This window comes from Cervus canadensis, chromosome 12, assembly GCF_019320065.1.
Source record: "Cervus canadensis isolate Bull #8, Minnesota chromosome 12, ASM1932006v1, whole genome shotgun sequence".
NCBI classification, from domain to species: domain Eukaryota; kingdom Metazoa; phylum Chordata; class Mammalia; order Artiodactyla; family Cervidae; genus Cervus; species Cervus canadensis.
Genome location: NC_057397.1, coordinates 9,390,498 through 9,462,402, shown reverse-complemented (window position 1 = coordinate 9,462,402; position 71,905 = coordinate 9,390,498). Strand labels below are relative to the sequence as shown.

The 71,905-nt window shown below is 44.8% G+C and overlaps 2 protein-coding genes across 10 annotated transcripts in view; both read right to left on the bottom strand.

Moving 5' to 3' along the window:
• Nucleotides 1–37,324: 37,324 nt before the first annotated feature.
• LOC122451140 (glycosyl-phosphatidylinositol-anchored molecule-like protein) lies at nt 37,325–60,494 on the bottom strand. Of its 7 annotated transcripts, none has more exons than XM_043483723.1 (5): nt 60,384–60,481; nt 45,822–45,874; nt 45,404–45,482; nt 44,704–44,811; nt 37,325–37,749 (listed from the first exon to the last, which is right to left on the bottom strand). In XM_043483723.1, exons 2-5 carry the CDS (start codon nt 45,840–45,842, stop codon nt 37,451–37,453), a joined length of 507 nt encoding a protein of 168 aa, XP_043339658.1. In that variant the 5' UTR covers nt 45,843–45,874; nt 60,384–60,481; the 3' UTR covers nt 37,325–37,450. The 7 variants fall into 7 exon arrangements, with proteins under 7 accessions (XP_043339658.1, XP_043339662.1, XP_043339659.1 ...); XM_043483727.1 differs by lacking the exon at nt 45,822–45,874 and adding an exon at nt 60,214–60,285 and having other exon boundaries at nt 60,384–60,428; XM_043483724.1 differs by lacking the exon at nt 60,384–60,481 and adding an exon at nt 59,001–59,109.
• A 9,897-nt stretch (nt 60,495–70,391) lies between these two features.
• LOC122451091 (cytochrome P450 11B1, mitochondrial) overlaps nt 70,392–71,905 on the bottom strand; it is a 7,634-nt gene continuing 6,120 nt past the window's right edge. For 2 of the 3 annotated variants that reach the window (XM_043483637.1, XM_043483636.1), the window contains one exon: nt 70,546–71,905. This exon is cut by the window's right edge and continues 1,205 nt beyond it. The gene's annotated coding sequence lies outside the window, so the exon portion shown is untranslated. The other variant, XM_043483635.1, reaches the window with a different exon arrangement.

Below are 71,905 nucleotides of genomic sequence, written 5' to 3'. Positions count from 1 at the left end.
TGTTGATTTTTGCTACGGTCTCTGTTATTTCTTTTGCATTTATTTCCACCCTAATTTTTATGATTTCTTTCCTTCTACTAACACTGGGGTTCTTCATTTCTTCCTTTTCTAGTTGCTTTAGGTGTAGAGTTAGGTTATTTATTTGACTTTTCTCTTGTTTCTTGAGGTAAGCTTGTATTGCTATGAACCTTCCCCTTAGCACTGCTTTTACTGAATCCCATAGGTTTTGGGTTGTTGTGTTTTCATTTTCATTCATTTCTTTGCATATTTTAATTTATTTTCTGATTTCTTCTGTAATTTTTTGGTTATTCAGAAGCGTGTTGTTTAGCCTCCATATATTGGTATTTTTAATGTTTTTTTTTTTTCTTTTCCCTGTAGTTGACATCTAATCTTATTGCATTGTGATCAGAAAGGATGCTTGGAATGATTTCAATTTTTTTGAATTTACCAAGGCTAGATTTGTGGCCCAGGATGGGATCTATTCTGGAGAAGGTTCTGTGTGCGCTTGAGAGAAAGGTGAAATTCATTGTTTTGGGGTAAAATGTCCTATAGATATCAATTAAGTCTAACTGGTCCATTGTATCATTTAAAGTTTGTGTTTCCTTGTTAATTTTCTGTTTAGTTGAGCTATCCATAGGTGTGAGTGGGGTATTAAAGTCTCCCACTATTATTGCGTTACTGTTAATTTCGCCTTTCATACTTGTTAGCATTTGCCTTACATAACTGCGGTGCTCCTATGTTGGTGCATATATATTTATAATTGTTATATCTTCTTGGATTGATCCTTTGATCATTATGTAGTGTCCTTCTTCGTCTCTTTTCACAACCTTTATTTCAAAGTCTATTTTATCTGACATGAGTATTGCTACTCCTGCTTTCTTTTGGTCTCCATTTGTGTGAAATATCTTTTTCCAGCCCTTCACTTTCAGTCTGTATGTGTCCCTTGTTTTGAGGTGGGTCTCTTGTAAACAGCACATATAGGGGTCTTGTTTTTGTATCCATTCAGCCAGTCTTTGTCTTTTGGTTGGGGCATTCAACCCGTTTATATTTAAGGTGATTATTGATAAGTATGATCCTGTTGCCATTTACTTTGTTGTTTTGGGTTTGAGTTTATACACCTTTTGTGTTTCCTGTCTAGGGAAGATCCTTTAGCATTTGTTGAAGAGCTGGTTTGGTGGTGCTGAATTCTCTCAGCTTTCGCTTGTCTGTAGAGCTTTTGATTTCTCCTTCATATTTGAATGAGATCCTTGCTGGGTATGGTAATCTGGGTTGTAGGTTTTTCTCTTTCATCACTTTAAGTATGTCCTGCCAAAGATCAGCTGTTATCCTTATGGGAATCCCCTTGTGTGTTATTTGTTGTTTTTCCCTTGCTGCTTTTAATATTTGTTCTTTGTGTTTGATCTTTGTTAATTTGATTAATATGTGTCTTGGGGTGTTTTGCCTTGGGTATATCCTATTTGGGACTCTCTGGGGTTCTTGGATTTGGGGGGCTATTTCCTTCCCCATTTTAGGGAAGTTTTCAACTATTATTTTCTCATGTATTTTCTCATGGCCTTTCTTTTTGTCTTCTTCTGGGACTCCTATGATTCAAATGTTGGGGTGTTTGACATTGTCCCAGAGGTCTCTGAGGTTGTCCTCATTTCTTTTAATTCTTTTTTCTTTTTTCCTCTCAGCTGCATTTCTTTCCACCATTCTATCTTCCACCTCACTTATCCTATCTTCTGCCTCAGTTATTCTATTGTTGATTCCCTCCAGGGTGTTTTTTATCTCAGTTATTGCATTATTCATTGTTGATTGACTTTTTATTTCTTCTAGGTCCTTGTTAAACATTTCTTGCATCTTCTCAATCCTTGTCTCCAGGCTATTTTTCTGTAACTACATTTTGTTTTCAAGATTTTGGACCATTTTTACTATCATTATTCTGAACTCTCTTTCAGGTAGACTCCATATCTCCTTCTCTTTTGTTTGGTTTGGTGGGCATTTATCATGTTCCTTTACCTGCTGGGTGTTTATCTGCCTTTTCATCTTGTTTAGATTGCTGTGTTTGGGGTGGCCTTTCTGTATTCTGGCAGTTTGTGGTTCCTCTTTATTGTGGAGGTTCCTCCCTGTGGGTGAGATTCGACGAGTGGCTTGTCAAGATTTCTTGGTTAGGGAAGCTTGTGTCAGTGTTCTGGTGGGTGGAGCTGGATTTCTTCTCTCTGGGGTGCAATGAAGTGTCCAGTAGTGAGTTTTGAGGTGTCTGTGGGTTTGGTGTGACTTTGGGTAGCCTGTATATTAAAGCTCAGGGCTATGTTCCTGCATTGCTGGAGAATTAGTGTGATATGTCTTGCTCTGGAACTTGTCAGCTCTTGGGTGGAGCTTGGTTTCAGTGTAGGTATGGAGGCTTTTGAATGAGCTCTTGTTGATTAATGTTACCTGGAGTCAGGAGTTCTCTGGTGTTCTCAGGTTTTGGACTTTAGCCTCCTGCCTGTGGTTTTCAGCCTTATTCTTACAGTAGTCTCGAGACTTCTCTATCCATCCAGCACTGATGATAAAACATCTAGGTTAATGGAGAAAAGATTCTCCACAGTAAGGGACACCCAGAAAGGTTCGCTGAATTACATGGAGAAGAGAAGAGGGAGGAGGGAGATAGAGGTGACCAGGAGGAGATGAAAGGGAGTCAAAAAGAAAGAGACAGATCTAGCCAGTAATCAGTGACCTAAGTGTTCTCCACAGCCCGGAGCACCCAAAGAGATTCACAGAGTTGGGTAGAGAAGAGGAGGGGGAGGGAGAAGATAGAAGTGACCTAGGGGAGAAAAAGGAGAGTCAAAAGGGGGAGAGGGCAATCAAGCCCGTAATCACACTCTTAAGTAACAATGGATACTGAAGATTGGATTCTTAAATGCACAAAATTGATAACAAATACCAAAAAGCAAAGATTAAAAATCTAGAGTAGAGGTTAGATTCTCAAAAATACAATATTTAAAAAAAACCCAAAATCACAAAAATTTTAAAAAATATATATATGAAATTTGCTTTAAAAAATAGGGTCTTTTTTAAAAACAAGGTAATAATAGGTTATAAAAATGAAAGTTAAAGGGGTAATAAAGGACTTAAAAATAAAAAAATAAAAAAATTTAAAAATGTTAATAGTAAAAATATATCTAGGAATTTTTGTGGAGCTGTTTCGGGCAGTGTGGGGTCTGTTCAGTTTCAGATAGTCCCTTGTTCCAGCTTATACTTCTCAAGGTTTATAGGCCCTTTCCAATGTAGTTGGTGCTAACTACAGGGTTTTAATCTGTTGCACCTGTCACTTCAAAAGAGGTTCCCTCTGTTTCTTTGGGCTTCTTCTGTTTGCTGGTCTCTTCAGTGTCTAATTTCCGCCCTGACACAGGGGGCGAAGGTGGTCACTTATTTAGGCTCACTTGTTCAGCCGTGCTGTGGGGAGGGGGGAACACTGCAGACAAATGTCACTGGTGAGCGTGGGGAGTGCTTGCAGTGTCTGGGCCACACTGGGTTTGCCCCTGCTCACTGCGTGTGTGCTTTCCCGGTCTACACTGCTCAGGCTCCAGGTTGCTCTGCAGGGGAACTGTCTAAAGTGGGCCCTGGGTTGCGTGCACTTCCTAGGTCTAAGCCGTTCAGGTTCAGGTTCTTGGGTATTCCACAAAGGCACAGACTTGGTTGGGCCGGCGTTTTGTGCCTTCCCAGGTCCGAGCAGCTCAGGCGACCAGGTACTTGAGCACACACTCCCCAGGTGGGCGGTGCATCTTATCACCTCCCCTGTCCCAGCCCCTCCTTTTCCTGGGTGTGCAGCGGGAGCGCCGTCTCAGGTGTGCCGTGTGTCTCCTCTGGGGAGCTGATCTCTGGCCGTGACCCTCCTGACGGATGTCAACCATCCAGGATCCCAGGAAGACTTGGTTAGCAAGTGGGAGCCTGCTCGCAGTTTGGTAGTGGATGCCATCTCTGGGGCAGAGATTGCCCCTTTCCAGCTCTGGCTGTCGCCCGCCTGCCTCCCTGCCTCCAGTGGGGGATGGGCCAGTCCACAGTCTGCTAGCACTCCTCTGGTATTCGCTCAGTCCTTTGTTCTGTGAGTGGCCTGGCAGTGCCTTAGGTTAGAGCTTTTCACGGGCAAGTTCTTTCTCTCTCTTCTTTCTCTCTCTCTGGCCATCCCGCAGTTTGGGTTGCCATCTCACGTTAGCTCCCCCAGATTGTCCTCAGGGCATTCAGGCCCAGTTGCTACCTCAAGCAATGCAGCCCTCACCTCCCTATTCAGCCTCCACTTGTTGGCGGTGGATTCGGATTCAAGCATCTGGGCTACCTCTCTGGGAGCTGCCGTTAGGCACATAACCTGTGGGTTTTATTTATTTATTTTTCCTCCCAGTTATGTTGCCCTCTGAGGTTCCAAAACTCCCACAGACCCGCTGGTGAGAGGGTTTCCTGGTGTTTGGATACTTCTCCTCTTTCACGACTCCCTCCCCATGCCAGGTCTCTGTCCTTAACTCTTTTGTCTCTCTTTTTATCTTTTATATTTTGTCCTACCTCCTTCTGAAGACAATGGGCTGACTTTCTCGGTGCCTGGTGTCCTCTGCCAGCGTTCAGAAGTTGTTTCGTGGAATTTGCTAAGCGTTCAAATGATCTTTCGATGAATTTATTGGGGAGAAAGCAGGTTCCCCATCCTATTCCTCCACCATCTTAGGACTGCCCCCCCCCACCCCGGGTTTTTTTAAGACAATTAAAAAAAAAAAGAAACATGAGATATCTCACATTTGGAAATATCATTAATGTTGAAATGATAGTATTTTGGATATATTGGCTCAAGTAAAGTATATTATATTACTGATATGTTTTAAAAATATATTATTTATTTATTTATTTGGCTGCACTGGTCTTAGTTGCAGCATGTGGGATATATTTCCCTAACCAGGGATTGAACCCAGGATCCTGCATTAATTGGTCAGAGTCTTAGCCACTGGACCACCAGAGAAGTCCCTATTACTAACGTTAATTTAAAATTTCTTTTAACCTTTTAGTGCACCTACCAGAAAGTTTAAAACTGCATTTGTAAATTCCATTCTATTTTTATTAGACTGTTCTATTCTAAATATCTTTGTGTTACTGACTTTGATCTTACTCTGTAAGAATCTCATCTTTTGAGGTTGACTGGTGTTCTTATGGACCAGGATATGTGTGTCTTGAACATATTTGATACATACCTGAAAAGATTGTTTGTTTTGTGGTTATTTGACATCATGTCTTGTAAATGTCAATTAGGTCAAGTTGGCTAGTAGTATTGTTCACATCTTTTATATTCTTACTGAAATATTTTAAAAAATCCTCTTGTTCTATCAGTCTTTGAGAAAGAGGTGTTGTGTATTTGTATGTGTCTCCCTTTATGTCTATTTATTTTTGTTTCTGGTATTTTGAAATTTTGTTATAAGATGCTGTGAATAAAAAATGCCACCTGCCATACCAGTAAACAAAGGATATTGCAGCCCTCAACCACTTTAGCCATTCTGGAAGGTGAGCCAACTCAGGATGGAGGCAAATGGGCTGCCAGTTGCCCAGCCCTCAGCTGATGCAGTTCCTTCCCCACAAAGGTGCACCCTGAGGAGACTCAGGAGGAGAAAGCACAGGATACTGGCTCTAAAATTTGAGGTGCATGTTCAAAGGAATGATTTCAGTGAGCCCAGACTTTTGCATCTTTTGATATATAGAAAAGAGCTAAATTCATTAACTTGAGATATCAGGTCTTCCTTAATGAACAATAATCTCTTGATACTCTGACTACCTGATTTTCGTTGCAAAAACTCCTATATACCCTGGCTCCTCTTCAGAGCAGTCTCTCACAGCTAGCTGTGAAGCTGTCTTTTGAACTTTTCTGAAGTCCTCAGAAAGTAAAATCAATAAAACATTATTCTCAGCTTTTAAGCTGTTTAAGCTGTTTATGTGTTTTAGTTGACAGGAAATACATGCTAAGGGCTGCTATGTCTTACTGATAAATTGCTACCTTATCATTATGAAATATCTGACTTTAGTTATACTTGTTGCTTTGGAGTATAAGTACAGTGACAGTTTCCTTATGCTTATAGTTTACATTTATATCTTTTCCATTCATTTACTTTCAATCTATTTATTACTGCATCTCAGTTCTCTACCATTCTCTGCTCAGTTCTCAGCACTCAGCCCGGTGTCCTACATTTCAATTCCTGAACTAACTGTCTGGAGCTGGCACAGGTCCCACAGCTTAAAGGGAAAGTCCCCAACAAGACAGCCCTATTTCAGACAATAACTACAAGTGGAGTATTGCACCTCTGTCCTACTTGGCTACAAATTTGGGACATCCCCTGACCTCCATCCCCATTTCAGTTTTAGTGATTTCATAGAACAAGTGAGAGAAATCACCAAAAGCTCTGTACATAGACTACTGTTACATTACAAGTATACAACTCAGGAACAGCCAACAGGAGGAGATAGATCAGTTCAGTTCAGTCACTCATTTGTGTTTGACTCTTTGTGACCCCATGGACTGCAGCACACCAGGCCTCCCTGTCCATCACCAACTCCTAGAGTTTACTCAAACTCATGTCCATTTAGTCAGTGATGCCATCCAACCATCTCATCCTGTATCACCCCCTTCTCCTCCTGCCTTCTATCTTTCCCAGCACCAGGGTCTTTTCCAGTGAGTCAGTTCTTCGCATCAGGTGGCCAAAGTATTGGAGCTTTAGCTTCAGCATCAGTCCTTCCAATGAATATTCAGGACTAATTTCCTTTATGATTGACTGGTTGGATCTCCTTGCAGTCCAAGGGACTCTCAAGAGTCTTCAACACCACAGATCAAAAGCATCTATTCTTTGGTGCTCAGCTTTCCTTATAGTCCAACTCTCACATCCTTACATGACTACTGGAAAAACCATAACTTTGACTAGATGGACCTTGGTTGGCAAAGTAATGTCCCTGCTTTTTAATATGAATATGCTGTCTTGGTTTTCTTCCAAGGAGCAAGCATCTTTTAATTTCATGGCTGCAGTCACCATCTGCAGTGATTTTGGAGCCCCCAAAAATAAAGTCCCTCACTGTTTCCATTGTTTCCCCATCTATTTGCCATGAAGTGATGGGACTGGATGCCATGAACTTCGTTTTCTGAATGTTGAGCTTTAAGCCAGCTTTTTCACTCTCCTCTTTCACTCTCATCAAGAAACTCTTTAGTTCTTCTTCACTTTCTGCCATAAGGGTCATGTCATCTGCACATCTGGGATTATTGATATTTCTCCTGGTAATCTTAATTCCAGCGTGTGCTTCATCCAACCTGGCATTTCACTTGATGTACTCTGCATAGAAGTTAAATAAGCAGGGTGACAATATACACCCTTCACGTACTCCTTTCCCAATTTGGAACCAGTCTGTTGTTCCATGTCCAGTTCTAACTGCTGCTTCTTGACCTGCATACAGATTTCTCAGGATTCCTATCTCTTTCAGAATTTCCCACAGTTTGTTGTGGTCCACACAGTCAAAGGTTTTGGCATAGTCAATAAAGCAGAAGTAGATGTTTTTTTCTGGAACTCTCTTGCTTTTTTTGATGATACAACAGATGGTGACAATTTGATCTCTGATTCCTCTGCCTCTTCTAAATCCAGCTTGAACATCTGAAAGTTCATGGTTCATGTACTGTAGAAGCCTGGCTTGGAGAACTTTGAGCATTACTTTGCTAGTGTGCGAGATGAGTGCAATTGTGTGGTAGTTTGATCATTCTTTGGCATTGCCTTTCTTTGGGATTGGAATGAAAACGGACTTTTCCAGTCCTGTGGCCACTGCTGAGTTTTCCAAATTTGCTGGCATATTGAGTGCAGCACTTTCACAGCATCATCTTTCAGGATTTGAAATAGCTCAACTGGAATTCCATCACCTCCACCAGCTTTGTAGTGATGCTTCCTAAGGCCCACTTGACTTCATATTCCTGGATGTGACTCTAGGTGAGTGATCACACCACCGTGGTTATCTGGGTCATGAAGATCTTTTTTGTATAGTTCTTCTGTGTATTCTTGCTACCTCTTCTTAATATCTTCTGCTTCTGTTAGGTCCTTGCCTTGTTTCTGTCCTTTATTGTGCCCATCTTTGCAGGATGTGTTCCCGTGGTATCTCTAATTTTCTTGAAGAGATCTCCAGTCTTTCCCATTCTATTGTTGTCCTCTATTTCTTCGCATTGGTCACTGAGGAAGGCTTTCTTATCTCTCCTTGCTATTCTTTGGAATTGTGCATTCAGATGGGTATATCTTTCCTTTTCTCCTTTGCCTTTCATTTCTCTCCTTTTCACAGTTATTTGTAAGGTTTCCTCAGACAACCATTTTGCCTTCTTGCACTTCTTTTTCTTGGGGATGGTTTTGATCATGTCCTCCTGAACAATGTCACGAACCTCCATGCATTGCTCTTCAGGCACTCTGTCTATCACATCTAATCCCTTGAATCTATTTGTCATGTCCATGGTATAATCATAAAGGATTTGATTTAGGTCATACCTGAATGATTGCCAACAAAGGTCCGTCTAGTCAAGGCTATGGTTTTTCCAGTGGTCATGTATGGATGTGAGAGTTGGACTGTGAAGAAAGCTGAGCGCCAAAGAATTGATGCTTTTGAACTGTGGAGTTGGAGAAGACTCTTGAGAGTCCCTTGGACTGCAAGGAGATCCAACCAGTCCATCCTAAAGGAGATCAGTCCTGGGTGTTCATTGGAAGGACTGAGGCTGAGGCTGAAACTCCAATACTTTGGGCACCTTTGCGAAGAGTGACTCATTGGAAAAGACCCTGATGCTGGGAGGGATTAGGGGCAGGAGGAGAAGGGGACGACAGAGAATGAGATGGCTAGATGGCATCACCGACTCGATGGACATGAGTTTGTGTAAGCTCCGGGAGTTGGTGATGGACAGGGAGGCCTGGCGTTCTGCAATTCATGGGGTCACAAAGAGTCAAACACGACTGAATGACTGAACTGAACTGAACTGAATGGTCTAGTGGTTTTCCCCACTTTCTTCAATTTAAGTCTGAATTTGGCAACAAGGAGTTCATGATCTGAGCCACAGTCAACTCCCTGTCTTGTTTTTGCTGACTGTATAGAGCTTCTCCTTCTTGGCTGCAAAGAATATAATCAATCTGATTTTGGTATTGACCATCTGGTGATGTCCATGTGTAGAGTCTTCTCTTGTGTTGTTGGAGAGCTTATTTGCTATGACCAGTGTGTTCTCTTGGCAAAACTCTATTAGCCTTTGCCCTGCTTCTTTTTGTACTCCAAGGCCAAATTTGCTTGTTATTCCAAGTATCTCTTGACTTCCTACTTTTGCATTCCAGTCCCCTGTAATAAAAAGGACATCTTTTTGAGGTGTTAGTTCTAGAAGGTCTTGTAGATCTTCATAGAACCATTCAACTTCAGCTTCTTCAGCATTACTGATCGGGGCATAGACTTGGATTCCCGTGATATTGAATGGTTTGCCTTGGAAATGAACAGAGATCATTCTGTCGTTTTTGCGATTACATTCAAGTACTGCATTTTGGACTCTTTTTTTTTTCACTATGATGGCTACTCCATTTCTTCTAAGGGATTCTTGCCCACAGTGGTAGATATAATGGTCATCTGAGTTAAATTCACCCATTTCAGTCCATTTTAGTTCACTGGTTCCTAAAATGTTGATGTTCACTCTTGCTGTCTCCTGTTTGACCACTTCCAATTTGCATTGATTCATGGACCTAACATTCCATCACTTCATGGGAAATAGATGGGGGAAACAGTGGAAACAGTGGCAGACTTTATTTTTTTGGGCTCCAGAATCACTGCAGATGGTGATTGCAGTCATGAAATTAAAAGACGCTTATACCTTGGAAAGAAAGTTATGACCAACCTGGATAGCATATTTAAAAGCAGAGACATTACTTTGCCAACAAAGGTCCATCTAGTCAAGGCTATGGTTTTTCCAGTAGCCATGTATGGATATGAGAGTTGGACGGTGAAGAAAGCTGAGTGTTGAAGAATTGATACTTTTGAACTGTGGTGTTGGAGAAGACTCTTGAGAGTCCCTTGGACTGCAAGAAGATCCAACCAGTCCATCCTAAAGGAGATCAGTCCTGGGTGATCATTGGAAGGACAGATGTTGAAGCTGAAACTTCAATACTTTGGCCACCTCATGCGAAGAGTTGACTCATTGGAAAAGACCCTAATGCTTGGAAGGATTGGGGGCAGGAGGAGAAGGGGATGACAGAGGATGAGGTGGCTGGATGGCATCACTGACTCGATGGACACAGGTTTGGGTAAACTCCAGGAGTTGGTGATGGACAGGGAGGCCTGGCATGCTGCGATTCATTGGGTTGCAAAGAGTTGGACATGACTGAGTGACTGAACTGAACTGAACATTCCAGGTTCCTATGCAATATTGTTCTTTACAGCATCAGACTTTACTTCCATCACCAGTCACATCCACAACTGGGTGTTGTTTTTGCTTTGGCTCTGTCTCTTCCTTCTTTCTGGAGTTATTTCTTCACTGATCTCCAGTAGCATATTGGGCACCTGCCAACCTGGGGGGTTCATCTTTCAGTATCATATCTTTTTGCGTTTTCGTGTTGTTCATGGGGTTCTCAAGGCAAGAATACTGAAGTGTTTTGCCATTCCCTTCTCCAGTGGGCCATGTTTTGTCAGAACTTTCCACCCTGATCTGTCCATCTTGGGTGGCCCTACATGGCACAACTCATAGTTTCAATGAGCTAGACAGGCTGTGGTCCATGTGATCAGTTTGGTTCATTTTCTGTGATCATGGTTTTCATTCTGTCTGCCTTCTGATGGGTAAGGAAAAGAGGCTTATGGAAGCTTGCTGATGGGAGAGATTGACTGAGGGGGAAACTGGGTCTAGTTCTGATGGGTGGGGCCATGCTCAGTAAATCTTTAATCCAATTTTCTGTTCATGGGCGGGGCTGTGTTCCTTTCCTGTTGTTTGGGCTGAGGCCAAACTATAGTGGAAGCAATGAAGATAATGGGACTTCCTTCAAAAGATCCCATGCAAGCACTGCAGCACTCAGTGCCCCCAACCCTGCAGCAGGCCACCGCCGACCCACGCCTCCGCCAGAGACTCCTGAACACTCACGGGCAGTTTGGATCAGTCTCTTTTGGGGTCACTGCTCCTTTCTCTTAGGTCCTGGTGCACCCAAGGGTCTGTTTGTGCCTTCCAAGAGTCTGTTTCCCCAGTCCTGTGTAAGTTCTGGCAGCTCTCTGGTGGGGTTAATGGCGACCTCTTCCTAGAGGGCTTATGCCATTCCCAGGTCTGCTGCACCCAGAGTCCCTGCTCCTGCGGCAGGCCACTGCTGACCTGTACCTTCGCAGGAGACATTCAAGCACAGCTCTGTCTCTGTGTCTGTGGGGGTCTCTGGGTCCTGCTGCTCACAAGGTTTGTTTGAGCCCTCTAAGCGTCTCTGGCAGGTAAGAGGTTTGATTCTAAATGCAATTTCACCCCTCCTACCATCTTGCTGGGGCTTCTCCTTTGCCCTAGGATGTGAGGTATCTTTTTTTGGTGGGATCCAACATTCTCCAGTCGACAGTTGTTCAGCAGCAAGTTGTAGTTTTGGAGTTCTCGCAGGAGAAGATGAGTGCACATCCTTCTACTCTGCCATTTTCCAGGTTAGCAGCAGACACCACTGCTCTTTAGTCTGATAAATTATCAGCACTCAGATTCAGGGAAAATGGCAACCCACTCCAGTATTCTTGGCCTGAAGAATTCCATGGATGGAGGAGCCTGGTGGGTTACAGTCCATGGGGTCGCAAAGAGTTGGACACGACTGAGCACTAACTAAAGTCTGTTCCATATGCTTGAAGGAAAAACAACTAGTGATCATTATTCTTAAGCCCATACAATCTGGTCCATGGTAAAATGGCCAGAGGGCATGAAAAAGGCTGTTGACTTATTTGAAGGATCAAGAGAAGTCATAAAGATGTTAAGCATCTTGACCTTTAAATTAATTGGTTAGAAATAATATGGTTTAAGGAAGGACATAAAAACTGCTGTAAGTCCCACCTTGAGAGGACTCTTTACCCCCTCTCAGTGTCTGTGTCGAGAGCTTTGTACTTTCCTCCTCTTTAATAAATCCTATTCGCTTACTACTCTGAGTGTTTGCATATTCGTGGGTTCCATTCATTGGCTCCATGGACAAGAACTCGGATTCCCATCTCACTAGTTTGTTGTTGTTGTTTAGCTGCTTAGTCATGTTTGACTCCTTGTGACCACATGGACTGTAGGCAACCAGGCTCCTCTGTCCATGGAATTCTCCAGGCAGGAATATGGCAGTGGTTTGCCATTTCCTTCTCCAGAGGATCTTCCTAACCCAGGGGTTGAAATTGGGTTTCCTGTATTAGCAGGCATATTCTTTACTACAGAACTCCCAGGAAAGCCCACAAACTGAGGTTTGTGGAGCTCAGGGGAAGGTGAATGACAATAAGACAAATGTGAGATCATTCGACCCAGAAGCAACTACACTCTAGGCTTCTTCATGGGACATACGTAGGGGAAATGGTGGCACTGGCATGTTCTGAGATAACTGATCTTCAAGGGGGATCCCTTTCCTTCTGGCTGAAGAATATTTCCTGGACGTCTTTTCGTGCAAGTTGCTGATGGTTGACTCTTGTTTTCCTTCGTCTTCCTTTCACCTTCGTTCCTAAATGAGAGTGGAGACTTGGGCCCTCTGATGTCAAAATGTCACTGAGTGGACGCTCCCACCTGATCAGTTGGAGAGTCAATGGTCTTTTTTTTTTTTTGGCCATGCTGTGTGGCATGCAGGATCCTAGTTCTACCCACCAGGGATGGAACCCATGCCCCCTGCAGTGGAAGTGCAGAGTCTTAACCAATGGACTGCCAGGGAAGTCCCCTATTTTTATAACTTTTTAGCTTCTGATGAGTAATGTAGCTCATTCATTTACTCTTCCAGATTTTCTCATTCATTGTTAGTATAATCCTCTTAAGTTTTAAACCTCTGTAGATACTGCCTCCATAAGTTGGGGCTGCTTTGACAAAATACTACAGACTTTGTTTTGTAAATCACATCTCAGCTCCCAGCCACCCTGATACCTGCCTACTTGTTCTACTGATTACTCACAGGAGAGCTGGGAGTCTCACTCTGAGTACACACATTTCTTGCCCTTTATCATCAACTTTCCTTTAATGGTTTTCTGGCCATTTAACAGATGTATACAAACTTAGAATTCTGCACCTTCTTGCAACTACTAATTGTAACTTTTATCACTTCAAAGTAAACCTCTTTATTGCAATGAATGCTTAATGCTTTATATTCTCTCATCTGTTGGTAATAAGTATATATGAGATGTCTTTTCATTGGTGAGTTCATGGTTTACCATGTTCCATGTGGTCTTATGGTTTAGGTGTGTTTCTGAGAATTGCATATATTAGATGTGAAACTAGTCAGATAAGCTTTGTCCTATGACTTGAACATGAAATCCATTGAAAATAAAATCACAGTGATACATTTGAGTTTAAGTTTACCATATTATACAAGTTTTATGACCCATCTCGGATGAATCTTTATTCCTTTCTTCTCTTTTCTTTTTTTCCTTTTTTTATGCCATCTTTCTTGGTCCTTTTGAATCTATTTTTTCATTGGATTTCCCCTCTTTATTCATTTGGAAGTTGAAATCCTCCATTGACAGAGTGATTACCCCTAAAACATGGGAAATCCAAAGTCTAACGTCTCCACAGACACCTAAGCACTCAATACACTGACTTTGATTTACCTTGCTCAAGGTTCACCTTTTATTCATGAATTCTAATTCTCTAAATACATTTAAATTTCCCACAAGACATGCTCATTAATTGTCTTACAGAATTCAGATTCACCAAACATTTAACATGATTTCCTCATTCCTGGCAGCATAACTGACCTTCCAAGTGGGATCCCTTTCCTTCTGGCTGAAGAATACTTCCTGGATGTCTTTTCGTGCAAGTTGCTGATGGTCAACTTTCCCTTGTCTTCCTTTCACCTTCATTCCTAAATGATATTTTTGCTGCATGTAGATTCTAAGGTTGTGTCATTTTTTTCCTTCTGGCTTCCACAGCTGCTGTCAAGAAGTCAGGTGTCAATCCCAGTGTCACTCCTTAGAAGGTGGCCTGTCTTTCTCTAGCCAATGACAAGACTTCCTTTTTGTCTTCAGTTTTCTACATCCTCATGAGTCTGTGTGGAGATTCATTTCTTTATCCTGTTTGTAATCTATAGGGCTGCTTGATCTTGAATAGGATATATTTTGTCAGTTCTGAAAATGTCTAAACTATTATCAACTCAGTATTTGTACTCACAAATACTGGGCGTCTCACAAGTATCTGGGTATCTGCCTTGCTGCTTGGCATATTTCTTACCCTCTCTTCCACATTTTTCACTCTTTCTATTGTGGAGGCTCAGCTGGGGTGCCAAACAGACAAGTTACAACAGATTTTTTACAGACCCCTCTGCTCCCTACTCAGGAGTGCAAGCAGCTGGACCACACCAGCAGGGAAGGCTGATTCTTCCAAACGGATGTCCGAGCATTCGGGAGGAGAAATACTTTCTGGCAGGCAAAGAAACAATAGGAAATGATCCACTTGTACATTCTTAAACTGCAGACTGCGTGAGTTAGAAGGTTGTGAATTCCAGGACTTCCCTGGCAGTCCAGTGGTTAAGACTCCACGCTTCCAATGTTGGAGGCATGGGTTGGGTCCCTGGTCAGGGAGCTAAGATCCCAAACGCCACCATTCATAGCCAAAAAAAAAAAAAGGTCGCAAATTCAAACAAGTGGGACATACCCAACACTTCCTCAGATACAATAGAAAAGAAAACATCAGAGTTCATTTCATGAAGTAAGGGGGATTACTGCTTTGCGGAGCCCTCATTTCAGTTACATGGAGATGTATTCACATAGTCTGTGCACATGTGTGCTCTGGGTTGCCATGCAAAATACAGTTTTTTTTATTCTGGGCCAGGGTAGAAATTATTTTTAAAGATTGAAAAATATTATGCCACTTGTCTCTCTATCCCTGGCAAGATCCCATTTAACACCCCTATTATTTGATCCTGCTACATTTGTTTTAGCCATCACTAGGATGTTGGACAGGCTCTTTCCACGTGAGACATCTGAACATTGCGGCTGTAAGCAGAGTCACTCCACTCACAGTTGACCTGCTGGCCTGACCCCTCAGGGTCCGTGGCCCTGTGCTGTGCCCCCAGTGACCAGCAGAGCAGTTAGGTTTCTGCAGGCCTGAGCCGTGAAGAAGCTGCCGTGTCGTGTTCCTGGTTCTTCCTTGCTCCCATCCCAGCTCTGCCCTCTTCTCACCACTTATCAAGAGGTGTCCTCCATCCCATGTGGGCCTGGGCCAGCAGGCTGGGGGCCTGGAGTCACAGGAGGGCAGATAGGGAACCATGGACCAACACTGCCCACCTTGGTTCAGGCACGAGGACAGCCACTTACACGAGCTGTGTCACAATGAGAGGTCCTGATGAGGAGCAAGGTGTTGTCACCAAACACTACCCAGGAGAATTCAGGAGGGGCCAAAACAGGGGAGACGGCCAACCTCCTAGAGTCCTTCGTCCTGGTGTCCACCTTGGCTGAGAGACACACGTGCCACCAGGAAGGGTCCTAGCACATCAAGTATGGGCCAAGCAGGCTGCCAGCCAGAAACAGCTCAGGAAGTAACGCCATCAGACTGCGAGCCATGTGGCAGAGCAGCGCCCCTGGGCTCCCTGAGATGGCTGCCCTCCCTCCCTGGCGTCCCTTCCCAGGAAACTCTCCTGCTTTGTCAGCACGTGACTCTATAGACGATTCATTTCTGAGTGTTTGACAAGAGCTCATTCTTGAGCACTAGCAGGGGCCCCTCTTCCAGCAATGTGGGTGACGCTGAGAGCTGAGAAGAAGGGGGCACAGCGCCCCCTAGCCTGGGCCACAGGCACTCAGAAGTGCCCTGGGAGCAAGACGGGAAGGAAGGGGGCAGGTCACAACCGCTAAAAGAACGACAGAGCCCTTGAGGATACAACAAAAACTGGTCAGAACCTACTGGCCCAAGATAGTGGAAGATTCAGCCTCCAGTGGACTTGAGCCTCATTTAAAGCTCCTTCCTTCAGCTAATTGACACCCCTACAGGCGCCAGACAGTTCCAAGGCTGACCATTAAGGCCAAAAAGTGGGTGGCGGCCCAGGTATTGGAAATCCCCACCCCTTCGCCAAAGTAGCAGGAATACTCCTCCCACTAGCTAGCCTATGAAATTACCCAGCCCCTTAAGAACTAACTACCCCCACAACCGCGGGCCCACTCTAACTTTCTGAGTTAGCCCACACTCCGTGTTCTCTGTGAGTAAATCTGCTTCCACTCCACTTCAGCTCACTCTTGAATTCTTTCCTGTGTGAAGCCAAGGACCTTCACTCAGGACCCCGAATCAGGGACCCACCCAAGACCTGGCATATAATCATCCTCTTGTGTCCCCTTGTCTTGTAACAAGAGGAGGCCAGACGCTGGGCAGGACAGTCCGCCTCCTGCTGCCAGCGGGTTCAGGGCTCCCTGGGAGGGGCAGGCGACAGGGCGGGGCCGGACCGGAAGGAGCTGAGTTTGGCTGCAGGGAAACGCAGGCATCACACGGGTTCCCGAGCGCTGAGACTGGGGAGTCCCGACTCCCGACCAGAGTGTGCCTGGACTGGACAGCGCTGCGCCTGGGCAGATGCCAGGGGGAGAGACAGTCCTGAGCAGAGCCCGAGAGATGCCGTCCTTTCCCCTCCTCTCCCCTTCCGCTCCCGGGGGTCCCCTGCCCCTCCCTTCCCTACCTGCCCTTTCTCGGGCTGTGGGAAATGGAAACTCAGAGCCCTGGGCTCCTCCTCCCGCCCCTCCCCCGCCCAGCCCCACCTCCGCTCTTCCCTCCGCTCCTACAGCCTCCCTCGGTAGCCTCCCTCCGCTCCTGCAGAGTCTGGGCCTCCTAGCCTTCCCTAACACGGGGGAGGAGCAGCAGGAGCCGAAAGGACCACCAGCCGCCCCCAGGAGGTCCAGCTGCCTCTGAACCCAGTCCTCAAGGGACTCTGCCCTCAAACTCCGAGCAGAGGAAATGCTGGTCTTCGGAGGGTCACAGACGCAGAAGGGCAGTGGCTTCAACCCTCTGAGCTGTTTTGTTTTTTTTTTCCAAACCTATTTATTTTTAACTGAAGGAAAATTGCTTCACAATATTGTGCTGGCCTCTACCATACATCAAGGTGAGTCAGCCATAGGTATACATGTGTCCCCTCCCTTTCTTACCTCCCTCCCACCTCCCAGCCATTCCCACCCCATTGAGTTACAGAGCCCCAATTTGAGTTCTCTGAGTCATAGCAAATCCCCGTTGGTTACCTATGTTACACAAGGGAGTGTCTATGCTTCCGTGTCTCTCCATTCGCCCTGCCAGCCCGCGCCCACAAGTCTGTCCTCATGTCTGTGTCTGCGTTGTTGCCTTATAAATGGGTACTTAAGTATTATCTTTCTAGATTCCATGTATGTTAATATACCATATTGGTTTTTCTTTCTGACTTACTTTACACAGTATAATAGCTCTAGGTTCATCCTCCTCATTAGAACTGACTCAAATGTGTTCCTTTTCATGGCGAATACTATTCCATTATATATATGTACCAGTTTTTTTATCTGTTCATCTGATGATGGACATCTAGGTTGCTTCCATGTCCTAGCTATTGTAAATAGTGCTGCAGTGAACTTTGGGGTACATGTGACTTTTTCAATCTTGGTTTCCTCAGGGTATATGACAAGTAGTGGAATTGCTGGGTCATATGGTAGTTCTACCTCCCAGTTTCTTGAGGAATCTCCATACTGTCTTGGAGTGGCTGTATCAATTAACATTCCCACCAACAGTCCAAAATATACAAGCAGCTCATACAACTGAATACCAGAATAACAACCCCATCAAAAAGTGAGAAAAAAGGCCAAAACAGACATTTCTCTAAAGAAGACGTACAGGTGGCTAATACACACATGAAAAGATATTCAACATTGCCCATTATTAGAGAAATACAAATCAAAACGACAATGATATCACCTGACACTGGTCAGAATGATCATCATCAAAAAATCCACAAACGATAAATGCTGGAGAGGGTGTGGAGAAAAGGGAGCCCTCGTGCGCTGTTGGTGAGCTGTTTTTTTCATGTGTGAAAACTGGAGGCAGCTCTCAGGCTACCAGGACACCTTAATGCTCAGAGCCTGAAGCCTGTGCTGCCAGGACCCTGGGGGTTGGAGGGGTCTGCTCTTGTCTTTCAATAAAGCTGTTGGCCTAATTGGAAAAAAAAAAAAATCTGGAGGTAGCCACACCCATCTTTTCCCAGGGACAGTTCCAAAAAGCAAATTTAATCACTTTGTAACTGAGCAGTACTCTAGTTACATGCCAGCCTCAATTCCCTTATTTTCAGTTTACATCTGACAAAGACTCCCTCCTGGCCCAAACTCACACCAGGCTCCTCTGAGCCGCTTCTCAACTGGGCCTTGATATTGACCCCAGTCCTGTCTTCAGTCTCTGTCACCTCATTTTAGCAAAGAATCCACAGCATCAGTTTAGTGAGACTCCTCCCACCCTTGACATCTGATCAAGTTCCACTTTCCATGTCTAAGTACTCATGCTGTCATTGGCAAGAACATCCCCACCCTTGATGTTTCTGCTCAGGAAGCTCCCATCCTCTGACCCCTCACTCTATATATAGTTGGATATAAATCCCCAGCCATCTCTACTATATTAGGAGTTGAGGTCTAGCTCTTGAATAGTCTTTCTCGCCAGTTAAACAGCTGTCAGACTACTTTGTAACAGTCTGGGGCCATGACTTGAAAGAATCCATTGCATCACTGGACCCCAACCCCATGTGTGCACCTGGGGAGACTTTGCCTCACTCCTGGCTGGCTGATGGGGGTGGGAGGGGTCCAAGAGTGACTCCATATAGATGGAGAGTTGGTGTTGTGGATGATGGGCTATCAAAACTGGGTGGGGACAAAGTCTGATTCTCAGGATTCTCTTGAGGCTGGGATAGATCCAAGGTTTTCTTTGAAAGGTAGGGCATTAATTTTCTAGGGACACCATAACAAAATACCACACCCAGGCTGGGTGGCTTAAATAACAGTTTATTTTCTCATCGTCCTGGAGCCTGGGAGTCCAAGATCAAGGTGTTCGGTTTAGTTCAGTTCAGTCGCTCAGTCGTGTCCGACTCTTTGCGACCCCATGAATCACAGCACGCCAGGCCTCCCTGTCCATCACCAACTCCTGGAGTTTACTCAAACTCATGTCCATCGAATCGGTGATGCCATCCAGCCATCTCATCTTCTGTCTTCCCCGTCTCCTCCTGCCCCCAATCCCTCCCAGCATCAGGGTCTCTTCCAATGAGTCAACTCTTCGCAAAGGTGGCCAAAGTATTGGAGTTTCAGCTTCAGCCTCAGTCCTTCCAATGAGCACCCAGGACTTATCTCCTTCAGGATGGACTAGTTGGATCTCCTTGCAGTCTAACGGACTCTCGAGTCTTCTCCAACACCACAGTTCAAAAGCATCAAGTCTTCAGCGCTCAGCTTTCTTCACAGTCCAACTCTCACATCCATACATGACCACTGGAAAAACCATAGCCTTGACTAGATGGACCTTTGTTGGCAATGTAATATCTGCTTTTTAATATGCTGTCTAGGTTGGTCATAACTTTTCTTCCAAGGAGTAAGAGTCTTTTAATTTCATGGCTGCAGTCACCATCTGCAGTGATTTTGGAGCCCCCCCAAAATAAAGTCTGACATTGTTTCCATTGTTTCCCCATCTATTTCCCATGAAGTGATGGGACCAGATGCCATGATCTTAGTTTTCTGAATGTTGAGCTTTAAGCCAACTTTTTCATTCTCCTCTTTCACTTTCATCAAGAAACTTTTTAGTTCCTCTTCACTTTCTGCCATAAGGGTGGTGTCATCTGCATATCTGAGGTTATTGATATTTCTCCCGGCAATCTTGATTCCAGCTTGTGCTTCTTCCAGCCCAGTGTTTCTCGTGATGTGCTCTGCATATAAGTTAAACAAGCAGGGTGACAATATACAGCAGGTTATTTTCCGCTGATGCTTCTCTCCTCGGCCAGCAGATGGCCATGCTCTTCATGTGGTCATCCTTCTGTGCCCAAGCACCTCTGGTATCTCTATGTCCTTCCACACCGCCCCTTCTTAGGAGGACATCATTCTGATTGGATTAGGATCCATCCATATGACCTCATTTAACCTCGAATACTTCTTTAAGGACCCTCTCTCCACATAGTCACATTATGAGGTACTGAAGGTTAGGTACTTATGAATTGAGGGCAACATTGGTTGGACCATGGGAAATCCTCACTGGCATCTCATTTGGTTTGATTCGGTTCTTTGTTATTTAGGTTGTTCTTTGTTTGTAGACACGTTGCTGGAATTGTCTTCCCTGGTGCTGTACCTTCACACCTCTCTTCTCCATCGTAATTCTCACTCTTTTGTCTTCCTCTGCAGATTCCCACTGGCTACATGGTTGGCCATTATGGTGCCAAACCAGTCAACTGCCCTCCTGTTAACAAATCCTTCATTAGTAAAAACCTTAACTTTTACTAAGAATGGTTTGAAACCTCAGTGTCCTCATTGGGAAACACAAGGTCTCCCACGGAGCTCATCCAAGTCTTCTCCCTTCCCATCACCTCCTTTCCTTTTTCCCTTCCCTCAGGCTCCTTGAAACCTGATAAATCGCTCTTCAAACCCTAACCTCCTTTATCCCTTTCTTCACCTGTTGGACCTTTCCCTTCCCACTCCAGCCCTTAGTTCCTTACAGTCTCTCAAATTTTAGGCTGCCTGTCTCCAGTGAGGGCTCTCAAGGAACCAGGGGCCCTAAAAGCAACCCCCTCCAGCTGAGGAGGTGAAACAGAGTGAGTGCTTTATCCCCTTGGAGGGGCTCTGGGGGCATCCAGAAGCTGCCTGGGATCTCCCTCAGCACCTTGACCAAAATATGGCCCATAGCCCGTTAAGACTACACACTACGCAAAAGAAAATCTTGAAAGTCTCTTCCACAAGCATTGGTGGGAAGCTCTAATCCTCATGGGAAGCAGGTGGTCTCATCTCAGATGGTCTCATCTTCCAGAAACACAATTCATGTAAAAAATAGAAAGTAGTGACAAGAGCCACTGCTTTTTATAACCAGTGAAGCCTGCATCCCTGTGTTTATGCCTGATTCATAGCTAGGATTTCAGAATAAAAGCTCAAAGATTCTATTTGTATCTTCCTGCATGCTTTGGTGTGTAGCATGCTACATATAGAGACTTCCCTGGTGGCTCAGAGAGTAGAGAACCTGCCTGCGGCACAGGAGACTGTGGTTTGATCCCTGGGTGTATATGGTATTTCCATACTTCCAAACGATATTATTTATTAAATCACTTTGTTAATTAATTTATAAAACTCCATAAAGAAGCTTGTTCTAGTACAGTTGACTTAGACATAAATAAGTATCAATACTTCGTAGTAGTAGTAGTGTTAGTCGCTCAATTGTGTCCGACTCTTTGCGACCCCATGGACTGTGGCCCGCCAGGTTCCTCTGTCCATGGGATTCTCCAGGCAAGAATACTGGAATGGATTGCCATTCCCTTCTTCAGAGGATCTTTCCGGCCCAGGGGTTGAACCTGGGTCTCCCGCATTGCAGGCAGATTCTTTACCATCTGAGCTACAGGGAAGATCCAGTCAATACTTACATAAATGAAATATTCCTAAATCTCATAAATATAGAAACTAACCCAAATGCTGTTTGAATTCATGTGATTTAAATAAATCTTTGGTAAATAAGACAAGTTGGTTTAATTGAAAAAGAAAAAATAGCTGTGTCATCCGAGTTATCAGCATTAAGGTTCACATGAGCATACATTTTTATTCTATTTAGATTTGCTAGTCAAATAAGCTAATGTTGAGGAAGGCATGGCAACACATTCCAGTATTCTTGCTTGGAGAATCCGCATGGACAGAGGAGCCTGGCTGGCTAAAGTCCGTGGGGTTGCAAAAAGTTGGACACAACTGAGCGACTAAGCACAGCACAGCACAGCACAAGCCAGTGTTGTACCTACTAGACGTTTAAGATGACAAAAATCATACATTCAACAAATGGACAAAGTAAAGATGCACTGAAAATGAATTACTTGGGCTTCCCTGGTGGCTCAGTGGTAAAGAATCTGCTCGCCAATGCAGGAACATGGGTTCGATTCCTGGTCTGGGAAGATCCCACACACCATGGAGCAACTAAGCCTGTGAGCCGCAACTATTGAGCCCATGAGCAAAAACTACTGCAGTCCATGTGCCTAGAGCCTCTGCTCCACAATGAGAGAAGCCACCGCCGTGAGAAGCCTGCACACTGCGGCTAGAGTAGCCCCACCAGGGAAAAACCCATGCAGCAACAAAGGCCCAGCACAGCCAAAAATAAATAAAATTAGTTTTTAAAAATGAATTTCTTGCTGTCCATTAGTTCATGTATATCAAATGCAGCAGTAAAACAAAAAGTATATATTTTACATTTAACTTTTTTCTGTTTTGGAGATTTTGGAGGTACTTGTCTAACATGCACGTGCTGTAAAAATGGTTAACAGGAAAATAAACTGAGTTGATGGTGAGCTTAGTTTAATGTCTTATGATATTTTCATGATTACTTCAATTATATTTGTCAATACCACATGTATTAAGTTGATGTAAATAAAATAAAATTTTATGAATGAACTTTTTCAACAATTCATTTTATGAATTAACTTTTTAAAAATTATGTTTTATAGAATGTCTGCTTGAAAAAGTTTCCAAAACTTTTTTGGCACTTTGGAATTTTAGACTCATGCTGAATTAAGTAATAGATATTCATTACGTACTCAGATTATTTTTAAGTAGAAACTGCTGAAATATTAAGGCCTAAGCATAAGTTTGCTTTTGTATACTTTGACTTCTTGCTTTTAAATACTACAGAAGTTACATATATATATATATATTTTATTGTTAATAAATAATTTTTGCTTCATTGAATAATTGCACTGTGAAGAAGCATAGACCTATAAAAGTTGTGAGATGGTATGTATGGTCATGAAATTTGCTATCCTGCTACGGAAGACTAGTATATGATGGCCAGCTCACAATTGTCTACTCCCTAATTTTCTCTGTACAATAAAAGTTACGAGGTTAAAAATAATGATCAATATATATAAATGAAACTATTAGAAACAATAAGGATGAAAGGAATTAATTTCTTATACAATGTATGCATGGAAAGTAGGATGGACTTTGATAAGGAAAAGTACACAAGGAAAGTAAGATGCTTTAAGAGAAAGTAAAAAGCAACGTGCCCCACAGTAAAAGTCTAATTGTTCCAGACAGAGGAGGAAAATGTAAGACAAAACCTGGGTGAGTGCTGAACATGTCAGGTTTGTAGAAAAGAAATTGTATAGATGTAAATATAGATAGGTTTAAATTTTCTTTTAACTGTAAGTAAGTTTGAACAGACTGTTACAAAACAGAATTCTATGCACAGTTGTCTGTGTAGAACAAAAGATATCTTATGTTGCATAGTCAAGGCTGGCTAGTAAGGATGGATGGGTTTATTTATAACATTTGAAGTGAACTTTTGTATCAGTAATACACTAATGTAAAACTAGAAGTTGGTTTTTCCTGTGTTAAAAAGATGACATCTTCTCAGTTTATTTATTTATTGGTTTGTAAAAGAACATTCTTTACCATCTGAGGAATCTGTAATCCACCCAGGAAACAAAAATTCTGTGTTTTATCAGTATAATTTTCTGTGCTGGATGTTGACTTTTATCAGTTCAGTTCAGTTCAGTTGCTCAGTTGTGTCCGACTCTTTGCAACCCCCCGGACTGCAGCACGCCAGGCTTCCCGGTCCATCACCAACTCCTGGAGTTTACTCAAACTCATGTCCATTGAGTCAGTGATGCCATCCAGCCATCTCATCCTCTGTCGTCCCCTTCTCCTCCCACCTTCAATATTTCCCAGCATCAGGGTCTTTTCAAATGAGTCAGCTCTTCACATCAGGTGGCCAAAGTATTGGAGTTTCAGCTTCAACATCAGTCCTTCCAATGAATATTCAGGACTGATTTCCTTTAGGATGGACTGGTTGGATCGCCTTGCAGTCCGAGGGACTCTCAAGAGTCTTCTCCAACACCACAGTTCAAAAGCATCAATAATTCTGCGCTCAGCTTTCTTTATAGTCCAACTCTCACATCCATACATGACTACTGGAAAAACCACAACTTTGACTAGATGGACCTTTGCTGGTAAAGTAATGTCTCTGCTTTTTAATATGCTGTCTAGGTTGGTCATAACTTTTCTTCCAAGGAGCTATTATTTTCATGGCTGCAGTCACCATCTGCAGTGATTTTGGAGCCCCCCAAAATAAAGTTTGCCACTGTTTGCATTGTTTCCCCATCTATTTGCCATGAAGTGATGGGACCAGATGCCATGATCTTAGTTTTCTGACCTTATCATATTCTTCACTATTTAAGAGAATGAAGTCTCATTTTAAGAGCTAGGTTTTTTTTTCTTTCTTTTTTAAAATTGGAGTATAGTTCCTTTATACTATTGAGTTTGTTTCTGCTGTACAAAGAAGTGAATCAGTCATATCTATACATATAGCTCCCTCTTGGACCTCCCTCCACCCTGCCCCATCCCACCTACCCAGGTCACCACAGAGTGCCGAGCTGAGCTCCCAGTGCTATACAGCAGGTTCTCACTGACTGTTTCACACATGGGAGGTTTTTTTCTTTACATTTGTGTTACTTCCTATAAATAAATTTGTGAAGTGTTGAGTAGTCACTTTGTTTAAACAGGTAACTAAGTATTGTTTCACAGAGACTCGTGAGCCTAGTTAGTCAAGTGTTCAAACATTTTGACATTTTTAATAACGTTGCCTTTTCAAATTGAATCATAAAGAAATCCTGTGGCTCTCAAACAGACATTGCAGTTTCTCAGAAAAATCAGAGTGAGTTGATCCTTTCACATCATAAAAAGAGAAATGCCAAAAATAATGAGATTTATTTGATATGTTAAGTTGCATGAAAGCATTGTCAAATAAAAAGAGATACTTAACCTACCCTAGGTTATATCTGTATGGATAAAATGTTATTAACATAAATAATTTAGAAATTGTCTGATATTCCTAGAAACTTGCCAGGAAATTACTTACCTGTCTGTTACATGCCCCAGTACTTCTTTGCCTATTAGACAACTACAATACAATCTTATCAGTCATAATTCCTGTTATTATTTTTAAAGGTTTTATGCCACAAAAATAACTACATTTTCCTGTCATTTGTGTCAGTTTTTGTAATGCACTCTCATCAGACCTCCAATATCCATTCTAAGTCTTTATCCTCCATTGATAGTTTTTATTTCACTTTATTCTTTCCTGAAAGCATTTTTAATCAACTACAGGCCAAAGTGCTTTGTCCTCAATAAAAACGATGGCATCAGAAATCTGTGGAAAGGACTCTGACAGTTGCACTGGGTAGTCATCTGAAGGCATCACTTGCCTAATGGAGACGGTACCATGTGGCTGAGTGGAGCTCTCCAGAATTCTTGTGGAGAAGCAGATGGGTTTATAAAATGTCTAAGGCAAGAGCAAACAGAGCAAAAACTCCGATATGAGGACTTCCCTGAGGGTCCAGTGGCTAAGACTCCGAGCTCCCAATGCAGGGAGCACAGGTTCGATCCCTGACCAAGGAACTAGATCCCACATGCCACAATTAAGAGTTCAAATGCCAAAGCTAAAGATCCTACATGCCCCAACTAAGATCCGGCACAACCAAATAAATAAATAAATAAATATATATATATATATTAAAAATTATGACATGGGACAGAGTGGAAAAACAAAAATGATTATGGTTTTGTTTCTAGACATAAGGAAGAACTTTTATATTTCCTCTTTATTTGTGTCTTGTAACAATTTGGTAGACTGTACTTATATAAACAGAAATGAAACGTTTATTGTTTTATTCCTGCCTGGTCTTCCCAGACTGCAAAAACTCCTGTCAGATATTCTTATTTTCATGGCAAGATAATTATTTACATAGGTTCAATAAGAGTCTATCCTCTTTGTAACAGGACATAATTGGAAACATTGGTTACAGAACAAGTCAAGACACTGACTGGAATGTCATATGAAATAATGTGCTCAGATTCACATGTGACCAATTTGAAGGAACTGAGATTGACTTTGGGCTTCCCGGGTGGCTCAGACAGTAAAGAATCGCCTGCAGTGAAGGAGACCTGGGTTCAATCCCCAGGTTGAGAGGATCCCCTGGAGGAGGGCATGGCAACTCACCCCAGTATTCTTGCTGGGGAACCCCCATGGACACAGAAGCCTGGCAGACTACAGTCCATGGGTTTGCAAAGAGTTGGACATGATTGAGTGACTAAGCACACACACAAGGTTGACTTTATGGACCAATGCTCATGAAGCCCTCTTGGGAGAACCTGCCTGGTCCCCAGCTCACAGAGTTGGAGGGGAGATCACTTCCTGGGAGGCCGAGGAAGCAGGATATTCTGGGGTTCTCAAAGAAGGATTCACCCAGCTATACAGGTACTGCAGGCAAATTCTGGTGTCAGGTTTTTTTTTTTTCTATTTAAAAAAAATATGTATTCTATCTATTTTTATTTGGATGAGCCGGATCTTAGCTGCAGCATGTGGGATCTTTGATCTTCATTGCAGCACACGGGATTTTTAGTTGTGGCCAGGGATTGAACCTGGGTCCCCTGCACTGGGAGTGCGAAATCTTAGTCACTGGACCATCAGATACATCCCCTGACATCAAGTTCTTTGCTTAGCTTCCTAGCCTCAAGAGGTTTTTAAAAGTTCAATTTGAGATCCCATGTGGAAGGTTCCAGCAAAGCAAACCCCAACAGGCCCATGTGACCAGTTACCATTTTTGCTGTACTTATGTGAACAATCAGGCCAAATCTAACAAGAGCAGACTCTTTTGTAAATGAGAATAATCTAACTTTGATTATCTTTGATTGAGAAGGGGAGTGACTTGGAGAATTTCACATTTCAATGTAGAACTATATCACACACTGTGGGTTATCAGATTCTGGTCCTGCTCACTGTCTTTGAGGCTTTGAAAGTTACCTGCTACCTGGATGGAATTCTGCCAAGTTTGTCAGACCCTACCAGTCTTGATTTTTCTAGTTTCCTTCAATATCTGGGTACAGTTCTTCAAACATTTCCAATTTTTCTCCCCCTCTCATCTCTGAGAACTAAAAGCTGACTGCCCAGATCCTTACTAAGACTCTAGATTGTCTTGGAGTTAAACTTTTCCCTCAAAATCTAGCAAAGCCTTGTGAAGGAGGTCAGACAGCTAAATGCCAAGAGCTCAGCACCGCAGCCAGTCACGGATGGGCACCTTTCATCCTTAGCTTCTGCTAGGTGGACCTCTGGGAATGCACCACATATTCTGCCTTCCACTCCAGGAAAACCCTGGGACTGCGGGCAATTCTACCAAAACCTCTCTGATGTTTCTGCCACCACCAAAAGCATTCAAACTGCAAACAAGTAAATCTGCCAGTTTGCCACTGGCATGCTTATCCCACCATCTAAAGAGAGTTGGAGCCCAGCATCTAGAAATCGTCTCTACAAGTGTCCCCTGGAACTGGGTTTATAGTCTGCTCAAATCATCAGCCTTTTTTTTTTTCCTTTTATTTTCATAGAGATCCTCCTCATTAAATACCTGATGGCTCATGCCACCCATCATATATTCCCTACTAAAAGTCTCAACATGCCAGTCTTAGCTGATCCTTAATAAACAAAAGATCATTGAATGGGAAATGGGTACACAGTGTTCAGAGGAAAGAAAAATGTCTCTTCTTCTTTGAACAAGAGGAGGATCTCACAAAGACTCCGTCCTTGACCAAATTCTAGACCAGGCCTCACTCTGACCCTAGTCTTGTCTTTGGCCTGTCAAGTCGTTTTACCAAAGGATCATGGTAAGCTCATTTAGCAAGAATCCCCCTACCCTCAGAATCTTAGTAATTTTCCATCTACTGACCCCTCACCCAGCTCATTGACTATAAATCTCCAGTTCCCTTTGCTACATTTGAAGCTGAATTCCATCTCTTAACCCTTATTGCAATAGTCTTAAATAAAATCTTCCTTGCCATTTTAACAAGCATCAGAATAATTTTTCTTTAACACATCTACCATAATGCAATATAGCATTATACTGGTATTGCTGTAAAATTATAATATGAATATTGATAGTCAAATGTATTAGGAAACTGAAGTAAAGGCTTCCTAGCCCTACCCCTCCTGCCTTCACCAAATGTTGCTCTGTCTATTATGCCCTCACAAGTATGTTCTTTTTGCCATAAGAGATCCATGGTCAAAGATAAGGTAGCCTGTGATACAGGAAAGAATATATCTGGTCTCTGGCTCCAGTTCCAGGCACAGAGCTTCAAAAACCTTTGAAATTTCTGAGTGATAGGAGTGCCTTGTTATTCATAATGAACTCTTTTCAATCATGCCTGAGTTTGTGCTAATGTGATGACTTATGGTGGGCCCTTAGATAGTTTCAAGCAAGTGGCTGGCCACCGCAGGAAGGCAAAGCACATGGTTAAAGGGTCACAGCTTTTAACCAGATTCCTGACCTCTGGGGAGAGAAGATGGACCAGAAACTGAGCTCAATTGTATGACAACGAGTTAATCAATCATGTGTGTGCAACAAAACCTCAATAAAATCTCCAGTTTTATTGAGGTTGTAGTTGGGAGACCTTCCTGGTTGTTGAACCCACTGATGTGCTGGGAAAGTGATGTTTCTGCTCTCAAGGTGAGAACTTTGTCCTGTATATCTTCTCCCAGGTCTACAGCAGACCCGGGAGGCACAGCATGTGGCATTAGTCTTTTTAGTCCTGTAAGGAGATTGCCATTAGCCCCACCATAGAGCCACTGGGCAGACAACCCACAAACTGGAGAACAATTATACCAGAGAAGTTCTCAGACTGTTACAAAAGTACGAGGGCCCTCAACAGATTCTCCACCTGGGGATCCAGCAAAGGGACTGAAAACCCCCAGGGAATTTGACTTTGGAGGCCAGTGGGATTTGATTACAGAACTTCCACAGGACTGGAGAAACAGATTCTTGGAGGGCACAAACAAAACCTCATGTGCACCAGGATCCAGGAGAAAGGAGCAGTGACCCCACAACAGACTGAGCCAGACATGCCTGTGAGTGTCCAAGAGTCTCTGGCAGAGGCATGGGTAGACAGTAGCCTGCTGTGGGGTCAGGGGCACTAAATACAACAGTGCTGGCCTAAGTCCTTTTGAAGGAGGTTGCCATTACCACCATTACCCTACCGTAGTTTGGCCTCAGGGCAAACAACAGGGAGGGAACACAGCCCTGCCCATCAACAGAAAATTGGATTAAAGATTTACAGAGCATGGCCCTGCCCAACAGAACAAGACCCAGATTACCCCAGAGCCAGCCTTCCCATCAGGGAGCATCCATAAGCCTCTTATCCTTATCCATCGGAGGGAACACAGAATGAAAACCACAATCACAGAAAACTAACCAAACTGATCACACAGATCACAGCCTTGTCTAACTCAATGAAACTATGAGCCATGCTGTATAAGGCCACCCAAGAAGGATGGGTCATGGAGAGTTCTGAAAAAACATGGTCTAGTGGAGGAAGGAATGCAAATAGCTTCAGTATTCTTGCCTTGTGAACTCCATAAACAATATGAAAAGGCAAAGATATGACACTGAAAGATGAACTCCCCAGGTCAGTAGGTGCCCAATATGCTACTAGAAAAGAGTGGAGAAATAGCTCCAGAAAGAATGAAGAGATGGAACCAAAGCAAAAACAATGCCCAGTTGTGGATGTGACTGGTGATGGAAGTAAAGTCTGATGCTGTGAAGAACAATACTGCATAGGAATCTAGAATATTAGGTCCATGAATCAAGGTAAATTGGAAGTGGTCCGAGAGATGGAGATGGCAAGAGTGAACATCAACATTTCAGGAATCAGTGAACTAAAATGGACCGGAATGGCAAATTTAATTCAGATGACCGTTATATCTACTACTGTGGGCAAGAATTCTTTGGAACAAATGGAGTAAGCCTTATGGTCAACAAAAGATTCCAAAATGCAGTACTGGGGTGCAATCACAAAAACAGCTGAATGATCTTGGTTCATTTCCAAGGCAAACAAATTATTTAATATCACAGTAATCCAAGTCTATGCCCCAACCACTAATGCTGAAGAAGATGAAGTTGAACAGTTCTATGATGACCTACAAGACCTTTTAGAACTAACATCAAAAAAAGATGTCCTTTTCATCATAGGGGAATGAAATGCAAAGTAGGAAATCAAGAGAAAAGACCCTGATGCTGGGAAAGATTGAAGGTGGGAGGAGAAGGGGATCATAGAGGATGAGATGGTTGGACAGCATCACCAACTCGATGGACATGAGTTTGAGCAAGCTCCAGGAGTTGGTGATGGACAGGGAAGCCTGGCATGCTGCAGTCCATGGGGTAGCAAAGAGTCAGACATGACTGAGTGACTGAAATGAACTGAACTGAAAGACACATTCCAGGAATTCAGGACAATGGAGCAGGATGTTCACTGAAAACAAGACCGAGGTCTCAGAGTTCTACACTGACTGCCTAGTAATTTCTACCTTACTGGTACATGTGGAACACCTAATTGAACCACTAGTGTTAAGGCTACTCTTGTCTACTTCTGTTGCAGTTATTTCTGCTCTCAGAGAATACACGGAGAACACACCCCAAGCCTCTTCACCTTCAGGGAGGTGGGTTTGAGGCTTTTTCTCTTGTCTCCTAGTGAATAAGTCCCTTTCTCTGCTGTGGAGCTCAGCAGCTCAGCGACTGGCTCGCTGTATGTCAGGCAAATGCTTTGGTAACAGAGGTTGCAGGTGGGGCATTTTGCTTCTGGGACCTCCCAGGCGGGTGCTTTTTTCCTCAGGGTCTGCTCTTCTGGGCAGGAGTCCAAGACACTTGTTCACAAGAATGGCCCCCATCAGGCAGGAGTGGGCTTCCTTCTAAAGGGGCCCCTGGACCAGGGACATTGGCTGCAGAACCAAACTAAGAAGGAGTCATTTGTGTCAGGGTCAAAACGGAGTTGGCCAGTGCAGGTACATTAAAGAAATGAAACTTCATCTCACTGGATGTAAGTTGCAGGAATTTACAACTCTCCCCGGAATCAACAAAGGACATCAGCCAATCCCCAACACCAAGTCTGTTCATGCCATTGGGTCTTCTGTTTCCCTGACTCAGCGAACCTGATCCCAATAAGAAAGAAAGCCATTAGGCAGCCAGTTAGCTGGAAAAGACAAATAACTTCCATATTCACCTCACAAAAGTCTCTCAGCTTGTGAGCTACTCACAGCTCAAGGCTCCTGTGCCCTTGAATCTCTTGGCTCGCAGGTCAAAATCTTGGCAGTAAACTCATCTTTCTGCTCTATTTTATTCGATGCGCTGAGTTTGATTTTTGACAGAACCCTGTGTTAACACCTGACATACAGCAAGCCAAACAATGAGATGCCAAGGTTTGCAGCAGAGAAGAGTTTATCCACAAGGTAGCCAAGTGAAGAGATGGGAAGGTAAGTCTCAGATCACATTCCTCAAAGGTAAGGAAGTTGGGGTATTTGTGGAGTGAAGAAACAGGCTGGTCTTAGGTGTGGGGAGAGGTGATGGAGGCAGGGAAAAGGTGAGGTGGTGGGTGCTCTGCACAGGTGTATCTGAGTTACTTGCTTTTTCGTGGGATGCATGCTTACAAATAGAGGTACTTAGCCTTGGTAGCTCAGATGGTAAAGCGTCTGCCTACAGTGCTGGAGATCCAGGTTCAATCCCTGGGTCGGGAAGATCCCCTGGAGGAGGAAATGGCAACCCACTCCAGTACTCTTGCCTGGAAAATCCCATGGACCGAGGAGCCTGGTAGGCTACAGTCCATGGAGTCGCAGAGTCGGATACGACTGAGCGACTTCACTTCACTTAGCCTTATCCAAAGGTGGAGTTTTTGACCCTCTGACATCAAAAGATTGTTCTCTGGACACCTATGCAGACCCAGTTTTAGGGCCTGTGGCGCCAACCAGTCTTAGCCAGCTCAAACTGGTCAAGAGCTGACTCTAAGTTCCTAAAGAACAACTTAAGCCCCATTACTACAGCAAACATATGTCAGAAGTGTTATCTATTGGGGTAGTTAAGGAGTCTTGTGATATATTATTACCTAGGCTACTTGAAACTTGGAGGGTGTGCTATTAAAGACAGGGAAAAAATAGTTAATGTGAACTTCATCAGTGAAGACAGGTTACAAGCAGAGGGCTGTTCTGAAAGGCAAGCTCAAGAATTTGAGCTGTCTGTTCTCATACCCCTTTCTGTGCCATGTGCCCCAACATGCAAGTCCTGAAACCATGGGGGCTGGCCTTGGCCAAGTGGGGCAGAGCCTGGGGAATGGAGAGTGCCTCTGTGCCTTGACCTTCAAGACTTAGCTCCTGGGCCCCCTCCTGCAAGGATTGAGGACTGGGACCACTGAGTGGCCCCCTGAGTGCTGCCTTTAACAAGCCGGGTGGTCAGAGATGAGGCATCCAGTTAAATTTGAATTTCAGATGAACAACAGACAACTTTTTAGTATGAGTGTCTCACACAACATTTTAAAAACTCAAAATTAATGGAGTGCCCCAGTTTATTTTGATCATTTAAAAAAACATGTTTATTCATTTGGCCACTCCAGGTCTTAGTTGTGGCATGTGGGATCTTCAGTCTTCACTTGGGCACGTGGTATCTTCAGTTGCAGCATGTGAACTCTTAGTTGGGGCACGGGAGATCTAGTTTCCTTGAAGAAGGAATTCATAGGGCCTGAACTCCACCTCAGGCCTGTCCGTGCTGGCTGTGCTCGACTGCCTCTCCAGTGGACTCTGAACTCTCTGCTTAGTGCCTGTGAGGACGAAAATGGAAGGATAAGACCCCCTCCAGACAGAGGAATCTTGAAGATCACATCCAGGCTACTCATTGCCTAAGAGGAAGCATACCATAATCACACCTGTCTCCGGACAGGTCATAAACTTTTTTCGTATCTGTCAGGATGTAATCACAGGCTTATCGATTATTAACTGGTTGGAATGTAACTGCGGGCTTATTGACTATTGACTGTTTAAGACACGTACACATGGGGTAGGTGGTGGGTTTAGACACGTACACATGGGGTAGGTGGTGGGTCTGGACACGTACGCATGGGGTATAAAAGCTTTTCACAAATGCTGGACGGGGTCCTTGGCTAAGAGGAGACTCTGCCTTGGGCCCGCCGGTGTAATAAACTGCACTCCACTATCTGCATTGTCCTTCTGAGTGAGTCTGTTTCCCGGAAAGCGTGGCTGTAACATCCTGACCAGGGGTTGAACCCGGGCCCATTGCATTAGGAGTGCAGAGTCTTACTGTACCACAGGGAAGTCCCCCAGTTTCCTTATTTTTGCTAAACTTGGCAACACTACCCCCAGGCCCTCAGAGCCTAGAAGAGACCCAGGGTCCCCTACAGTCTAGAGACAGCTGCCTCTCCCAAGCACTGGACTGATGTGCAGCAACTGGAACAGATTGCAGGGGAGGAGAAATAATTCTCCTCCCTTTCCAGGTTCTGGGCTGAGAACACTGTAATGAAAGACAGACTAATTGGAGAAGAACCAAGTGAAGTTTAGGTACATGTACACATCTTGTATACCTCTACTTGGGAGAGACCCAGGAAGACTAAATAACTCCCTGAAAAGACCCAAGTCCTCTCCTTAAATTCCATCTCCAGCTAAAGACAAAAGCTGCTGGGGATGCTTTTATGAGGCTGTTACCAGGAGAATCACAGTGAATGGTTGTCAGGTAGTTTTGCAGATTTAAGGCCCTGCCTTCTCCATTGACAAGAGTTTCTAGAGATTTAGTAATTCTGCTTTTCTTGGTGCTTAGAGGGAGATGCCCAGACAAATGGAGATTGCTCTTACAAATGTAAATGTCTTTTACAAAAGGGCAATTCACACTGAGTTTTCAGAGCGTTCATCTGCAGATTCTTAAAAATAACCAGCTCAAGGTAATCAATCCCCATGCCAAGGAGACATGTTTGAGTGACAAATTTGGCTCCCCTTCAGTGTGCTTTGCGTGGGGGTATGGCAAACTGCTTTGGAGGCCAGTATGGCTGCTTCCACCACAAAACCAACCCTCCCTACCCCCCATCCCACCCTACATCCCAGTAGTTCCCCTTCCAGATACACAAGTAGAAGAAAGAAAAGCATGTGACCTCATGAAAACTTGACAAGCATTTCATTCTCAGTTGAGAAGTGATTGTCCAGCTGGGGCTTGCTTAGTCACCACAAAAGATTTCAGAATAAGCAAGGCTGATCCTTGTGGCAGGAGGGAAAGGCACTCATGAATCAGCAGCCCTCCACTGGGGGAGCAGTGAACCCCAATCACAGGGAGCCAGATGAGCACTAGGGGCCCTGGTGTTTCAGAATGGTCCAGACCAGGCACTGACCTTATTAGGGGAAACACACTGAAGCCAATGTAGGCTTCATTCAGCTTCCTTGACCTTCCCTGAGTTCTTAAGGGCAAATTCAAACAGTTGCTAATCAGAGAAGGGAGGGAATACAGAAACAGGGGGAGCAGTCAAGTTGTGGTACAAACTTGTGGCAGGGTCCTTGTTCCTACTCAAGGAACATGCATAACAATACCTTTGAGTCCTTCTGCAGAATCGGGGCCCCCATCCAAGGGGAGGATGATATTTCAAGCTGAGCACAAGATTTCCAGGAGCATTGCCCTGTTACCTCACCACCAACCAATCAGAAGAAAGTCACAGACGCTGCAGCCCTCACCCCACATTTGCTGCCTTTTCTGGGCCTGGTGATGACCATCCTGTTTGACCTCTGTTCTGTTTAATCTCCGACAGGGTCCAACAGTTTCAGGTTAAACTGCTTTTATTACAAGGGTGAATGCTGGTTTCACATACAGAATGCCTTGACTTAGATCAGATAGAGATTTCTGCTGTGCTAGGCAGGACTATGCCCACCGGAGCAGGAAGCAGTTACAGAAGATAGAGACCTCCACCCCAATTCCCAAGAAGCATCATGAGTATGGAGTCTTTCGGTGGGGGAGGGTGGGTCATGAGGTGAAACACTGACTGAAACTGCCCACCCTGGACAGGCACCATAGTAACCATCTGCATGAGCTCTTTTGTCACCGGAAGTCTTGGCAGGGAACACAGATCTAATAAGCCAGCACCAACCCAAAGAGTTTGGGAAAGGTCAAATGAAGATGCCACGTGTCCTACCCCCTCCCAGAATCCTTCTCATTGGCATCCATCTTTGTTGAGCAATATGTGTACCACCAGGAAGGACCCTGAGTCAGAACAGTCAGAATGATTGACCAAAGACAACCCAGAAACTAATCTGATCACCATAAAACCTGGGACTGTGAGCCATAGAGCAGAGTAGCTCTCCTGGAGTCCCTTACCCATCTGCTCCCCATCCAGGCAATCTCCCAATAAAGTCTCTTGCTTTGTCAGCACCTGTGTCTCCTCAGAGAGTCCACTGCTCAGTGTTAGATAAAGAGCTTACTTTTGAGCCCTGGAAAAGGTCCCCATTTCTGCAAGAGCCCTAGTTCAGGAGGAGGACAGGGTGTACTAACAGCCCCCCAGGAAGTGATCCCCATCTAGGAAGGCAGGAAGGGCCTGTCCACACTGAAGCAGTGGTCAGGGAGTGGTCAGGGTGTGGCAGTGTGGCAGCAGAGACAACACAGATACCCTTTGGCAACCTCATCCTGGTGGTCACCACTCCATCTGCCTTTGAGAAGGTTTCAACAAAGGTGACCATTGCACTCTTCTAGGTATTCACCTGGCTTTGATATGAAGCTTAGAATTCAGTGCAGCAAGAGGCTCAAAGTACTAAGTAAGAAATGTGCTTCTCTCATCCCTCCCCTCCTGCCCCTTTACCCTGCCCCATGAGGCATTTGATGCCAGTGCCTCCCCTAGCTGGAGAATAGCTTCTCACGAACCAGGAGACTGTGGAGCAGGACAGCAGCCACCTGGACCTCTGTCCCTACTGAAAAGGAGCAGGACTATGTGGTCCTTGCCCCACCCCCCACCCTGTCCTCTACCTGCCTTTTGTCTGTGGAAAACCTTAGTAAAAGAATAAGTTTAATCAGGGAAGTGACAAATGCTGAAACAAAGGAAAATATTTAAAGAGACTAAATAACAATAATGCAGTCATGAAGCATAGTCAAGGACATTTAGTTCTTTCTAAAAGGCTATAGATAATATTCTAGCCATATCCTGTGAACTGTACAAAACTAGGTACATACCAAAACACCAGGTAGAGAAGTAAACTACATGATGACCAGACTGTACCCAGGACACCATCTGCCATGATTCTGAGACTTGATAGCAAAGAAATGGGAACAAGTGGACCCAGGAAATGAAGATTAACTGTTCCTAAAACAATCAAGATGATGCTGGTCAGACCACTGATGACCAATCTGAAGTTGACTTTAGAGATGACTATGCTTTTTCTGCATGTAAGACCCTCCTCTCAATCTGTCCTTAAAAGCTCTTACCCGCTGCATGTGGGTGTGGGGGGTGGGAATCAGCCTTTGGATAGATGTCTGCCAACCTCCTCCACTGAGCTGCTGGCATCTGAAATAAAGCAAACTTTCCTTTCCATTGACCTGGCCTGTTTATCGGCTTTTGAGCAGCGAGCAGCCAGACTGACACACATACTCTCTCAAAAACACTACCACTTCAAGTCTGTCAACAGCTGGCCTTAGGGCCCTCACCCTCCTAAGTAGGCAGCATCTGGAGAAACGTTCTGTCACTCTTAGGAAGCCAGGCGCCACCGTGGGAGACGGCTCGAGTCCTGCAGAAGGTGTCTGACGGCACCACGCAGGGCGATGCACAGTCTCCATGGCAGCTCTGCCTGTCCTCATTCCACTGCATCGCCAAGCACACTCTGGACTTCCGCCGTCCCCACCTGAACACTGGGAGCGTGCAGGCTCGGCTGCCTCAGGGGCATGTGGTCTGAGCGAACCTGGGGCCACTCTTTAGGTGGGCATGTAGACTAGGCCCTGTGACGCTTTTGCTGTTAAAATACTCCGCCTCTGCTTCCTAAAGTGGCAAGAGGTTGTTGACTATGTGTGAAGTGACACCTACTGAGGGGAAGAAAGATCAAACATTAAAACCACAAGGAAATCTCTGAGTCCACAGTACCTGAACGAGTCTGGTGTTTATTTCTCTCTTGCAACAGGTGCTAAATGGGGAACTCATCAACCGGGAGCTCTAGAGGTTAGGGAGAGTAATAGTAAAGGACACAAGAGAGTGTGTTCTTGTGAGTGTGGCTGACAGGAGAGTAAAGGAGAGCTAACTTGTGAGAGATGGGGAGATGATCAGCCCCTCCCAAGGGGGCTTCTCAGGTCAGCGTGTTCCTGACTAGAATGGAGACGATGCTCAGGAACAAAGCTGACTGCACCAATTGCGCATTATCTTCTATATCCTCTTCAAGTGTGTATTCTGCTGTGATGTCCCTCTCCAGATTACTAGGTCCTGCTAAATTGCACATGTTCCCACCACAACAACTAACAAAATAGAAACTGTTACTACTATGACTTGACTTTCTTCTGGGGGCTTCCGGAGGCTCTTCGGATCTATACACAAATGTGCAGTTAAATGTACAGTTCTTGTAAACGAGTACTTCACGAGGACTCAAACCTAAAAAGAAACAGAAATGAAAATCACAGATTTCATGCGTTAAACATCCAAATATCAAAGCACAGCTATGTTAACTAGCTCCATCCCTAAATATTGTTGTTGTTGTGTCATGCAGTCATATCTGACTCTTTTCGACCCCATGAAGGCAGCACGCCAGGCTTCCCTGTCCTTCATTATCTCCTGAAGTTCACTCAAACACAAGTCCACTGACTGATGATGCCATTCAACCAACTCATCCTCTGTATCCCCTTTCTCCTCCTGCCTTCAATCTTTCCAAGCTTCAGGATCTTTTCCAATGAAATCGGTTCTTTGCATCAGGGGGCCAAAGTACTGGAGCTTCAGCTTCAGGGTCAGTCCTTCCAGTGACTATTCAGGGTTGATTTCCTTCAGGACTGACTGGTTTGATCTCCTTGCCATCCAAGGGACTCTCAAGATCTTCTGCAACACCACAGTTCGAAAGCATCAATTCTTTTGTGCTCAGCGATCTTTATGGTCCAGCTCTCACTGGACTACGTGACTACTGGAAAAACCATAGCCTTGACTATAAGGACTTTTGTCAGCAAAGTGATGTCTCTGCTTTTTAACATGCTGTTTTACGTGTGTTTTTTCCCAAGGAGCAAGCATCTTTTAATTTCATGGCTGCAGTCACCATTCTCAGCGATTTTGGATCCCAAGAAAATAAAATCTGTCACTGGTTCCATATCCCCCATATCTATTTGCAATGAAGTGATGGGACGCAGGCCATAATCTTCATTTTTGAATGTTGAGTTCTATGCCAGCCTTTTCTCTCTTCTCTTTCACCTTCATCAAGACTCCTTAGTTCCTCTTCACTTCCTGCCATTAGCTGGACCCATCTGCATATCTGAGGCTGCTGATATTTCTCCTGGCAACGTTGATTCCAGTTTGTGATTCATCCAGCCTGGCAGTTTACAGGATGTAATCTTTCAAGAAATTAAATAAGCAGGGTGACAATATACAGCCATGATGTACTCCTTTCCCAGTTTTGAACCAGTTCACTATTAGGTCTGGTTCTACTGCTGCTTCTTGACCAGCATACAGGTTTCTCAGGAGGCAGGTAAAGTGGTCTGGTATTCTCATCTCTTTAAGAATTTTCCACAGTTTGTTGTGATCCACACAGTCAACCGCTTTGGTGTAGTCAGTAAAGCAGATGTAGATGGTTTTCTGAAACTCTCTTGCTTTTTCGATGATCCAACAGATGTTGGCAATTTGATCTCTGGTTCCTCTGCCTTTTCTAAATACACCATGTATATCTGGAAGTTCTGGGCTCCTGTAATGTTGAAGCCTAGCTTGAAGGATTTTCAGCATCAACCTGCTAGCATGTGAAATGAGTGAAATTGTGCAGCAATTTGAACATTCTTTGGTGTTGCCCTTCTTTGGGACTGGAGTGAAAACTGACCTTTTCTAGTCCTGTGGCCACTGCTGAGTTTTCTAAATTTGCTGGCATATTGAGTGTAGCATGTCAACAGCATCATCTTTCAGGATCTGAAATAGCTCAGCTGGAATTCCATCACTTCCACTAGCTTTGCTCGTAGTAATGGTTGCAAAGGCCCACGTGATCACACTCTTGGATGTCTGTCTCTAAGTAAGTGACCATGCCATTGTGGTTATCCGGCTAATTAAGACCTTTTTTGTATCATTCTTCTGTGTATTCTTGATGCCTCTTCTTTGTCTCTTCTGCTTCTGTTAGATCCTTGCCATTTCTGTCCTTTATTGAGCCCATCTTTGCCTGCAATGTTCCCTTGGCATCTCTAGTTTTCTTGAGGAGATCCCTAGTCTCTCCTATTCTATTGTTTTCCTCTATTTCTTTGCATTGTTCACTTAAGGCTTTCTTATCTTTCTTTGCTATTCTCTGGAACTCTGCATTCAGATGGATACATCTTTCCCTTTCTCCTGTGTCTTTCACTTCTCTTCTCTGTTATTTGTAAGGCCTCCTCAGACAACCATTTTGCCGTCTTGCATTTGTTTTTCTTGGGGATTGTTTTGGTCACCACCACCTGTACAATGCTATGAACCTCCGTCCACAGTTCTTCAGGGACTCGGTCTTTCAGATCTAATCCTTTGAATCTATTTGTCACTTCCACTGTACAAAGCATTTTATTTAGCTCACACCAGAATGGCCTGGTGGTTTCTCCTAGTTTCTACAATTTCAGTCTGAATTTTCCAATAAGGAGTTCATGATCTGAGCCACAGTCAGCTCTGGGTCTTGTTTTTACTGATGGTATAGAGCTTCTCCAAGTTTCCTTCCTGGTGGCTCAGAGAGTAAAGCGTCCGCCTGCAATGTGGGAGACCCGGGTTCAATCCCTGAGCCAGGAAGATCCCATGGAGAAGGAAATGGCCACTCCAGTACTCTTGCCTAGAAAATTCCACGGATGGAGGAGCCTGGTGAGCTACAGTCCATGGGGACGCAAAGAGTCGGACACGACTGAGCGACTTCACATTCTCCAAGTGTGCCTGCAAAGAATATAATCAATCTGATTTTGGGATTGATCATCTGGTGATGTCCATGTGTGGACTCACCTCTTGTGTTGTTGAAAGAGGCTGTTTGCTATGACCAGTGCATTCTCTTGACAAAACACTGTTAGCCTTTGCCCTGCTTCGTTTTGTACTCCAAGGCCAAAGTTGTCTGTTACTCCACATATCTCCTGACTTCTTACTTTTGCATTCCATTCCCCATGATGAAAAGGACATCGTTTTTTGTGTGTTAGTTCTAGAAGGTCTTGTGGGGCTTCCCAGATGGCACTAGTGGTCAAGAACCTGCCTGCCAATGCAGGCGATGTAAGAGATGTGAGTTTGATCCCTGGGTCAGGAAGATCCCCTAGAGGAAGGTCCGGCAACCCATTCCAGTATTCTTGCCTCAAGAATCCCATGAACAGAGGAGCCTGGCAGACTACAGTCCGCAGAATTGCAGAGAGTCAGACACAACTGAAGCAACTAGCACGCACACATGTCAGAAGGTCTTCTAGGTTTTCATAAAACCGTTCCACTTCAGCTTCTTTGGCATTGGTGGCTGGGACATAGACTTGGATTACTGTGATGTTGAATGGTTTGTCTTGGAAACAAACCAAGTTCATTCTGTCACTTTTCAGACTGCCCCCAAGTACTGCATTTCGGACTCAACTTTTGTTGACTATTAGGGCTACTCCATCTCTTCTAAGGGATTCTTGCCAACAGGAGTAGATATAACGGTCATCTGAATTAAATTCTCCCTTTCCCGTCCATTTTAGTTCACTGATTCCTAAAATGTCAGTGTTCACTCTTGCCATCTCCTGTTGGACAACATCCAACTTACCTTGATCCATGGACCTAACCTTCCAGGTTCCTATGCAATAGTGTTCTTTACAGCATCAGACTTTCACCACCAAACATCTACAACTGAGGGTTGTTTCTGCGTTGGCTCAGCCTCTTCATTCTTTCTGGAGATATTTCTCTACTCTTCCCAGTAGGATATTGGATACTAACCTAGGCAGTTCATCTTTCAGTATCATATCTTTGCCTTTCCATACTGTTCATGGGGTTCTCAAGGCAAGAATGGTCAAGTGGTCTGCCATTCCATTCTCCAGTGGACCACGTTTTGTTAGAACTCTCCACCATGACCCATCGCCTTGGGTGGCCCTGCACTGCATGGCTCATAGTTTCATTGAGATACACAAGGCTGTGATCCATGTGATCTTTTTGATTAGTTTTCTGTGATTATGGTTTTCATTCTGTCTGGCTTCTGATGGATGGGGATGAGAGGCTTCTGCAAGCTTCGTGATGAGGACTGGCTGTGGGGAAAACCTGGTCTTGCTCTGGTGGGCAGAGCCTTGCTCAGTAAATCTTTAGTCCGATTTTCTGCTGACGGGTGGGGTGGTGCACCCTCACTGTAGTTTGGCCTAAGGCAGCCCAGTCCTGGAGTCTGTAGTGTCTATGATAGGCTGCAGGCTCTATGGCCAGGCTAATGGTGATCTCCTCCAAGAGGATTTATGCCAACAGGCTACACCTCTCAGGACTGCTGCGGCCTGTGCCCCCGACCCCGCAGCAGGCCACTGTCAACCCACGCCTCTGCCAGAGACTCTCAAACATTCACAGGCAAGCCTGCCTTGGTCTCTTGTGGGGTCACAGCTCCTTTCACATGAGTCCTGGTGCACACAAAATTTTATTTGTTCAGTTCAGTTGCTCAGTCATGTTCGACTCTTTGCAACCCCATGGACTGCAGCATGCCACGCTTCCCTGTCCATCACCACCTCCCCGAGTTTACTCAAACTCATGTCCATTGAGTTGGTGATGCTATCCAACCATCTCATTCTTTGTTGTACCCTTCTCCTCCCATCTTCAATATTTCACAGTATCAGGGTCTTTTCCAATGAGTCAGTTCTTCACATCAGGTGGCCAAAGTACTGGAGTTTCAGCTTCAGCATCAGTCCATCCAATGAATATTCAGGACTGATTTCTTTTAGGATGGACTGGTTGGATCTCCTTGCAGTCCAAGGGACTTTCAAGAGTCTTCTCCAACACCCAAACTCAAAAGTATCCATTCCTCTGCACTCAACTTTCTTTATAGTCCATACATGACTCATCTCCATACATGACTACTGGAAAAACCATGGCTTTGACTAGATGGACCTTTGTTGGTAAAGTAATGTCTCTCCTTGTTAATATGATGTCTACGTTGGTCACAGCTTTTCTTCCAAGGAGCAAGTGTCTTTTATTTCATGGCTGCAGTCACCATCTGCAGTGATGTTGGAGCCCCCCAAAATAAAGTCTCTCAATGATTCCATTGTTTCCCTGTCTATTTGCCATGAAGTGATGGGACCGGATGCCATGGTCTTAGTCTTCTGAATGTTGAGTTTTAAGCCAGCTTTTTCACTCTCCTCTTTCACTTTCATCAAGAGGCTCTTTAGTTCTTCTTCACCTTCTGCCGTAAGGCTGTGTCTTCTGGGTATCTGAGGTTATTGCTATTTCTCCCGGCAGTGTTGTTTCCAGCTTGTGCTTCCTCCAGCCCAGCGTTTCTCATGATGTACTCTGCATATAAGTTAAATAAGCAGAGTGATAATACACAGCCTTGACATACTCCTTTCCTGATTTGGAACCAGTCTGTCATTCCATGTCCAGTTCTAACTGTTGCTTCTTGACCTGCATACAGATTTCTCAAGAGGCAGGTCAGGTAGTCTGGTATTCCCATCTCTTTAAGAAGTTTACACAGTTTGCTGTGATCCACACAGTCAAAGGCTTTGGCATAGTCAAGAAAGCAGAAGTAGATGTTTTTCTGGAACTCTTTATTTTTTTAATGATCCAACAGATGTTGGCAATTTGATCCCTTGTTCCTCTTTATTTATCACAAGGCCTTAAATCCTTTTGAAAAATGTTTACGAATAACATAGTTTTGGCCACATCAGGTCTTAGATGCAGCATGTGGGAGCTTTCCTTGCAGCACCCAGGCTTCTCTCTCAGTGTGGCCCATGGGCTCCAGAGCATGAGGGCTCAGTAGTTGTAGAAGACGGCCTTAATTGCCCTGCCACCTGTGGGATCTCAGTTCCCCATGAGAGAGTCATTTCCTAGGCAGTTTGATAACAAGTCTAGGGGTCCCCAAGGAGAGAGGGGTCTGGAATTCTCAAGGAGGAAGAAAGGACAAACTTTTTTTTTTTGGTTCCTCTACATTCCTTAGGATTATATAACAATAAAGTATCATGCTTCAGGACAGTCTCTGGATTAAACCTTCTGGCTAATCCTGTTATCTTAAAATGTGAATTATGGGAGTAGGTCTGGTGAGGTCTTTACAAGGATTATGAAACAATAATGTATCCTGCCTGAGGACAGTCTCTGGATTAAACCTTCTGGCTAACCCTGTTCTCTTAAAATGCAAATTATGAGAGTAGGTCTGGTGAGGTCTTTACAACCTCCAGACATTCTTTTGATTCATTGGAGAGTATATAACTCCACTGCTAACACTAGCAAGGGGGTACTCTTTCTGTCCCCTTCTGATGCCTATGTCAGAAGCTTTCTCTGTCTCCTTTATACTTTAACAAACCTTTATTACACAAAAGCTCTGAGCGATCAAGCCTCGTCTCTGGCCCCGGATTGAATTCTTCTCATCCGGAGGCCAAGAATCTCGGCTTCTTTTCATGGTTCAGCTACAACCTTTCACCAAACCAGGAAGTGAACCCATGTCCCCTGCATTGAAGGAGAGATTCTCAACACCAGAACACCAGGGAAGTCCCCAGTGCCTAAACTTCTTGAGTAAGCAAGAATATTCAAATCCACTAGAATTCTCATTACTCCATGGACGCCTTCACCTAGGGATGATTTTCCATCTACACTGCCAACTTATCTAGGCATCTGGCAGCCCTAAGTAATTTTACAGTCCCTTGTCAGGAAGCTATACAAAGGAGTCGCTCTGTTCATTATTTGTCGTAAGGAATCTAGGGACCCAGAAATGAATGGAGACCAGGAAATACACTTTTGCTGATGTCCCAAAGATCACACAGACCCTCAACCAGAAAGCCCCTATAGTATGGCCTTCAGCTGATGGACCTCTACATCAGCTCCTTCTGTGGTAAGCAGTTTCCTGAGGGACCTAAGGTGCATCCATGTTTTAGGCCTGCTTTGTTGGAAAACCTTGCCAGAGGACCATGCGCTTGTGGGAAACAAGAACTGCCTAAGCTGCACTGGGGAATCTACCTACTTGACCAGGGATGGCCAAGGAGCGGAGGCCTTGGGCAGCAGTTCTTCCAGCCCTGGAGACACAGCAGGACACCTGAGAACAAAAGGGCCCACGTGGCAGGCTATGTGTCTCTGCAAGAGGCTATTACTGCCTGCCCTTTCCTGGGGCTGAGCCTCGTCCTGGAAACATCTTCTCAGGATCGGAACAGAGAGAGCAAAGAGTGGCCTTGTCCCCTGAAACTGCCTAGGTGGGGTGACTCGGTTTTTAGAGTAAGAAGGTAATCTGGTACTTACGCATGGAGACAGTAAAACAGCGCCTAATATGATAAGGACATGTTCTAAGATGTGGACAATTGAACGTATTTTTCACCAAACACTCATAGCACTGTACGTTATAGGTCCCTAGAATAAACAGAGAAGAGTCAGACTCCTCCTTCGTTGCCACTCACCGCATCTGCCCAGCAGCCGGCCCCTTCCCTCAGCATCAAGGATTCCCTGAGGATGCACAGCTCAGTCCACAGTGGGCTCTGAGCCGGGGCAGCATGAGCTTCCTGGACTCCAGGATGCCAGGAACACCCAGGAGCTTTCTTCTTCTCAGAGACAGGCTCTCAGGAAAGGTCCCGGTCTCTCAGGGGTGTGAGCCTCTGCTTTGTGGATGGACCCACCTTTTCATGCAGAGCCTGTAGTCATGAGGGGCCACAGGCTCCCTGAGTTCCCTGCACCCACCATGCCTGCCTGTTCCAGTGAGGAAGGGCCACAGCCAGAGACTCCCCCGGGCTCACTCTGCGGCCCCTGAGTCCACTGGTCCTTAGAGGAGCCTTCCTCCATCCTGACCCTCCCCCTGCTCCCGGACACCCTGTGCTCACCAACTGCACAATTGCTAAGATGGAGATCTCAGCTGGCTAAGATGGCAAAAATTCCATTCAGACCCTTAAAATGACCCCAATTAAGTCAGGTCTCATCCTCGTCAAGAAACAGAAGCACTGATACTCACAGGGCTCAACGAAGCCCAGTGGCCATCCCATGAAGAGGAGGAAGGCAAGGAGGAGCATCATCCCTGTGGGGGATTGAACCTGTAGGTGAGGGAAGCCAGGGCACAAGTCAGCAAGTGTGTGGCTCTTATAGCCACGTCTGGTGTCTCATCTGAACAGCACGAGTCCTGGCCACCCTTCCCACCTTCCGGCACCTCTGGCTCTCGGCTGAGCACGGCTCTGGGCAATGACGGGCTTGCAGCCCTTTCCCACACACAGTGGCTTCGCCCCGCTCAAGCCTTCATGCTAGATGAAGACATGCTCCTGTTCTCTGTCAGGCAGAGCACGAGGCTCAGAGTGGTCTGGGGCTGTCTCCATGTGACCCTCACACTCCGCATGGACCCCCTGATCTCCCTGAGGTGTCCCGACCTCAAGGCTGACCTGTGTGAAGAGCTGGAACATGCTCCATTCGGTAATTCTGACTTGTATGAGCTCTGAGAAAAATGCAGAGGGCAGTGACAAGAGTGCAGGACCTAGTGGAGAAGCAGCCAGGAGCCCAGTGCCTGTGCTAGGAAGCGTGGACCACATGCCATCATGTCTCCCGGGGACTGGGCATCACATGGCCCCACATTACTAAGGGGGAGGCCCTGCGGCTCATCACCCGACCCACACACCAGCACTTGCTGGAGGGAAAGCCCCCCAGCACCAGGCAGTGCCCACATCTGAAACATTTCCTTGTGGGGACTCATCAGCACCCTTGAAGCTGCCAATGTCTAGGGTCCTTCCAGAAATTCCCTCCCCGCCCCCAGGGGCCCCGTCTCCCTTCTCAACCGGGGCATTTGCCCTTTGTGCTCAGGGGCTCCTGTCTGAGGGACATGCCTCGCCTGCTGCTGCCTGTCACCCTGAGCAGACCCAGGGTGGGGGGCAGCCCCTAACAGGTACCTGCCTCGGGACCAGCTGAGGCCCAGGATGGAGGCTGACTGTGCATCAGCCAGCCACACCCCTCGGGTGGGGACCATCAGCGTCCTGACCCTCGGCCCCTGGCTCTCGTCACGTGTCCTCTCTCAGGGATGGCTGGGCCTCAACCTGCTTATGGCCAAAGGTCCTCCCACTCGAGGTGAACTCGGGCCGAAGCACCGGGTGCAGGGGACCAAGACCGAGGAGGGGGTCAGAGCCAGCGTCCTGCAGGGGCTGCTGATCTGCCCAGCCAGTCAGCCTCCCACGTGGTACCACCCTCTCCATGTCCAGACCCCTTCCCACCCGGTGCTGTCTGCTCTTCTTACATCTGTCCCTTCCCTCAGGCCACCCGTGCTCCCACTGCCAGTCTCAAGAGCAACTCAGACCCAGAACCACCCCAAGTGCTCCCGAAGAGCAGCCTCAGATAGAGAAACCGAGGAGACTGTCCTATCCACCATCTCATCAGGCCAGCGAGGGAGAGAACAAGACGGTGGAGGAGTAGGGGGCCGTGGAGTACATCTCTCTCTACGGATACATCAGGAATACACCTTTAGATACAGAAATGCGTCCAGAACACCAGCTGAGAGCAGACAGGAGCGCCCGACCAGTGGAACAGAATATACAAAGCCACGGAAAACTCAGTAGGACAAAGGAACTAGAGGGATAAACAGGACTAAGAGCAGGACTGGACCGGCCCTCAGCCAGTGGGGAAACTGAAGCAGGGGTCTGATCCCAACGCTGGAGCAATGTCTGAGTCAGAGCAGAAACATTTAAGGTTGAGAGTGAAACAGCTGATCTGTGGCCGCCGAAATGGAATGAGAACCAGACAGTCCTTTCCACAGCCATACATACTCCTGACACGGACACAGGTCCCCTGGAAGGCACGTCGGCTGGGAGCTGGAGCTTAGGGATTGTGGAGCAACCCCAGGGCGAGGGCTACTGTCGACTGTGCAAGACACAGCAAGGGGATGTGAGGGGGGAGACTGTGGTGGGAAGTGCCTGTGGAAGAAAGCCAGGCAGCCATGGAAGCAAGGCAATCCTTCTGAGTCACGTGTAGCGGATGAAGCCATCACCATAGCCTCTCTCTCTCCACGCACCAGCACGGGCAGCTGAACAATAGAGAGACTGGCCCATCAAATGCCTGACGCACTGAACCACAGAGTAGGACCCCACCCAGGGGCCTCTCTAAGTGCCTAATCTGCCGATCTACAGAGTAGGACCCCTGCCACGCGGGCCCTTCTATGTGCCTGATGCACCTAATAACAGAGATGGACCCCAGGCAAGGGAGCCCTCTAAGTGCCTGAATGGGCAGAGCTACAGAGAAAGACTGGCCAAAGAGGCCTTCTGATCACCAGCTACAAGAGGCTTGAAAAAAAAAACTCTGATAAGGCCATAACTGCTGCAGCAGAGGCAGTCCATGTCCCTGCACCCTTGGCGCTTCCAGGGTCATTGCACGCCACGCAGCTGTTCCATCTTCACGGTTAACTGTCATTGGGGCAGAGCTGCCGCAGGCACAAAAAGTCTTGCATCTACGCACACAGGGGCACTGCGGTAGTGTCCAACTCTTTGCCATCCTGTAGACTGTGGCCTGCCAGGCTTCTCCGTCAGGGAAGAGGGTTCTCTGGGCAGGAATATTGGAGCATATGGACTAATACTGCTTGCCATACCCTTCCAGGGCACTGTATTTTCTGCTGCCCTAGCCGACAACTCCCCGGAGTACCTGGTGCTGCCAGAAGCCCTGTGACCCAAGCAGTTGCACCACCTCCGCACCTGGCCCTCACAGGGGCAAACCCAAGTCCTCCAGGGCAGCCTCAGGAGCAAACCCCAATGGACAACCAACATGCAGAGGTGGAAATAAAACCACAATTGAAACCCAGGGGCAGTGTGGCAAAGGAAGAAGACCCAAAACCTTCCCACCAGCCTTACAAGCTGCAGATTAAACCCACAGGACCAACGAGGCAGACTCTGTGTCTATGGTATGTATAAAAGGACACTGAGAGCTCCCAGAAGAGAAAACGCACTAGTTCTGATAGCTGTGAACATTGAAGAGAAGAACACACAGGTGTAGGACCAGGTTAGAATATGAGATGCCCCCACAGCAGGTCCAGAGACCAGCAAAGTGTTGGAGGGCATCCTAGGGAGGTGAGGTGGACTGTGACTCCCAATGAGGGACAGGACTCTGATAGCAGAGACTCAAGAAAAACATTTATTATTTTTATGTTTTGACTTCTTCTGTAGATTCTTTTAGGGCTTCCCTGGGGGCTCAGACAATAAAGTGTCTGCCTGTAGTGTGGGAGATCTGGATTCGATTCCTGGGTTGGGCAGATCCCTTGGAGAAAGAAATGGCAACCCACTCCAGTACTCTTGCCTGGAAAATTCCATAGACTGAGAAGCCTGGTAGGCTACAGCCCATGGGATTGAAAAGAGTTGGACACGTCTGAATGAGATTCTTTTGGATTTTTCTTTTTTCTTTGCCTCCCCCCTCTCCACTGTAGTTTTCGGTTTTGTTGGCACTACAAAATCTAATTAACCTGTTGAGCTTTTTTCCCCTCAGTCACGTTTTTTTTATAGTTGTTCTAAACCTCTCCCTCTACTCTGGGCTTTTGCAGTTCTGTGGAGTTTTCCTTTTTTCTCTTTTTTTAATTTTACTTTTTTAAGCCTATTTTTTTTTTCATTTATTCCTTTCCTTTTCCTACTGTTCTTTTCCCCTTGCACTTCATCTTTAATGTATATAAATATTCTTCATCTACCTCTATTTAACCTTGCACAGCTATTATTTCTTTCTTTCCTTCCCTCTCAACATATTGTTAGCTCTATTTCCATTGCTTTATTCCCCACTTGGTACCTTGGTTTAGTTTTGTTTTCCACTATGTGCTGTAGTTAGTTTTGTTCTTAATTGGTAAGTAAAATTTTTCATTTCCTTTGTTAGCTGGGTCAATCTACTGTACTTTATTCTTGTTGCACTATTTTTACTTTGCTCATGGGTGTATATGTATATATTTCATTATTTTAATCCTTATTTGCTGATTTTGTAACTGCCAATCCCCATCTGTCTGGGCTTCATCTTTGGTTTCTTGTTTTGGGATATTTGTTTTAATCTCTCTGAATGCCATAACAAACCACTTGGGAATTTTTGTTCCTGACCAGAGATCAAGCCCTGAGCCTTTGGAGTGGGAGCATTGACTCCAAGACCCTAGACTACCAGAGAACTAACCCTAGGGAGTATCAAATAGTGAGAAGTCACACAAAGGAAACCACTTGAATACAAGACCCAGCATCACCCAACCACCAGTAGCACCCTGAACAGGACGTCTCATCTAAACAACAAACAAAAGAAAAATACAAACCCAACCATCAGCACACAGGATTACCACCTCACTCAGCCTTGCCCATCAGAGGAAAATGAAACAAATAAACACTCAGCACAAATCTCACGCTAATAAAAGCTTACACAAACCACTTGACCAACCTTCGGAGCGCAGAAAACTAAAGGAAGAAAGAATTCAACCTTGAAGCCTGGGAGAAGGAGACCTCCAACAAAATAAGTTTAAAAAACTAATGAAAAGGCAGAGAAATACTACACAAATGAAAGAACAAACTAGAAACACAGAAGTCCAAATAAATGAAGAAGAAACAGGCAAACTACCTGAAAAAGAACACCAAATAATGACAGTAAAGATCAAAAACCTTGAAGACACAATGGAGAAAATGCAAGATTCGAACAACAAAGACCTAGAAGAATTAAAGAATAGACATATACAGACAAACAACACAATTACTGAAACTTAAAATACTCTAGAAGGAATCAAGAGCAGAATATCTGAAGCAGGAGAATGAATCCGTGAGCTGGAAGATAAAAAGGTGGAAATAACTCCTGACGAGCAGAATAACGTAAAAAGGAGGAAAACAACTGAGGACAGTCTCAGAGACCTCTGAAACAGTATCCAACTCACCAACATTCGAATTATAGGGGTCCCAGAAGAAGAAGAGAAAAAGAAAGAGTATGACAAAAGTTTGGAAGAGATTATAGTTGAAAATTTTCCTGACCAGGAAAACGAAATAGTCAATCAAGTCCAAGAGGCACAGAATCCCATACAGGATAAACCCAAGGAGAAACAGGCCAAGACACATCCTAATCAAACTAACAAAGACTAAACACAAACAAAGAATAGTAAATGCAGCAAGGGAGAGGCAACAAGTAACATACAAGGGAAACCCCATATGCTTAACAGCTGATCTTTCAGCAGAAACTCTGCAGGCCAGAAGGGAAGGGCAGGATCTACTTAAAGTACTGAAAGGAAAAAAATCTACGACCAAGATTACTGAACCCAGCAAGGATCTCATTTCTTAAGAGAATTCAGTACCACCAAACCAGCTTTACAACACACATTAAAGGGACTTATATAGCCAAGAAATGCAAGAGAAGAAAGAAGACCTACAAAGCCCCAAACAATTAAGGAAATGGCAATAGGAACACATATATCAATAATTACTTTAAATGTAAATGGACTAAAAGATACAGACTGGCTGAATGGGTACAAAAACAAAACCCACATATATGCGGTCTACAACAAACCCACTTCAGACCTAAAGACACATATAGACTGAAAGTGAGAGGATGGAAAACTATATTCCATGCTAATGGGAGGCCAAAAAAGCTGCAGTAGCAATCCTCATATCAGACAAAATAGACATTAAAATAAAGAAGATTACAAGAGATAAGGAAGGACACTACGTAATGATCAAGGGCTCAATCCAAGAGGAAGACATAACAACTGTAAATATCTATGCACTCATATAGGAGCACCTCAATACATAAGACAAACACTAACAGACATAAAAGGAGAAACGGACAGTAACACAAGAAGAGTAGGAGACTTTAACACCCCACTCTCACCAATGGACAGATCATCAAAACATAAAATTAATAAGGAAACACAAGTCTTATATGATACATTAGATGAGATGGATCTCACTAGTAACTTCAGGACATTCCATCCAAATGCAGAAGAGTACACGTTCTTCTCAAGTGCACATGGAACATTCTCCAGGATAGACCACATCTTGGGGCACAAATCAAACCTCAGTAAATTTAAGAAAATTGAATTGTATCAAGCATCTTCTCTAATAACGCTTGAGACTAGATATCAACTACAAGAAAAAAAACTATAAGTAACACAAACACTCAGAGATTAACAACATGTTTCTAAATAACCAACAGGTTACTTTGGAAAGAATCAAAAGAGAAATCAAAAAATTTCTGGAAACAAATGACAATGAAAACACAACTCAAAACCTATGGGATGTGGCAAAAGCAGATCTAAGAGGGAAGTTTATAGCAATACGATTCTACCTCAAGAAACAAGAAAAACCTCGAATAGACAACCTAACTTACACCTAAAACAACTGGAAAAAGAAGAACAAAAAGAACCCAGAATTAGTAAAGGAAAAGAAATCATAAAGATCTGAGCAGAAAGAAATGAAAATGAAATGAAAGAAACAATAGTAAAGATTAACAAAACTAAAAGCTGGTTCGTTGAGAAGATAAACAGAATTGACAAACCTTTAGCCAGACTCAACAAGAAAGAAAAGAGAAGAATCAAATCAACAAAATTAGAAATGAAAAAGCAGAGGTTACAACAGACAATGCAGAAATACAACGGATTACAAGAGACTATTATGAACAACTATATGGTAATAAAATGGATAACCTGGAAGAAATGGACAGATTCCTAGAAGACTTCAATCTTCCAAGACTGAACCAAGAAGAAAGAGTAATTATGAACAACCCAGTAACAAGCACTGAACCTGAAGCTCTGATCAAAAATCTCCCAAAAAACAAAACCCCAGGACCAGATGGCTTCGCAGAATTTATCAAACATTTAGAGAAGAGCTAACGCCTATCCTTCTAAAACACTTTCAAAAAATTGCAGAGGAAGGAACACTCCCAAACTCATTCTACGAGGCCACCATCACCCTGATCCCAAAACCAGATAAAGACAAAAGAAGAAAACTACAGGCCAATACCATTGATGAACATAGATGCAAAAATCCTCAACAAAATTTTAGCAAACAGAAGTCAGCAACACATCAAAAAGCTCATACACCGTGATCAAGCTGGGTTTATTCCAGGGATGCCAAGATTCTTCAGTATATACAAATCAAACAATGTGATACACCGTATTAACAAACTGAAAGATAAAAATCATATGATCATCTCAACAGAGGCAGAAAAGATCTTTGACAAAATTCAGCACCCATTTATGACCAAAATTCTTCAAAGAATGGGCACAGAAGGAACATACCTCAATACAGTAAAGGCCACATACGATAAGGCTACAGCAAACATTATTCTCAATGGTGAAAAACTGAAAGCATTCCCTCTAAAATCAGGAACAAGAGAAGGGTGTCCACTTTGACCACTATTATTCAAAATAGTTTTGGAAGTCGTAGCTACAGCAATCAGAGAAGGGAAAAAAATAAAAGGAATCCAGATAGGGAAAGAAGAAGTAAAGCTCTCACTGTCTGCAGATGACATAATACTGTACATAGAAAACCCTAAAGATAGTATCAGAAAATTACTAGAGCTAATCAGTGAATTTAGCAAAGTTGCAGGATACAAAATCAGTACACAGAAATCAGTTGCATTTCTATATACTAACAATGAAAAACTCAGAGAAATTAAGTAATCAATCCCATTCACCACTGCAACAAAAAGAATTAAGTATCTGGGGAAAAAACTTGCCTAAGGAGACAAAATACTCTATACCAAAAATTATAAGACACTGATGATAGAAATCAAAGATGACATAAACAGATGGAGAGATAGTCCATGTTCCCAGGGAGGAAGAATCAATGCTGTGAAAATGACTGTACTGCGAAACACAAACTACACATTCAATGTGATCCTTACCAAATTACCAATGGCACTTTTTCACAGAACTAGAACAAAAAATGTCACCATTCATATGGGAACACAAAAGACCCCGAGTTGCAAAAGCAGTCTTGAGAAAGAAGAATGGAGCTGGAGGAATCAATCTTCCCGACTTCAGATTATACTACAAAGCCACAGTCATCAAGACAGTACGGTACTGGCACAAAAACAGAAATATAGACCAATGGAACAAGCTAGAAAGCCCAGAAAATAAACCCAGGCACCTATGGGTACCTTATTTTTTGACAAAGAAGCAAGAAAATAGAATGAGGCCCAAATAGCCTCTTCAATAAATGGTGCTGGGAAAACTGGACAGCTACATGTAAAAGGACGAAATTAGCACACTTCCTAACACCATACACAAAAATGAACTCAAAATGGATTAAAGACCTAAATGGAAGACCAGACACTATAAAACTCTTAAAGGAAAACATAGGCACAACACTCGATGACATAAGTCAAAGCAAGATCCTCTGTGACCCACCTTCTAGAGTAACAGATATAAAAACAAAAGTAAACAAGTGGAACCTGAGTAAACTTAAAACCTTTTACACAGCAAAGGATACTATAAGCAAGGTGAAAAGACAACCCTCAGAATGGAAAGAAAATAACAGCAAATGAAACAACTGGAAAAGGATTCATTTCCAAAATATACAAGCAGCCCATACAACTCAATACCAGAAAAACAACAACCCAAGCAAAGAGTAGGAAAAAGACCTAAACAGACATTTCTCCAAAGACGACGTACAGATGGTGAACAAACACATGAAAAGATGCTCAACATCTCACATTATTAGAGAAATGCAAATCAAAACTACCTTGAGAGATCACCCCACACCACTCAGAATGGCCATCATCAAAAAGTCGACAAACAATAAATGCTGGAGAGGGTGTGGAGAAAAGGGAACGCTCTTGCACTGTTGGGGGAATGTAAACTGATACAGCCACTGTGAAAGACGGCATGGAGATTCTTTACAAAACTACGAATGAAGCCACTATATGACCCAGCAATCCCACCCCTAGGCGTGAACCCTGAGGAAACCAAAATTGAAAGAGACACATGGACCCATTGTTCACTGCAGCACTATTTACAATAGCTAGACATGGAAGCAACCTAGATGTCCCTCGACAGATGAATGGATAAAGGAGTTGTGGTACATATACACAATGGAATATTATCCAGCCATTAAAAGGAACACATCGCAGTCAGTTCTCATGAGGTGGATGAACCTAGAACCTATTATACAGAGTGAAGTGAGTCAGAAAGAGAAAGATAAATATCGTGTCCTAACACACATACATGGAATCTAGAGAAATGGTACTGAAGACTTTTTACAGGGCAGCAATGGAGAAACAGACATAGAGAATAATAGGCTTATAGACATCGGGAGAGAAGAGGGTGAGATGTACGGAAAGGGTAACATGGAAACTTACATCACCATACGTAAAAAAGACAGCCACCGGGAACTTGGTCTATGGCTCAGGAAACTCAAACAGGGCCTCTGTATCAACCTAGAGGGGTGCAATGGGGAGGGAGACGGGAGGGAGGTTCAAAAGGGAGGGAATCTATGTATACCGATGGCTGATTCATGTTGAGGTTTGACAGAAAACAACAAAATTCTGTAAAGCAATTATCCTTTAATAAAACAAAATTAAAAAAAAAAAAAAAGACAAGACACACCAGGGCTTCCCTGGTGGCTTACGGAGTAAACGGTCCACCTGCCTACGCAGCAGACACCGGATGAATCCCACGTCCAGGAGGATCCCACATGCCGCAGAACAGCTAAGTCTGTGTGTGCCACAATTACTGAACCTGTGCTCTAGAGACCAGGAGCGGCAACTACTGAACTCCGCCAGACCAAGAGCCCGTGCTCTGTAAGAAGAGATGCCACTGTAATGGGAAGCTCATGCACCACAACTAGACAGTAGCCCCCCTTGATGCAACTAGAGAAATGTCCGCACAGGAACTAAGACCCTGTACAGTCAAAAATAAATAATAACATAACAGTGAGAAAAATGAGAATGAAAATCCTAGGAATAAACGTACCTATGGAGACAAAAGACCTCTACTTCGAAAACTGTAAGACCCTGATGGAAGAAATCAAAGATGACACAAACAGAGGGAAAGATATGACCATGTTCTTGCTTTGGAGGAATCAATATTGTCAAATTGACTCTCATACCCAGGACCATCTACGTACCCAATACACTCCCTAGAAAATTACTAATGGTATTTCTCAGAGAACTAGAACAAAAAATGTTTGAAATCTGCATGGAACTACAAAAGTTCTGGAACAGCCAAATCAATCTTCAGAAAGAATAGTGGAGCTGGAGGAATCACACTCCCAGACTTCCCACACTCCCAGACTGTGGCCATACTTCAAAGCTACAGTCCTCAGAAAGAGTAAGGCACTGGCAGAAAAAGAGAAATACAGATCAGTGGAAAAGGATAAAAATCCCGAAATAAAGCCATGCACCTACGGTAAATTAATGTACAGTGAAAGAGGCAAGAATATAAAATGGAGAAAAGACAGTCTCTTCCTAAGCACTGCTGGGCAAACGGGACAGTTACATGTAAAAGAATGGAGTTAGAACATTCTCTCATACCATATACAAAAATAAGTGCAAAATGTATTCATGACCTAAATATGAGACCAGACTTGATAAGACTTCCAGAAGAAAACATAGGCAGGACACTTTTGCCGTCAAGCACAGCGATACCTTGTGGATCTGTCTACTACAGAAATGGAAATAAAAACAAAATTAAACAAACCAGGCCCCATTAAACTTAAAAGCTTTCGCGCGGCAACTGAAGCCATAAACAAAATGAAAAGACAATCTAGAGAATGGGAGAAAACATTCGCAAACAATGAGACAGACAAGGGGTTAATTTCCAAAATGTACAAACAGAATCAACATCACAATATGGATATTAAAAAATGAAAAATGGGCTGAAGACCCACATAGGTATTTACCAAAAAAAATAAAATAAAATAAAGGTGGCCAAAAGGCACATGAAAGATGTTCAACATCACTAATTATTAGAGAAATGGAAACCAAAACTCTACTGAAGAAATATCACGAGACACTCGTCAGAAGGGCCATCATACAAAAATCTCCAAAGAATACATGCTGGGGAGGGTGTGGAGAAAATGGAAGCCTCCTACACTGTTGATGGGAATGTAAACTGATGCAGCCACTCGGGAGAACAGAATGGAGGTTCCTTAAAATATGAAAATCACACCTGCATATCATCCTGCAATCCCCCTTCTGGGCATAGATCTGGGACAACCCATAAGTCAAAGAGACACATGTACCCTAATGTTCACTGCTGCACTATTTACAACAGCTAAGACACGGAAGCAGCCTGAATGTCCACTGACAAAGGAAGAGGTGAAAAAGATGATGCAATATTACTCAGCCAATAAAAGAACTAAATAATGCCATCTTCAGCAATAGAGGTGGATGGAACTAGAGATGATCATGAGGCCTCCTGGGTGGCTCAGCGGAAAAGAATCCACCTGCCAATGCAGGAGACGTGTGTTTGGGCCCTGAGTCAGGAAGATCCCCCGGAGAAGGAAATGACAACCCACTTCAGTATTCTTGCCTGGGAAATTCCATGAACAGAGGAGCCTGGTGGGCCACACTCCACGGGATTGCAAAGAGTCACACTTGCCAGTCCACTGAGCACGCACCCAGCTTGCTTACAGGCTTCCTGGCAGTCTTCCCAGGTCACTACGGAAGGTCACTTCCTGACAAGCACAGGAACCTCAGGATGGTCTGGGACCCACGAGAAAGGACAAATTCACCCAAACCTTAGGTACGGCACACGATGTCTGATGGCAATTATCTGATCTGGCTCCTCAGCCTCGAGCAAGCTTTAGAAGTCCAATCAGTCACTCATCATGAAAAGTTCCAGCAAACAGTGTTTTGAACTCTACACGGTCAACCTCTATTCTTGTTGCACTCATCGGAATGATCAAGCCAAGCTGACTGCAACTAGACGAACTGGCAAACGCGGTCTCACTATGGTTGTCTCCAATAGAAATGGGGGTGACCGAGGAGAGAGAATATTATGTTTTGGTAATACAGCTGAATGAATATCAGGTTCTACTGCTGCTGTCTACCTTTTATGTTATGTTTCTGAACTGTAAACTGGACTAAACCCTGAATTCTTCTAGTCCCATTCCTCAAAATTTGGCTACATCCTTCCAAACTAGCATTTCTTGTTTCCCTCCCACCCTCTTGACTTGCAGTCATTAAGAACTAAAACTGCCCTGTTTTGAATGCCATGCAATAGAGGTGGACAACTCTGTCTACACTTCTCAGAAATTACCACAGCTCATGTATAGACAGTCATGGTGCCTGTTGCCATGTGGGCCACTCAAGACCAGCACTCAAGACCATCAAACTGCAAACCAGGAAAATCTGTCAATTTGCCACCACCTGCCCTCAAGGTAAATGCTTCAAATCCAATATGAGAGCTCTGCTATACTGGCTGCTCTCAACACTCAGAAACTGGTTTATTATTGGCTCCCATCATTCACCATTACTTCCTTTTGTTTCCATGGCAATGCCTCATCAAGTACCCACCCGGCTTCTCCCACAATGAAGGGCTAACTTGGGATGTCAGCTGCATCACTGCATCCTAAAATGAGACACAATTGCTTACAATTACTTAAATGACCTCTGTTCAAGACTAAGAGTATAATTCAATGAAAAATGGGGAGACCTACCACCTCAGCTTTACTGTGTGAACATTCCAGGCAAGGTGACGAGGACACTAAGAAGGCTCAAGGCAGGCCTTCACAAAATACACAAACTCTGCATAATGATTACTTTGGTTTAATATGACTTAAGAAATACCCAGTACAAGAGGACATGCTCTGACCCTGCTTTGTTCCCCTCAAAGCAAGAGGCAAAACTCCCAGGGAAGGTATGCCACCTACCTTAGGAGGATGGAGAGCATCCTTATCATCAACGACAGGAAGATATTGAGACTGAGCGGGGACATAAACAAACTTTGTTACTTCTTCATTAATGTGGTACACCAAGGAGAAATCCTACTCTTATAAATTCTTCTCAAATAATTAATTCTTTATCTAAAAGGCTACATAAACAGCCTCCCGTGGTCACTTCTTAAGTCTTACCGCTGTGGGGCCTCCACACCTACAAAATGAAATTGGTTTTCCTTCTGTTAATATCACGGCTGACATCGACTTGATTACAGCAGGCAAATGAACCTAGAAGGCATTACAACCTCCACTAAGAGAAAGAAATGAACAGAAACACAGAATATCTGAAAATGAAAACTCACGGAATGGGACGACAGCTAACCAGATGCTAGAAAACAGAGCAATAGGAAATGTGAAGAAAGGTTTACACAAAATATCCAAACTGATACTCAGAGAAACAAAAACAAAGGAATGAACAGAAGTGCCAAAGGGGGACTCATGGGTCAGAGTCCCACACCTAGCCTCCATGTAACCAGATTCCTTGAAGGAGAGGACAAAGAGACAGCACCAGTCTCTGAAGAAATAATGCCAGACACGACAATTTCCCAAGACGACTTGGGCCATCAGCCCACAACCCAAAAAGTTCAGTGTGGCAGGTCAACAGGAAACCTCACACAAGGAAGATCAATCTGAGACGGACCACAGCTGAACTGTGGAGCACGATTCTTAGTCAGGGACAATCTGAACGTGAGTCAGAGGAAACCCAGGCAGTACCTTCGGGCAGCAACCACCTCAGCCATGTCTGGTCTTTCCACAAAAAGCCAGGAGAAACTTCTGTCCCTCAGGGACAATCACTTTCAAATGCTGTAGGGTGAAGACACTGTGCACCAGGACCTCTACTCTAATGAAGGGAAATGATACGTCAAAAATGAAGGTAAAATGAATATGCTTCAACACAAGAAGAGTTTCCCTGTCTACTTACCAGCAGGTCCCACTACAAGACACCTTAACTGCACGTCCCAGTTAGAAACAAAACACATGAAACTAGAGCCCGAAGCAGAGGGTGTAATAGAACTGAGATGTGGAAACGCCTCCGTTAAAATCAGGCAGAGTGAACTTGTAGGCAAAAAAGGTAACAGGAAAAAAAGACCCTAAGAGATGAAGGAGGACGGCGATTTCATGTCCATTAGGGACCCTGAACCTCAATCAAGAATACCATTCCTAACTACAGGAATATTAAGCAACATAGGAGTCACCTCCCCCGTCTGCAAATTAAAAACACAGTTCCAAAGTAATAATGCCCTCCCTCATTCCCACCCGCTTCACTCCCCGTAGAAAACAGAACCTATTTTGGGCACCACGATAATAAAAATATTACAAAACAAAACCAGACCTAAACAGCCTCAAGACCCGGCAGGAAAAGTAGGGAGACAAGCATACATTAGCGATGCGGAAATGCTGCAGACCCGGGGTCCCATATTCCATCTCAAAAGCCAAGCAAGTGACAGCCAATTCAACCCGAAACGAAGGACCTGACAGCAAAACGGGCCGAGAATGGAAAGGGAGGGAGTGCTACGTGTCAGGAGGAGGCTCCTCTACCCAGGGCCGAGGCTGCTAGATGGATTGGGGCACCCCATGGGCGCCGGGTGCTTTGGGGTTCTGCGGTGTGAGTGGCACCAGCAGGATCCCGCAACCTTGTTCTAGGGGCCAGGGCCAAATCCCAGAATCTGCCGACATTGATCCCATGCCGACTCCGGGCCTGTGGCACAGCCCCCACCTCCCGTTCGTTGCACACCCTTCCAGAACCTTCAACACTCCCCGTGTCCGGCCCAGAGCTTCGGAGACCTAGCTCCTCCACAAGCCCCTGACTTCACGCTCCACCCGTCGTCTTGTTCTGTGCTACAACTGTCGTGTGCTGCTAGAGACGTCTCCGCGCTCCATGTCCTTCCCAGGCGTCCCCAACGTTCCCAGGGGGGATCCCATGTACCGGCAGACCTCTGGAGCCTTCAGTCCCCGTGCTCTGCGAAGACCTTCTGGAATCTTCCCTGATCCTCGCGTCCTGCCAAGAACCGTGGAACTTCCCCGCCCCCGTGTCCCAGCCAGACCGTGGAATTTCCTTTCCACTTCCTCCCGACCCCACCCTTGTCTTGTCCAAACCTTCTGGCACCTTTCTGGACACGACCTCCAGGGGTTCCACAGGCTATAGGTAGTGCAACTGCCGCCGGCGTGTGAGGACAGGCCGCTCAGGCTCGGCGCCCACACTCCACCCGGAAGCACTCAGCGGCCTCCCCATCAGGCTTTGCGCGGCTTCCAGAAGGTTTCGGTGCTCGCGGGTGGGAGCGTCCCCAGGGGTAGTCTACTCAGACTGCCTGGCGGAGGGCGACGCCCGAAAGTGTTAGGGGACACGCAGCGGGGAGATGGTTCCAGAAGGTCTGGGCAGGAGCAGGGGGTGGCGGGGCGTGGCGGGGCAGGTTCATGCCGTGACATACCCCGGCATCACAAGTCTGCCATGACTGACAGTACTAGCGTTCCTGCTCTGTTACAGTGAAACGGAGGGAGAAATCACTACTCGAGAGAGAACCAGCAAATCTCCACATTCTTAGTAACTAGTCCTAAACCAGTTACACAGAAGAGAGGCCCCAGCAGAAACTGGGTAACAGTAAGGTCTAAGGAATGTGAGGTTACCACAAGTTAGAAGTGCAGGGAAAGGAGTGGAAAAGGTGCTTAGTGAAAATATATTACGTTACAGGCATCTAGCAGAAGAACAGGGTGAAAATTTTCTCAGCCTCCATTCAGGAAGTTAGGTCAGACTAGCTTACCTACCCAAAGACATGACGAAGGAAATACAAAGAGGAGAGGAGAAGTGAACAGGAGGTAAACCCAGAAAGCCAAAGTTGGTTATATAGGAGGGAATCATAGTATGTTAATCAGGAAAAGAGCCACCAAAGAAGAAAGATAATATTCTCAAACCCGATATCAGAAATGGAATGGGAGGCATTGATTAGCTCTTTCACTGAATTTATTAAATAATTTATTTGATGAAAAATCAAATGTTATAAATGTGATAAATGTCACAATCTTGATGAAATGCCTAAAACCTGAAAAACACTGTGAGCTCTGACTGACTCACAATGAAATCAGGAGACTAAAGTATCCTGAATCCCTCTGGACAACCTACGGACCATTTTTTATTGAAGTTAAATCCTTAAAACAGTAAGGATACACCAAGTTTATGAATGCTGATTCCCAACAGAGTGAAGATTAATCTAGAAGTTAAATGAAATTCAGTCCGAATCTCAGCTGGTCTTGTGGGTATGTGGGCGCGCATGTGTATTTTGTGTGTGTGTGTGTTGTGTGTCTGGGTGTTTGTGCGTGTGCATGAAGTTGATTTTAAATGTTTAAATGTTTATCAAAATGCAATTGGCTAGGAGTAGCAAATAAAATCTACTATGAGAAGGAAAACACTGGAGGACTTGCTCTCTCAACTGACAAGAACATTTATGTCTTCTCACTTATTAAGAGAGTGTGGTGTTGGGCTCAGGGTGGGAAAATAGACCCATAGAGAAGAAAAGCAAAGTCAGAAAGCAGAAATGTCCAGTTACAGGCTTTCTGATGCAGGGAGGGAGGGAGGGAGAGAGTGATGACAGGAGAGAGAAAGAGAAGACCTTTGAAGGAGACAACTATTTTCAGGAATTGGTTCTTATAGTTGTAGGTTCTGGCAGGTTTAGAGTCTGTGGGGCAGGCTGGCAGAAATTCAGCAAAGAACTCTATTGCAGCCTTGAGCCTAAATTCCACAAGGCTGAAGCCTGGAAACTCAGGCAGGAGTCTGTGCTGTGGTCTTCCAAGGAGAATTTCTTCTACCTTGGAGATTCTTGGTGTTTACTCTTTAGAGTTTCAACTGATTAGATGAGGCCCACCCACTTTATGGAGGATAATTGGCTTTACTCAAAGTCTCTTGATGAAAGAGCTCATCACATTGAAAAATCTCTTCATAGCAACATCTAGATTGGTGTTTGGCGAAGAATTTGAACACCATAGCTTAGGTAAGTTTACACACAAAATCACCCATCACTCTGGTTATTTCAAAGAAAAGGTCTCCTACATTATTTGGCCTTTTGTGCCTGGCTTCTTCACTTGGTGTCTTATTTCAAGGTTCCTCCATGTTGTAACATGTGTTGTTACCTTGTTTATTTATGTGTCTAAATAAATTTACTGAGATATTAATTTATACACCATGGGATTCACTCATTTAATGTGCACAGGCCAGTAATTTTTATTATATTCACAGCTATGTCAACCATCACCGTAGTCCAATAATGACTTCACCTTGAACTGAAACCCGAAACCCAATCATGGTTATCCCTCTACACTGCCCAGCCTCACCCCACTCCCAGCACTAGGCAACCACGAGTGTACTTTCTGTCCCCTATTCTGAACATTTTCTGCGAATGGAATCGTATAACCCTGGCTTTTTTAGCTTGCCACAGTGTTTTCCAGCTTCATTTGTGTTGTGATGTGTTTCAGTACTTCGTTTTCCTTGCTTAATAATATTCCATTGTGTTATTATACCTTATTTTGTTTATCCATTCATCAGCTGATAGACTTTTGGGTTGTTTTCACCTTTGGTCATTACAAATAATACTGCTGCCAGCATCTACGTAAATATCTTTATGTGGAGCTACGTTTTTACCTCTCCTGGGAAAATGCCTAGTAGTGAAGTCGTGGGTCCTACCATCACTCTCTAACCTTTGGAAAAACTGTCAGGCTGCTCCCAAAGTGGCTTCACCATTTTGCATCCCCACCAGCAGTGCATGAGGGCTCTGGTTTCACCACATCCTCAGCAGTACTTGTTATTTTCTGATTTTTTTTATGATTCTAGACCTCCCAGTGGGTATGCAGTGGCATATTATTGTGGTTTGATTTAAATTTTGCTGATGGCTCATGAAGTGGCACATGTTTTCACATGTGTGTTGGTCATCTGTGAGTGCATCTTCCTTGGAGACATATCCGTTCAAATGCTTTGCCCAATTAAAAATTGTTGTCTTTTTATGATCGAGGTTTGAGCATTCTTTTTTTAAACTTTTTTTTTTTGTTGGAGGTTGATTACAATATTGTGTTGGTTTCTGCTACACATCAACATGAATCGGTCACAGGTAGACATATGTCTCATCCCTCTTGAACCTCCCTCCCATGTCCCATCCCGTCCCACCCCTCTAGGTTGTCACCGAGCACTGGGTTGAGCTCCCTGTGTCACACAGCAAATTCCCACTGGCTGTCTATTTTACACATAGTAATGTATATGTTTCCATGCTGCTCTCAATTTGTCCCACCCTCTCCTTCCCACACTGTGTCCACCAGTCTGTTCTCTATGTCTGAGTCTCCATTGCTGCCCTGCAAATAGGTTCATCAGTGCCATCTTTCTAGATTCCATACACATATGTTAATATACAATATTTATCTTTCTCTTTCTGACTTACCTCACTCTGTACAATAGGTTCTAGGTTCATCCAACTCATTAGGACTGACTCAAATGTATCCTTTTTATAGATGAGTAATATTCCATTGTATATATGTACCACAATTTCTGTATTCATTCATCTGTTGATGGACATCTAAGTTGCTTCCATGTTCTAGCTATTATAAAAAGTGCTGCAATGAACTTTTGGGTATATGTGTCTCTCTCTCAGTTATGGTTTTCTCAGGGTATATGCCCAGTGGTGGGATTGTTGGTTCATACAGTAGTTCTTTTCCTAATTTTTAAAAGAATCTCTGTATTGTTCTCCATAGTGGCTGTATCAATTTACATTCCCACCAACAGTGCAAGAGGGTTCCATTTTCTCCACACCCTCTCTAGCATTTTTGTTTGTAGATTTTTTAATCATGGCTATTTTGACCCATGTGAGATTTTGACCTCTTTGTAGTTTTGATTTGCATTTCTCTAATAATAATTGCAGTCATGAAATTAAAAGATGCTTACTCCTTGGAAGGAAAGTTATGACCAGCCTAGATAGCATATTAAAAAGCTGAGACATTACTTTGCCAACAAAGGTTCGTCTAGTCAAGGCTAGGGTTTTTCCAGTGGTCATGTATGGATGTGAGAGCTGGACTGTGAAGAAAGCTGAGCGCCGAAAAATTGATGCTTTTGATCTGTGGTGTTGGAGAAGACTCTTGAGAGTCCCTTGGACTGCAAGAAGATCCAACCAGTCCATCCTAAAGGAGATAAGTCCTGGGTGCTCATTGGAAGGACTGATGCTGAAGCTGAAACTCCAATACTTTGGCCACCTCATGTGAAGAGTTGACTCATTGGAAAAGACCCTGATGCTGGGAGAGATTGGGGGCAGGAGGAGAAGGGGACGACAGAGGGTGAGATGGCTGGATGGCATCACCGACTTGATGGACATGAGTTTGTGTAAGCTCCGGGAGTTGGTGATGGACAGGGAGGCCTGGCATGGTGTGATTCATGGGGTCGCAAAGAGTCGGACACGACTGAGTGACTGAACTGAACTGAACTGAACTGAATAATGAGTGATGTTGAGCATCTTTTCATGTGTTTGTTGGCCATCTGTATGTTTTCTTTGGAGAAATGTCTATTTCGGTCTTCCACCCATTTGTTTGATTGGGTTGTTTGTTTTTCTTGTATGAGCTACTTTTATATTTAGGAGATTAATCCTTTGTCAATTGTTTTATTTGCAATTATTTTCTCCCATCCTGAGGGCTGTCTTCTGATCTTGCTTATTTTTTCCTCTGTGAAAAACCTTTTAAGTTTAATGAAGATCCATTTGTTTACTTTTGTTTCTATTTTCATTGATCTAGGAGGTGAGTTAATCCCATGGACTGAGGATCCTGGTAGGCTACAGTCCATGGGGTTGCAAAGAGTCAGACACGACTGAGCGACTTCACTTTCACTTTCAGGAGGTGAGTCAAACAGGATCTTGCAGTGATGTATATCAAAGTGTATACAGCCTATGTTTTCCTCTAAGAGCTTTATGTTTTCTAGCATGAGCATGCTTTATATATTTGGAAAGCAAGCATCTAATCAGACATATGATTTGCAAACACTTCCTCCTATTATGTGGATTGTCTTTTCACTCTCTTGGAAGTGTCCTCCGAAGACCGAACTTTATTAATTTCGATGAAATCCAAATTATCGAGTTTTTCTTTAGGCGCTCATGCCCTTGCTGTGATGTTTAAGGATCTTTTGCCAAATCCAAGATTATGAAGAATAATTTTTATGTATTCTTCTAAGGTTTTTTACAGTTTTAATGCTTATGATTAAATCTCTGGGGCATTTGAGTTGGTTTTTGCATATGGTCTGGGTGAGGTAAAGGCCCAATTTCATTTTTTCCCAAGTGGCTATAAAGTTGTCTAAACAACATTCCTTGAAAAATAAATGCTCCATTTTGGAGGGTCTTGGCACCTTTGTAAAAAATCAAGTGACCACAGATGTATCATTTCATTTCTGGACTCTCAGTCCATTGGTTTATCTGTCTGTCCTTGTGCCAGTACCATCCTGTCTTGAACAATAAAGCTTTGCAGTAAGCTTAGGGGAAAAAAAAAAGAAATCGACAAACATGAGACCTTCTACCATGTCGTTTTTTAAAAGAATACACTGACTATCTAGGTTCCTGCCTTTCCATGTGAATTTTAGAATCAACTTGGCACTTTTTACAAAGAAGCAGCCGGAATTTCATAGAGATTACATCAAATCTAGAGACTGACACGAGGAATATTGTCATTGTAGTGATCTACCTCTTCTGATCCATGGATGCAGAATGCTTTAAAACTCTATAAATATCTCCTTTCATTTCTTCAGTGGCCCTTTGTGGTTTTCTAAGTACAGATTTTCAACATCTGTTGCTTAACTAATTCCTCCCTGTTTCACTCTTTTTGACACTCTTGTAGATGAAATAGATTTCTTTATTTTATGTTCAGATTTGTCACTACAAGTGAAGAGAAATATGATTGATTACTGCCTGTGCAGCCCTGGCAAGTTGCATGACTGCAGGCCCCAGCTGCTCCCATCAAGTGGAGAGCAGTGGGGTTGAAGGGAAGACAGGAGTCAGGGTCTGCAAAGTGCTCAGAGGTGTCTGTGGCACACAGCACATGCTATTTGTTTATCAGGAAGTAGGTCAGAAGATATCCTTTGGCTAGGGGAGCCACTAGCATCACATGCTTTGCAGGAGGTGGTGGTGGGGTGGGGCAGGGGGCGATGAGAGGCACATTTCTTTCTTAGTAGTTTTGAGTCTCTTGGCTGCACTGGATTCTGAGCTCCATATCAAAGCCAGGTGGGCGTCAGGTCACCGGTCTCTAAAAGGGTGCATTGGCCCTCCTTGAAACCTACTCCAAGGCAGACAGAGTGGTGGCCACAAGGCTGAGGTCCCCAGAGGGTGTCCAAGTCGCCTCATCTGCCATGCCCTGCCAGTGCCTCAGTGAGGACAGGCACTTCTGCGTCCCAAGATGGGGAGGTCACTTTGTGGGGAACTGTGAGGACACCCTGTCCATCTGGACCAAGGCCAGTGCCTGGTCTGGACTGTTCTGGAACACCAGGGCCCCTTGTGCTCACCTGGCTCCCTGTGATTAGGGTTCACTCCTCCCCCAGTGGAGGGCTGCTGATTCATGAGTGTCTTTCCCTCCTGCCACAGAGATCAGCCTGGGTCCTTCTGGAATCTTCTGAGAGGGTAACAGGCAGGAAGGCCAGGGGTCTCCAAATGGAGGAAATAGGCTGCAAGTGCCAGACATTTTTATCTCTCTTAAGCGGCAGAAGGACACAAACCAGTGATATATTTTTTTCTTCTCTATACAAATTTAAAAGGAAGTTTCTTTTAAAATGCTGTGTTGCCATGACACCTGGTTTCACCTGAAGCTAACTACTCTCAAACCAATACATTTCTTTTTCTTATGGAAGTGTTGTCTTAAGCTATGTTAATGTACCCCAGACTCTATCTTCAAGTTGGTTCCACCAAAGAGCCTAACCTACTTACTCAGATATTGTTCCCTAATCTATGTAAACAAAACTATTTGTTGGTAATCTGCCCTTCTACAAGATTCAAGTCAATCATTTTATGGCCAGGGATAAATTATCTGGTGCCATTCTAAATTCTAAGACATTCCTTTCTTTTCATTAACAGACTGTGAGTGACTATATAACTTACGGCTAAAGACTAGGAGGCGGGTACTCTTTTGCCCCCTTCTGATGCCTATGTCAGAAGCTTTCTCTATCTCCTTTATACTTTAATAAAACTTTATTACACAAAAGCTCTGAGCGATCCAGCCTTGTCTCTGGCTCCAGATTGAATTCATCTCCTCCGGAGGCCAAGAATCCCGGCGTCTTATCGTTCAGCAACAACCTTTCACTTCCATGGTGACTAGGCAAGCCCCAGCCAGGTGCACCACCTCAGCAGAGACCAGGTCAGTCCTGCCCACAACTGTGTCTTCAACCTGATGGTATCTGCTGTGAGGCATTTTGGTCAGGGTTGCAGGGGCTTGTGTTGGGTGAGGCGTGCTGCCCTGTTTCCTGCGGGGTGTGAGCACTCACTTTCCAGGCAGATCTGGGCTTCAGTGCTGGCTGCTGTCCCAGATCTCAGGGGAAGGAGGCCTGAGGGGTGAGGCCTGAAAGGGAGGATTCAAGGTAATGGCCGTGTGGCAGGTGCTGGAAGGAGGAGGGCCGTGAATGTTGTACCCCTGAGCTCCAGACCTGTGACGAGGGCCACCTGGAGCCTCCACCCAGTATGAGAAGCTGCAGGTGCACCCAAAGGGTTCCAGGGATGGAGGTGCTGAGGCCAGTGGCCATCTCTGTTGCTTGAGACTTTGCTACCAGTGATCCCTGCACATCCTCCCAGCACAGCACCCTTGAGCATGGTGTGGTCAGTGTCAGGGTTTTCCTTGTGCATGTGCGTGAGGTGCTGCCAGCCTTCAGGGAGAAGTGTAATTGTGTGGTCAAAACCCTCTTTGCTGGGACATGGGAAGCCTGGATGCCTCTCTTTCAGCCACTGAGGCACAGATAGGATGCTGGACTCAGCCTCTAGATTCACCAGATTCCAGATTTGGTCCCAGCTGGGGCCTAGAGTCGTTCAGTCTGTCTTCCTGGGGACAACTTCCCGGGGACTGTTCCTCCTCATGCTCCCTGACCTCTGACCCTCCACACACAGGAAGCCTCTCCCCTGCTTGGCACTGTGGGCAAGCCTGGGCGGAGCTCAGGCCTTATGGTCCCAGGGACGAGGGTTCCAATCCCCTCTGTGTCGTGCAATAGCCTGAATCCTCGGACAAAGACCCTCGTTTTCTGGGCTCCCCTTTGCTGATGGACAAGCTGGGATGGCGACAGAGCCTCACACACAGCCGTGGCTGAATGGGACTGATACAAAATACAGAGCAGGATCCAGGGAAGCGCCCCCAACTGCTAGCAGCTGATGTGTTATTGCCATACTACCAAGACTATGCTGCTGTTTTTCCTTGTCCCTGCAGAGTAAGGGAAATCCAGAGCACCTGAAGGAGTCCCACTGCTTTTCCAAGCTCATTGCTGAAAGGGAGACTCAGGCACCAGAGTCTTCCCAGCAGTGAAGCGTGTGGCTGCAAGGAGGCAGGGCCATACTTGCAGGCATCCAACGCAGTCCAGGAGTACCTGGTGCTGGGTATAAAAGGGCTGTGGCATGTGCTGAGTGTTCAGAGGGGCTGGTTCTGAGAGATGAGGAAGAATACACATTACTGCAGGGAGCTGTCTTGGGAATGTCCCAAATATTTCAGTGCTAAGTCCTGAGAGGACAGGGCTCACATCCCTGCCCCTCACAGGACCTGTGCCAAGGGGCCTGCCCACAGGCAGTGCTGATGCCAACGTAGTCACGTGATTGTACCAGCTTCTTGCTCACACTCCCACCTCAAATCCCTCATCTCTCTCTTGGGTCCACGTTCCTCCTCTAGAAGCAAATCCTGGGGAGCTCTTTCAGTGAAGGTCTGCTTTTGTCACTCGTGGTTTCTTTGAAAATGTTTCACTTAGCTGCTGTTTTTGAGTGGACACGGAGCAGATTGAAATCCTATATTGATGGCCATTTTCCCAAAACACCTCGAGTATTCTGTTCTATTGTTTTCTGCCATAATAGTGTGATCATGACAAATCTATTGGACATCTGTCTTTGATTTCCGGAGACTTTTCACTGTTTCTCTTCACTGTTAATGTACTGCCTAAAATACAGTAGGATACAGGTTTCCACTACAGTTGCATGTCTGTGTGGGGCTGCAGGTGTATCTGCAACAACGTGGGGGCCCATCCAGATACTGGTAGAACTCTGTGCCTTGCCTGGAGCATCACCCTATACAACTGCTTATATATGTACCTCACTTTTTCATTTCACAGATGGCTAGGGTTCTCACGAAGAGACGCACCAAAAGAGAACAATCCTCCTCTTGAAAGAGAATTGTGTTGCATACGTTTTTGACATTATGAAAAGAATGAAATAAATACCCCTTTCTATAGTAGGGACCCACAGGATATAATCCCACTGAGGTCAAATACCGTCCTTCTCAATAATGTATGGCACAGTGCCTAACACATAAAAAGTCCCAATAAGCACGTGTTAAGTGATCAATGAAAGGGAATACTTAACCATTTGAAACTGGCCTGCAATCCGACTGGTGTCCCGGGTTCTACAAGCACATAAGACCCCTCTTGCAAGGTAGGCAACTCCTCCCGCAAGAAAGCTGAGGAACATTTTGTGGAGACTTGACAGTTGTGGGATGTTCGGTCATCCCCCAGGACAGCCACAGACAGAAAGCTTCCAGACACCAACTGTCTGCTTAAATGAGCCACTGAGGGTCCTTGGGTTCGAGCAAGGTTCCCGAGCTAATACTCTGAAAATCCCCCGACCCCAGCAACTCTACACAATCCAGAACACGTAGAAAGTGCATTTCTGTGCTTGTAAAAGGGCAGGATGTCTTCAGGACCCAGAAGCAACGCAACGCGGGACCAGGAGCAGGGAGGAGGGAGCACGGAAGCGCCTCCAGGGGAGGCTTGGGTCCAAGCCACTGAGCCTGATGGTCTGCTGGCCCCAGTTCCCAGGGAAAGGCTTGAAGCACAGGACAAAAGTAAGATTAGACATTGCAACTGGAACCCCGCGGAGAGGCAGGCTTTTAAAAGAAGGCTGAACTTGAAATACCTGTCAGCTGCATGCAGTTTTTAATGTATTTATTTTTAATTGGAGGATAATTGCTTTCCATTGCTGTGCTGGCTTCTGCCAGACCTCAGCATGAATCAGCCACAGATACACATGGTTCCCTCCCTCTTGACCCGCCTCCCACCCCACCCCCCTTTCCCTCCTCTCTAGGCTGTCACAGAGCCCCATGTGGAGGCGAGACCTTGAAAACACTACACTAACACTGCAAACTGCCCTCAGCACTGTCAGGCGGTGAGCAGTGAGCTGAGCTTTCCAAGGTGGAATGAGGATGAACCCCCGAATCCCCGTTCCCTCCCAAGAACCGAGACAAGGCCCTCAGCGTGGTCTAGGATTTACACTACTCACGCCCCAGAGGAGACCCGGGGCTGAGCAATGAACACAGAGTGGTTCTAGGAAAGCGACAGCCCCTGTGCAAGAGATGACACAGCCTCAAACCAGACCTCGGCGGCACAGGGAACATAGAGGACATTCCGGTTCTTGGCATCGGGCTTCTTAAAGGCACTACCACTGCTACAGTGAAAGACACGCAGAGGCGTGGGAATCATGAGGATCACACAGTAGGCTGTTGAGGCAGTAATAACCAGGCAGGTTGTCAGAAAGAGCCGGACGGAGCCTCACACTGGAAGACACGGGAAATTCCAAGCTGGATAAAAGAAAAGGGACCCCTCCATAGACTAGAAAGAGGAAATCTGGAGAAACAGGGAAATCCAGGAGAGGATCTAGAAAGCAGACAGAGATGCTTAGCTGGAGTTTGTCTCCACAACATTCATGAGCACTACCAAACCACGGTTCCTTAATGAGGGCCTTAGAGATCGGACGGTCCTCATGGCTTCAAGCAGTACCCCTTCCATGGAAGCGCCATGAGACTCTGCCAGATGAGTGAATTCTCTAAGCCTCAGTTTTCTCACCTGCAAAATGGGAATGAGGGTAGCACGTGCCTCTTAAGGCTGCCGTGAAGATCAAGCATCCATGTGCGCCAAGCTCGGCAGAATGACATGAATTCACAAGGGGACTAGGTTTTCATTCTATTCCTGTCATCACACTTGCTCCACCCATTGCAGAGCAGGGCCACTGAGCACTGGAAAAGGATCACACAGGCTGAGTGCCAGCTGAGCCAGAAAACTGTGCACTTCCCGAAAACCCATCTCACTGTGCCTCAGTGGACCTGGCGAAATGGTAATTCTACAGAATTCCCATAAGAAGAACTCAGGGCTCAGAGGGAATGAAGGCTGGGCCTGTGTGCTGGGCGAGGGCTCCAGCTTGTGCCTCTGTGACTACAGACTCTGGAACCTCCTCCCTCCTCCATGAATCTCTGGGTCCCTTTCAACAGTCCTGTCTGGGGTGGGAGAAGATCACATTGTCTGCCGCAGGCCTCTTTCGCTGAGGATAGACTGGATTGGTGACGAGGTGTGCAGCTCTTGTCCTCCTCCAGGGATCTTGGCACCGAACAGATGCCCTGGGGGGTGGTTCACTGGGGGCAGGGAGAGTGGAGAGATCCCCCACCCCTCAGTAGGG

Coding starts and splice junctions, on each gene's coding strand:
- LOC122451140 (XM_043483723.1), bottom strand. CDS start 45,842: ATGTTCCAGCTCTTCACACAG. Junction 44,812..45,403: donor ACTGGGCTTCGTTGAGCCCT/GTGAGTATCAGT, acceptor TGTTTATTCTAG/GGACCTATAACGTACAGTGC. Junction 37,750..44,703: donor CTGTTTTACTGTCTCCATGC/GTAAGTACCAGA, acceptor GTTTCTTTTTAG/GTTTGAGTCCTCGTGAAGTA.